The 71,402-nt window shown below is 40.2% G+C and overlaps 4 protein-coding genes across 5 annotated transcripts; 3 read left to right on the plus strand and 1 right to left on the minus strand.

The window, feature by feature from the left end:
* The first annotated feature begins 766 nt into the window (after nucleotides 1-766).
* LOC146552297 (RNA polymerase II elongation factor ELL-like) lies at nucleotides 767-10,595 on the plus strand. Its single transcript, XM_085257624.1, has 12 exons — nucleotides 767-1,052; nucleotides 3,376-3,420; nucleotides 3,537-3,658; nucleotides 4,131-4,291; nucleotides 5,137-5,429; nucleotides 5,671-5,795; nucleotides 7,148-7,622; nucleotides 7,710-7,797; nucleotides 7,885-7,951; nucleotides 8,068-8,239; nucleotides 9,373-9,417; nucleotides 9,499-10,595. The coding sequence occupies exons 1-12, from the start codon at nucleotides 918-920 to the stop codon at nucleotides 9,625-9,627; spliced, it is 1,857 nt and encodes a 618-aa protein (XP_085113750.1). The 5' UTR covers nucleotides 767-917; the 3' UTR covers nucleotides 9,628-10,595.
* A 530-nt stretch (nucleotides 10,596-11,125) lies between these two features.
* d2hgdh (D-2-hydroxyglutarate dehydrogenase) lies at nucleotides 11,126-14,406 on the plus strand. Its single transcript, XM_085256364.1, has 10 exons — nucleotides 11,126-11,262; nucleotides 11,770-12,136; nucleotides 12,224-12,281; nucleotides 12,358-12,497; nucleotides 12,629-12,822; nucleotides 12,898-13,066; nucleotides 13,196-13,339; nucleotides 13,502-13,644; nucleotides 13,795-13,960; nucleotides 14,051-14,406. Exons 2-10 carry the CDS (start codon nucleotides 11,797-11,799, stop codon nucleotides 14,314-14,316), a joined length of 1,620 nt encoding a protein of 539 aa, XP_085112490.1. The 5' UTR covers nucleotides 11,126-11,262; nucleotides 11,770-11,796; the 3' UTR covers nucleotides 14,317-14,406.
* A 41-nt stretch (nucleotides 14,407-14,447) lies between these two features.
* Nucleotides 14,448-24,284, minus strand: acvr1l (activin A receptor, type 1 like). 2 transcript variants are annotated; one of them, XM_085256365.1, is made up of 10 exons: nucleotides 24,129-24,284; nucleotides 23,378-23,461; nucleotides 22,447-22,701; nucleotides 22,125-22,336; nucleotides 19,993-20,092; nucleotides 19,057-19,203; nucleotides 18,237-18,512; nucleotides 17,818-18,015; nucleotides 17,457-17,587; nucleotides 14,448-16,350 (listed from the first exon to the last, which is right to left on the minus strand). In XM_085256365.1, exons 2-10 carry the CDS (start codon nucleotides 23,448-23,450, stop codon nucleotides 16,219-16,221), a joined length of 1,524 nt encoding a protein of 507 aa, XP_085112491.1. In that variant the 5' UTR covers nucleotides 23,451-23,461; nucleotides 24,129-24,284; the 3' UTR covers nucleotides 14,448-16,218. The 2 variants fall into 2 exon arrangements, with proteins under 2 accessions (XP_085112491.1, XP_085112492.1); XM_085256366.1 differs by having other exon boundaries at nucleotides 24,125-24,284.
* Nucleotides 24,285-28,378: 4,094 nt separating this feature from the next.
* Nucleotides 28,379-35,699, plus strand: otomp (otolith matrix protein). The gene is made up of 9 exons (XM_085256944.1): nucleotides 28,379-28,667; nucleotides 29,158-29,294; nucleotides 29,526-29,628; nucleotides 29,804-29,989; nucleotides 30,886-31,060; nucleotides 31,658-31,725; nucleotides 33,265-33,449; nucleotides 33,775-33,946; nucleotides 34,127-35,699. The coding sequence occupies exons 1-9, from the start codon at nucleotides 28,577-28,579 to the stop codon at nucleotides 34,135-34,137; spliced, it is 1,128 nt and encodes a 375-aa protein (XP_085113070.1). The 5' UTR covers nucleotides 28,379-28,576; the 3' UTR covers nucleotides 34,138-35,699.
* Nucleotides 35,700-71,402: the final 35,703 nt, after the last annotated feature.

The raw sequence follows: 71,402 nt of genomic DNA on the forward strand, positions 1-71,402 counted from the left end.
ACATCACAGATCTCTTAGTCTGTCTGATTCCACAGGTGGATGTAGATTTAAGATTAACTTTTACATGCACAACACAGGCAAAGCACACGTTTTGTTAATGGTCGCCATAAACACATGATATTTTTAATGTTGTCATATATTAGGAATATCATATAATGGCTTGTGACCATTTTGCATCCCATTTTTGTTTAATCTAAGCTGAGAGTTGTGGTTAGATTTGTTTTAATATACTGGAACTTTAATGTGTAGTCCGCTTTTACAACAGAGTAGTTGTCAGTTAGTCAAATTGTACTCAAATTGTAATGTAGTTTAAAAGAAAAGGTGGTTAGAGAAAACCTACTTCCTCTCTATAGCTGTGCACAAACGTGCTAACCAGACATCCTAACTTCCTCATTTCTAAACACATTGTTTATTCTATATGGATAGCAATCATTGCTTAAAATATTAGGTTTGTCTTGCTCACACCCTTTTATTCTTGACATGTAAAAAAGTACCCAAAAAATCAGCGTAAATTAATAATACTTGTATCAGTATTTCGCTCAGATAAATCTCCATCCAGCCGTTTATAAATCGCTGAAACAAAATCACCTGTGTCCTCGCACTCACTGTGCAAAGTACCCTCATCATGCCAAAGAAAGAGAATTAGCATAGTGAGAGGGGAAGTAGAAAAAAACAGTAGAGGTGGTTACGTAAAGCCCTACGTAATGGTTTATTTATGTCGGTGGGCCAATAAAATGTGCTCTGACTTCAGCCGTCATGACGTAATGCGATCTACTCCAGAATAGCGCGCGGCGGAGGAGCAGCCACACGGTGCAGTTCAGCTCTTTCTCTCTCCGGACCGTCTGGCCAATGTTTGTTTATTTATGTCGGATTCGTGCGGTCCGGAATAAGGCTGGCAGGGCGGGATTTGCGGCGGCATGTCGGCGTTAAAGGAGAACCAGTGTTACGGGCTGTCCAGCGGCAAACTGAGCCGCGGCGGTAACATCTCCGTTTTTCACGTAAAACTCACTGACAGCGCGGCAACAGCCATTAATACCTTCCAAAACGGCAAGGTGGGTCATTTTCTAAAGTATTTTCTCTTCAAATAATTACAGTTAAGTACACTGACATTTAAATTTAACGTACCACTTTGTCAAAGGAACAATTTTTGGGTTTTTTAACAAAGGAAAAGACGAAGTGATACTAAACGCGGGTTTGTTTTTTGTGTGTGCTTTAAATTTCGGCCGAAGTTCACCACTACCTTCCCCGGTTGTTGACTCCTACAAGCTCCCCCCTTTTCAAGCTATGAAATGGAAATACATGTTGCATAATACAACGCAGAAGCGTTTCCCTGTGTGCTGATGTTTGTAACGAGCTGCTGGCCCACTGCTCACAAGCTGCTGGCAAAGTACTAGGAATGCTAATCAGTGCCGGGGTCGAGGAGAGGAGAAAGGAAAAAGGAGGACAGGCTGTGTGTGTAGGGGGGAGGAAGGGAGGTTAGTTGTGGGAGGATATTCTGAATTGGATTTAAAGACATGGAGTACTTGTGTGATTTATTTTTCTTTTTTTAATTTGCTGAATATCATAAAGATCAGAAGACAGATGGACGAACTCAGGCAAACATTTGACCCAGTTAATCATAAATGAATCAGACGCTGCAGGAAGTGTAAAGCAGAGAACAGTCATGTACACTTCCTCAATGCACTAATTCCTCCTAATACAGATAGGAAACTCCTCAGTGAAGAAATGACAGCTACAAGCTTTTCTGATGAAAGGTGGAAACCACGCTGCTCATGTCATGTCCTCGCTTTCAGCGTAATACAGCTGTGATGAGATCGAGGGGGGAAAGCACCTGATGAGGAGCAGGCTGTAATATGCATATATCAGTGTTTCTGAGCATGCATTTAGGTTCTTTATTTAGCTTTAAGCATGTCTATTCAAATCCTACTTGGCTGGATCACAGATACCAAAAAAGAAAAACCCAAAAAACACCTCCACACCTTACTCTGTACTAGCAGCCACCTCACTTTCTCTGCACTCATCAACAGGTGGACTTATGCAAAGGTCAGAATCGAGTCATCACATACTTTCCATCCCTGCTGCAAACGTGTCACTTTGGCTAGTTCGCTCCCTGTGAGAGATGATACTGTGTTTCATCATATTTTTATCTGTGGAGCTGCTTATTGACCTTAGCCAGTGCAAGGGGATGGAGGAGCAGCAGGACCTGGAGCAGACAATGGTGCATGTACCCATCTGTTTAAATGGGAACTGAGCACTCAAATAATACCTGACATGCTTGTTTAATATCCTGAGTTTATTAATAGGACTGGGTTTGTTCTTGATATGAACGCAATGGGTGTAGGGTTTCTTTTTCTCTTTCGGATTCCTAAGTAGGAGGGGGAAGTAGCTTCTGGGTGGTGAAAGTGAAGCAAGTACAGAGCTTAACAGTGACTTAACATGCATTCATTTTAATGGCCAGCAGGAGGTGACTTTTCTAGTTTCAGGAAGAAGTCCAGTTCTAGAAGTCTATTGGAAAATGACCCTGCTGCTCACTTGATCTGTACCCTTATTATATGGTTGTCTGATAACTTTATGGTTTCAATTACTAGTTTCACAGCTTATTCAATACAGCACGATTCAATAAGTGTCCAGAGGGACAGTAAAGTGGCATATCTCCCTTGTTTTTCCATCATATCCCTCGCTGTTTATAGACAGCAAGAGAGGGATGGGCCTCACTAACCAATGGATGATGTCACAACAGCATTGTCTTATATCTTATATACAGTTGGTGTGCACTATGCAGGTTAAGAGCTAATTAGGAAAGCTCACATCTTTCTAAATCGATAACCCTGTTCAAAAATAAATAAATAAATGAATACATAAATAATCTTCCAACTGTAGCACTTGAGACCTGTAATCAGACCCTTACTGGGCCGCTGCAAAAGAAGGGATACTACCTTCACTTGCAAGCTGGTGTGGGGTTGTGAGAAAAAAAGATGTTGGAAAATTCTCTGAAATGCTGTTCACAATTACGAAGAATAACAGTACACAAAACAAAATGAAAATGGGCTACTAGCAGCCAGAAAACCACCAGAAGCATTCAGATGAATAGTGCAGACCACAAAACATCCTCTACTGCCCTGCTCTATATGTATATGTGTGGGCTTGTTTTACTATACTTGTGGCATCTGCTAACCTTGTGGAAACTATTATAACTGGACTCCACAAGTTTAAGGTTAAGCATTTGTTTGACGTTGTCAACGTTAGCAAATGAAGCACTCATACAAAGAGGGTTGTGAGAAAACGAGTCAGTATGTTAATGCTTGTGGGGTTTTAAAGATGCACACATCTAATGTTTTCTCTCTTTCTTTCTTTTTTTTTCCCCCCCCACCACAGGGCTGGTCGGCCCAACCCACCATCTGTTTTAGTGGAAATGAAGGGGTAAGAAGGACGTCTTACTGCTGACACAAAGCGATCCTAACACATTTTAAAGCTGATAAATCTCAATCTTTCAATCTCAATCTGCTCTTTTTCTTCTTTCCCTATTCATATTACAGAGAATCACCATCCCTTGTTCGGAAAATAGAGATGAAGTCAGGAATTTCACCTTTGGTGTAACTAATGTTGCCCGTGATAATCCCCACGGAAGCTTTGACTGCATCAAACAGCTCAGCACCAGGTAAAGGCAGCAAAAAGCATCAGTTTCGATATAGGAAGGGTTTTCAGATTAAAATAGAGTTGTAAGGCTTTAACTGTATTGTTTTGTCTGAGGTGGTTAAATGATTATATGTTTACTTAGTATTATAGATGTAGAAATAACTGACTGCCTCAATGAGTATTAATCTTTTCAAATGTCTCTGCCCCCTGCTGCTGTGTGAAAGTTACCCTGCTGCTAACGTTTCTCTGCCTTTAAATGCCAGAGAAAACTCAGGGTTCCTGACTGCATAAGCATAGAAATGCACTGAAGTGGATTTAAATGTCATGTATTGGCGAGGCAGACAAGTAGTCCAGCATGCATCTAACTGAACACTACCTAAAGCAACTGCGTCCTGAGAAACAATCTTTTATTTGACACGGATAACCTTTGCAAGGAGTCGTTAAAGCACTGTCAGGTCGCTGTCTGTACACGCTGTCTTCTCTCCTCCTCTCAGTGCCGCCGAGGAGCTGTCATGTCTCGGGGTGATTCAGAAGAAGATGACAGTCAAAGCCACAGATGAGTCGTACGATAAAGCTCGTCAGAGCATGGCCCAAGCCGAGGAGGAGACGCGCAGCCGAGGGGCCATTGTCATCAAACACGGAAGCCGCTACCAGGGTATGAAGTATAGAAAACACTTGCACGTCCACAGAGCGTACTCTGTTATACAACAGATAACTCCAGCTAAGCGAGAAGATTGGCCTGAAGAAAAATTTGTTCTGTGCTTATAAGCACAGACAGCCATATTGCATTGGTTGCCTTGGCAACATGTGTAGTAACCAGTGACATAGTAACGGCCTGTCTTGTTTTCTCCTGCATGTTTTGTCCTTTTGTGTAGCTATCTGTAAACTTTCTATATGTGATACAGTGGTTTTAAAGAATACATGGTCTCTATGCACATACAGAAACTGCGTTCTGCACATGTTCCTCAAACATGAATGTGCATGATGAAACCAATGATTTAGCTTTTTTTTAACAAACCACCAAACCATTTCCGTATGAACTGATATATTATAGCCTGAGTCTCAACTGCTTTCACCGAAAGGGCACATAAATATACGCGTATATATGTAGATGGGTTTTGTTGATTCTGTCATTTCAGAGGAAGCCTTAAAAAGAGAAAAAAAACTTCCTTACAACAGGCTTGTGCAACCATGTGGTTACTTCTTAAATTAGACAGCAGGCTTTGCTCGCTGAGATGCGTGTGCATGCAGCTTCGTAACCTAAATGTGGGTTTCTGAAAGGTGAAATGAGGTCTTGTCTTTGTGTTTCTCCACATCTCTGCTTTTGGAGAAAGTTCAGGAAGAAAGTCCTTTTCCCCCTCAGTATCTGATTTTGCTTCTCTGTCTGGAAATAGCAATACATGTTAGGAAATGAAGCACAAGGTTATTTTTGATGATTGAAATCTCAGGAAGTGCTCCCCTGATGTCATTGATGTAAAAAAATGTCCTGTTTCTTTGAAGGCAAGAAGGTAACAGTGCGAGCCCCAGCCCCTGCTCTGGCCAGACTCACCAAGCCAAAACACTCGTCTCTTCTCAGCAACATTAAGAAGGGAGTCGGTGCGTCCAAGCCGAAGAAAGATGCCTGTGCATCAAACAGGAGAAGCAGTTGTGATTTGCAAGAGAAGCCCCTCAGGGAGAGAGTAATGCACCTGCTGGCTCTAAGGCCATACAGGAGGCCCGAGTTGATCCTGAGGCTGCAGAAAGACGGGCTGACAGCAGGAGACAAAAACATGCTGAACTCTGTACTAATGGAGGTATTTCTGTTCCAGTTTTATACAAACATAACATGCAAGCATTAGACTGTGTTAAAACTGCCTTTATGCACGTGACTCTTGGTTTCCTTAATATCAAGATTATGTTTTTGCAACCTTTGACAAATCTGTAAAGAATATGAACACACATGGATCAGTTTGGGAATCAAACTCTTAAGTCAACTCCTCAAAAACAATTGTCTTAAGTCTTTTCTCCCCTGTTTTTGTGCATGCTTGTGTTCAGGTCGCTCAGCTTAATAGTAGAGACAGCACATATGTTCTGAAGGACAGTCTGTATAAGGAGCTGCAGAAGGACTGGCCCGGCTACACCTCTGGAGACCAGCAGCTCCTCAAGCGCATCCTTGTCAGGTAACTTAGATAAGGATGTGCCTGCTGCTGTTTTCATACTTTATGACTACTGCAGAGCTCTCAGGCCCTACGTTTCTTCATTATAATTTGTTAAGCTTAAGGAATGGAAATAACTGGCATTTTAGTTCATTTTCATCACTTTGTAAATCACTAAAGTGGCAAAATTTTCAGAGTTCAGTGATTATGTCTAAGTGTTTTTGAGGGTTACAGGTTGCTTTTCTGCAGTGATGTAATTTCTCAAATTTGTGTTTCTGTAAATAGAGTCAGTTTCAAAAAAATCTTTTTGCATGTTTATGTAAAGCAACCGTTACACTGGCAGCAACAGTTCAGACCTGCATATGTAGGTTTTTTTTTCTTTTTTTTTAAGCTGCTGTGATAATTCGAGAGTATGAAATGACATATTTGGACAGAAGATGCAACGATTGTGAAATTCTGAACCAAAATGAAAGTTTACCGTAACAGTTTGGCTGATGATAACGATCGACATTTAAAAAAATTAATCCGTTCCCTTTTTTTGTGCCAAGCCATTCATGATCATCCTTGATGCCAGCTTCATATCATCTTGGTTGAATTGTGCCGAGATGGTGTTCGTATTCAGCAAACATCCCTATTCAACTGTTGTAGTTACTCATAATACAGAAGGAAGCACTCAGGTTGCATAAACCAGTCTTAGTTTGAAATTTTCTTCAAATGCAGTTTCACAGCGATCGAAGGCTCTGATGAAACTTATTCTCACAGCGAGTGCTCTGGTGCTGCGGATAAATTCAGTTAGCAAGAGGCCACATCTTAGAGTTTAATTATCTGATCTGTGTCACCGTCAGCCGTTCGGAGGAGACTGCATGAATTAGGCCTGTATGGTTGAAGCAGAAGGTGAACTGATGGTATTTGCATATGTGGGTCCCACTACGTAGCATGGAGGAGGAGGTGTGATGGTGTTGGAGACTTATTCAGGATTCAGTGCAAAATTTAAACAACATATTTGGCAGCAACACGTCATCCCATCTGGTTTGTTTAGTGGGACATTTATTTATTTAAATAACAGGACAATGAGCCACTGGACACCTCCAGGCTCTGTAAAGCCTATTTAACCAAGAAGGAGAGTCAGGGGAATTATGGGATATGTTTGATCACAGAGTGAAATAAAGGCAGCTTCTAAAAGCATAGCATTGTGGTGCTTTTGATTTAGACTTTTTAAATATTTAACACTTGCATCATTTATTTTTTTTACCATATTATTATGTGTTTATCTGGAGGGCTCTGCTGTTGCATTGCACTGTACAGCACATGCAAGAAAGAAGAATGGATTCCAGGGAAATGCTAATTAAAGCTGATGCCCTGTGTTTTCTGTGCAGGCGACTGTTTCAACCGCAACAGAACCTCCTCGCTGTCCCTGAGGCCCAGGTCAGCCCACTGCGAGACACGCCCAACTCTTCGCCAGCACACCGTCCAAAGCATTCCCTGCCAGAGGAATACACTGACCCTTTGGCCTCCAAGAAGCCCAGGATTTCCCATTTTTCCAGCAAAGCAGCCAGTGACAAGTCAAAAACGAGGCCTTCTAAACAAGCTCACGAGGACATCACAGCAGATGACAAGCAAAGAGTATCGCTTGATCCTCAGAGACTTATTGACTCCTTGTCAGCAGTCTGTCAGCAGGAAGAAAAGGTGGCTAAAAGGTTAGAACCACCTCACGCTCCCCCGAAAGAACCCGAAATTCCACAAGATCACCCTCAGGATAACTCAGATCGCCCCCCGTCCCTTCTAACGGTGCCAGATCTTACCAAACATACAATAAAAAAGAAGAAGCGCAAACACAAACACAGAGACCATGTGAGAAACTGCTCCTTATTTGTCTTTTAATAGTTATTCCATTTGATGTGACACATTGCTAATTTGGATTTGTATTCATTTGTCAAGGAGAAGGATAAGAAGAGAGACAGGATGGAGAAAAGAAAAAGACCCAGCTCAGAGCATCCAAACAGCAAAGCCTCTCTGGACTGCACAGGTGAGGCCTAATGGCTGCTGACTCATCAGCACATGTGCTGCTTGTTTAGTTTTTCACTTAGCTGACATGTTTCTGTTTTTCTTTCAGAGCCGGCTGACATTTTTTTTGACTCTAATGCACTTCGAGTGGACAGTGACACACCAGACTATTTATTGTAAGCATCATTCATTTGAACAAGTATTTGCAATGGTCAAAAGGGGTTGTTTACTTGTCTTAATGCACTTTTATTCAATAATTTCCTTTTCTTCTTTTTTCCCGCCCTCTTCACAGGAAGTACACAGTGATTTGTAGCCACGAGCAGAGACAAAGTTACAAACAGGACTTTAACAAGGAGTACAATGAGTATCGAGATTTACACGCTCGCATTGACAGCGTGACGCAGCAGTTCATGGATTTGGACACACAACTCAAGCAACTCCACCATGAATCACATAAATATAAGGTAGATGTACAGAAAGTCTTTATTTTTCTTTTCTTTTTTTTTTTTTAAATGGAGGAAGTTTGCATAAACATCCTCTCATCTTTCTTTGCTGTTTGTAGTTAGTCATTAGACACATACCGTCCACTTTATTAGGTACACCTTACTTGTACTAGGTTGGACCCCCTTTGGTCTTAAGAACAGCCTTGGTTCTTCATGGCATAGTTTCATTCTTCAGAGATTTTGGTCCGTGTTGGATTGCATCACACGGTTACTGCAGATTTATCGGTTGCACATCCATGATGTCAATCTGCTGTTCCACCATATCCCAAAGGTGCTTCATTGGATTGAAATCTGGTGACCGGAAGCAGAATTAAGTGCAGTGACAACTGAAACCAGTTTGATAATGTTTGAGCTCTGTGACAGTGTGTTATTCTCCAGAAAGCAGCCATCAGAAGATGGTACACTGTGGTCATAAAGGGAGGGACATGGTTAGTAACAATACTCAAATAGGCTGTATTGTTTAAATGATGCTCAGTTGTTCCTAGGACGTCCAAAATGTATCAAGAAAATATCCCCCACACCATAATATGACCTGTCGCCTAAATTTGTTAAACTTACGCAAATTGTAGCCTCAGTTTCCTGTAGTGGCAACAAGTTAGGTCTTCTGCTTCTATAATCCATGTGCCTCAAGGCTGCAAGTGCATTCAGCAATGCTCTTCTTTATACTTGTTGGCCCGAAGCAGTTGGGCCTGTAAAGTCATTGCTTTGGGAATCCCCAAAGTAGCAACCTCTAACATCAGTAAGACATTTTCACCTACAGAATTGCCACTATGGGTGAAGGATTTATTTTTGGCTTATTAGACTGAGCAGATGAACAAGTGTACTTATTAAAGTGAGCAGTGACGTGTATATGTGGCAAATTCAGTCATATTTTTCCTATATCAAACGTTCACACACAATGGGGCCCCTGTACCAGCATTTGGGGGGGTGAAATTGTTAGGTCATGGTTCCTGAAGCCTAATAAACAAAACCATGAAGACAAACAGTGATGTATTATAGTTTTTCTGTGATCTTATAGTCACATAAGGATTATTTTGCAACTTTTCACAGACTTGATTTAAATTAATCTTCATTTCTGTATTTATCCCTGGCAGACGGTTAGAAATCAAATTCTTCAAGAGTATCGAAAAATTAAAAAGGTAATGACTTTCTTAAAACTCCCCACTTTTTTTAAAAAACCACCGCTTTTAAATAATCAAGTTTTCCTTTCCTCACTACAGTCCAACCCAAACTACAATCAAGACAAGGCTCGCTGTGAATACTTGCACAACAAACTGGCACACATCAAGAAGCTCATATCAGAGTACGACCAGCAGCAGCTCCGTGTGGAGCATGCCGCTCTGAACTGAAGAGCCTAACTCGGAATGACGAGTGAACTTCACGAGTACGACAAAGATCCCCAGCCAAAGGGGATTCATGCTGCTGAGCTCAGTGCCATCATGCTTAGGTCTGTGGTCTTAATGGCTAAATATAGTATCATTAGATCTACTGCGATTGTTGGCGAGGTTAAGTCTAAGTTTTGTGAGGAGCTGGAGTGATCGGACGGCAAGATGAGGGATTTTCTTTGAAAGTGGTCAAAGTGATGCTACTGCAGCAACACGGGAGTAACATTAGTTTTGCTCTAAAACCTAGAGCTAGGGTCTTACTCCTCAAAATGCAAACACATGAGGAAATGAGGTGAAAAGCCTTAAAAACATTTGGAGATTCTCATCCCTATTACACCTTTTAGTCATTGATTTGGGTTTTTTGTGTGAATTTAATCAATTTGAGTATTTACTAACATGTTCTGTCAAACGCATCAGTGTTGAGGTTTAAACTATAAACATGAAAAAATAATAAACTACACGCTGTACCCACCCAGACAGCTCATACAAATGGCAGGTGAAGGTTAATGTCTGATGGCAGCTGGGACGCAGATGTGTCCTGAGAAGAATCCGTCCTGTTCTTCGGGTTTGGTGAGATTACAAGTCTTGCCAGTTGGCTGTGACTGCCGAGTTTTGCCTTGTGCTCCAACTGGACTCGATTCATAGTATTCCACTGGTACTGTGCTTCAGGTGATTTTCCTGGATCACTGAAGACTGTTATGTTGAATGTCATGTGAACTTTAAGTTGTAATCAGGGAATGTGTGTTCCGCACGAGCTTCAGTAAAAGTGTAAATTTAAAATAGGTTTTAATTGTCTGGAAGGATGTTATTATACTGTTTCTGGGAAGGAATCGAAATATGAAAAGACGTAGTTGCATGCTGTGTACTTTACAGAATGCATGATGCATTACTCAAGATTTTGTCTGAGATTCAAATAAATCTGTTTATACTCATTTTGTGTGATACTTCTCCTTATTTACTGTAATTTTACTCTAAATACCAAATAAGAGTAATGAATGATGTAAGATGAAAAGGACACTGTAATCATCGTTTTGATGCAGAAATACTACTTTATGCCTGTAAAATGTTGTCTTTGACATCTTTTCAGATCAACTAAAAAGGGGGGAAACAAATGTGCTTTTGCCATAAGCTTGCAACAAAGATGTGTGGTTCATCCCTTGAGTTGTCTGGGTTTTTTTTTTTTTTTTTTTTGGGGGGGGGGGGGTTATGCTCCAGAGTTTTATAGATTAGTTTTAGATTCACAAGTATATTAATTTGGTCCTGTTCTAAATTAATCAAATGAAAAAGGTCTGTAATTAATTATTTTCTCTCTAAACCTCGATTCACAGCTTGATTATTCAGTCATCACTCTGTTTAATAATAAAGAAAGGCTCCCACCCATAGGCTAATATCCATTGCGTCAATCTGAAAACATGCTTCTGATTGGTCCGTTTTCCTCTCTGCTTTTTTTCTTACTGTCAACCTCAGTAAGCAGCTTCATGCACTTGCTAGCAAGCTAAAAACACGGGATGTGCCATGTTTATGTAACTGAACTGCCCTTGAACTTTGTGACTTTCATGACGCGAAAAAAAGACACACATTGCTAAATGAACGCTTCTGGTGAGTAAATGAAGCCGTTATTCGGAAATATCGGAAAGGAGCGTGCTAAGCAAAGTAGCTAAGCTAACTGAGGTTGCAGCTGCTTCAGGTGGTGATATTTGCAAGAAGAAAACATGCAAAGAGGGTAATAAGATGCATTGCTGCTGGGAAGTAAGCGTATTTGCTGCAAAACACATGTAAAAAGACAGCTTTAGTTGGTGCACTTACTAAAGCTGTTCATATCTTAGGTCTCTTATACCTCATATCTTCCATCTCCTATTGCTGTTTGTGTTTATGAATGGATGCAGAAAGAGATGCAACGAATTGCCACCAATGTAGAGTTTAATCAAGGTTGGCTTTTTATTTCTGCGTCTTTGAAGCAAAGAAAATGCAGTTAACTTCTAGCTAACAATCCTAACATTGCAGATGACTAGAGACAAAATAACTAGAAGCTTTCAACTCCACTACAAGATAAAAATGCTTTTAAAAATATCCAACTCTTCTTGTTGTCCCACCTGTTTTCTGCAGCTTGTGTTGCCGCCTGTCTCTACAGTCATGGCAGGACTTTTGAAAAGAGCACTAAGGCTAAGGACAGCTCTGAGATGTCTGTGCGACTACAACATGCTCTCACGATCTACAGCCACTCTTTCACCTGTTGACTTTCACAGTCCTTTTCTGACCTGCAGCTCAGAGCAGATTTTGGCCTCCACTCGTAAGCTACATGCTGGGGCAGACGGGTCTAAAGTATCTCCTTCTGCAGCACCAGAGAGGTTGCCTTTCTGCAGAGTAACTGAGGAAGATCTGGCCTTTTTCAGGAAGATCCTAGCAGGCAGAACCATTGTTGACCCTGATCTGGTGGAGCCTAGTAATGTGGATTGGCTAAAGTCTGTGAGAGGTGAAGGCTACAATTGAATCCTTAATATAGTTCATAATAATAATCTACTGGTGTTGATGGCTCATTTTTCTGTTATATGTCCTGCAGGTTCTAGTGAAGTGTTGCTTAGACCTCAGACAACAGAGGAAGTATCACAAATTCTAAGGTAGATGGTAACCAAATCAACAGAAAGGTGTTTATCTAGTCATCAGACTTTTTCACGTTTTGTTTTTCTCCTATAGTTACTGTAACAGTCGTAACCTGGCGGTGAACCCTCAAGGAGGAAACACTGGGCTAGTTGGTGGCAGCGTGCCAGTTTATGATGAGATAATTCTCTCCACCTCTCTAATGAACAAAATCCTTAACTTTGACAGTATCTCTGGTAAGTTTACTAGTTTAATTCAAAAGAATTCAACTTTGTCGCCATAGGCTGACAAATACCTGACAAATGTGTTTTTGATTTATGGTTACTTGTGCTGAAAATTCTCAAAGATCACTTTGTTTCCCTCTCAGGTGTTCTGACCTGTCAGGCAGGTTGTGTCTTGGAGAACTTGTCTTTCTACCTCGAGGAGAGAGACTATATAATGCCACTGGATCTTGGGGCAAAAGGCAGTTGCCAAATTGGCGGCAATGTAGCAACCAATGCAGGTGGTCTCCGGCTGCTGCGGTATGGGTCCCTACACGGGACTGTGTTGGGTCTGGAATTGGTGAGTGCTGGACTTTTGATACTCTTCCCCCCCCAAAAAAAGTAAAGCTTATTTTCAAATCTGTAACACATGCAGGTATTGGCAGATGGGCAGGTGTTGGACTGCTTATCCACCCTGCGGAAAGATAATACAGGATATGACCTCAAACAGCTCTTCATAGGGTCAGAAGGCACTTTAGGAGTCATTACTGCAGTGTCCATCCTTTGTCCACGGAAACCCAAATCTGTTAATGTTGTTTTCCTGGGTAGGATTTTCTATTTGCTTCTCAGATATACCTTTGTAAAAGATGATAGAGAAAGTTTTGTAAACCATTAAATGCGTTGCTTTTCTTGGAGATTAGCAACAAAACTCATGTGTCTATCTCTGCTGTTAGGTTGTGAGACCTTTGAGCAGCTGCTGAAAACATTTCAGCTCTGCAAAGGCATGCTGGGAGAAATTCTGTCTGCCTTCGAGTTCCTGGACAGTGAATGTATGAGGCTGCTGAATACGCATCTCAAACTACCCAATCCTATATCTGGTATAAGCACGTTTTCTCTCTCTCTCTCTCTCTCTCTCTCTCTCACACACACACACACACACACACACACACACACACACACACACACACACACACACATCTGTAACGATCCTATAAAACGAGTGAGCACACGCAGACCTGCCCTTTCCGTTTGCTGTGCAGACTGTCCATTCTACATCGTCATTGAAACTTCGGGATCTGACCCGACCCACGATGCGCAGAAACTCCACAACTTTCTTGAGGAGGCAATGACATCATCGCTGGTCAGTGATGGAACGGTAGCAACTGAGGAAGCAAAAATAAAGGTCGGTGGACATGATTGGGAAAAATATGCTTCTGTTGCATACAGTGAAGAAACTTAAGTATTCCAAGATTGATCCAAGATCATTTTATGTAATTGCATAGGTAAATATAATGCCAAATGATAAAAACATTTTCTGCTCCCGTTTTCTCAGGCTCTGTGGTCACTGCGTGAACGTGTCACTGAGGCACTGACTCACGATGGCTTCACCTACAAGTATGACATCTCCCTTCCAGTGGAACGGATCTACCAGCTGGTGACAGACATGAGGAAGCATCTGGGAAACCGGGCCAAAAGTGTGGTGGGATACGGACACGTAGGTAAGACGACTTGATAAAATGATCTGCACATACTCTATACACATATACTACTGTCAGCTATCATCCAATTCTCTCTTACTTATCCTGTAGGTGATGGTAACCTCCACCTGAACGTCACTTCTCCGTCTAAAGACCCTGCTCTCCTGGCTGCCATTGAGCCATTTGTTTATGAATGGACAGCCAGCTGTCGTGGGAGCATTAGTGCAGAGCATGGACTGGGCCTGAAAAAGAGGAACTACATTTACTACAGTAAACAGAGCCAGGCTGTGGCACTGATGGGTAACATCAAGGCTATGCTGGACCCCAAAGGCATCCTCAACCCGTACAAGACTTTACCAGACAACCTGAAGCAGTGATGTACGCAGAGGTCATGCTCGAGTTAAACTTTAGTTACCGGTACAACCTCAACCCTATATGGCGTGTGTGTGCAGTTAAGGTGCTTTTCACACATTTGGTGCAGAGCTGACAGTTCACTCAAGAAACACTATTTGTCACACAAGCCACAAAACCCAGTCTTGCAAAAAAGAAAAGACAAAGTAGTTTCATTTTATACAAAGCATTACTTTCAGACAGATATCTTCTTTAGCAAGCTGCGGAAGTGAAGTTCCAGTTTAAATATTTTAACTACCCTTGTTAGTTGCACTGATAGAGTAGCCTTAGTCTGATGCACTCCATATTCTATAGAATATTCAGCAGGTTTTAGAGCTTGAAAAGAAAAAAATTCCACTTTCTCAGAGGAAACAAATGAACAATGACTGTCCTTCATATGGTGTTTGAGTGCCACTAGAGGGCAGGTGGGTATAACAGTATGGGTATAACAGTGTAGGTAAAATGTTGTCTGGATAAACTGATGTTTGATACATTTATGCAGTGAATGCCACAGCTTGTAATTGGTGGCCAGCCAGATGTTCTGGATTTGGATGTAGCCATAGTAGGTGTCAGCAGCTGACTGTGTACATGTACTGAATGTATAATCATGCAGTAGCAGATTAAAGCTTTCCAATTTTGTTTGTAGAAATCAGAGCACATACTGCCCATTCATTAGGCAAGAGTGCAGTAAATGTTTACATATAAAAAGGCAAAACAACTTTTCCCCCCCAAAAAAACAAAGCCAGCATTTGAAAACAAAATCCTTCATACACCTGCAACTTTAAATTTAAAGTCTTCAATAAACATTTCCAAATGAAGACAGTTTGTTTTTCCATTATTCAGGCAACTTGTACACAACTAGATTTCACCTCCAGTCTCTTAAAATAAAATGCACATTAGAACACAAATAAACATTTTGTGATTCCTCCTTGCCTGAGCAGAAGACTTTTTCAGAATCAGCCACAGTGAGTTTATAAAGTATGCCACACAGAGGATCAGGTCATTTCCTATTCCTATCACAAGTTACACACTAATTCCTATTGGCAGGTACTTGCTGCTTCTCTAGTCCACAAACCATCAGAATAAACATGTTTGTAGTGTTTTGATCTTCTTCCCTACCCTTGTCCACTATTTCTCAAAATATCATTTCCTGTCCAAATAATGATGACGTGTAGAGGAAGTCCAGTAGAGTAAATGCCTATATATGTATGCAGTCAGTTTCACACACCCATCGCACATTAATCTGTATCTTCAGTAGTGTGGTAGCAATGGTGATTCAATACATAAATAACATACTAGTGTTTTTTTTTTCTTTAAGAAAAAGGTTTAAAAACAATTTTGATTCGATTGGCTCTTTTTTCCTTTTATAAGTGAACATTGTGTTTCTGTGGTGATGGCTGATAGTAATAAATGGGTAATAGATTTCTGATTGTCTCTGAGCAGAATGCCAAAAGGCTGGAGATCAGAAATTTGAGTAGACACTCAGTCTTGTAGTGTTTGTACTGGAAGGCAAAACCCAGTGTAGTCCCGCATGGGCATTAAAGCATTGGGATGGGGTTCCTATAATATACCAGCCAGTCACACTCAGTAACAGTCCATAGTTCAAGTTGGTGGAAACACACTGGCAATTGGTTTGCCTCATATCAAAGGCTGGCTTATTCAGAAACGACAGGTCCAAATGTCTGTGTGGGCTTCAAGTCAAACATGTTGGTGGAAGGCATCCACAGAGAAAGTGAGAGAAGGATGAGGCTGAATGACTCTTGGAACACCTCTTTCCTCTAGTCCTCTTTCCATCTGCCTAATCTCCCTCTCTCTTTTTAACAAAACACTGGGAGTCTTGTTGAAGCCAATCCCTGACACCAGGCAGCTGCCTCTGAAACATGGCACCCTCACGACTCCTTGCCCTTTTCCAGAGAGCTGTGAATCTTGTCTAGGGTCTTCTTGATGCGCAGTGCTGTAAGCCTGGCAGAGGGGTTCTGGTACCAACATTCCTTCATTAGTTTCACCAGAGCAGAGAGAGTCTGAGGGAGAAAGAATGAATAAAAACAGTGATGAATCCATTCTGAAAAGAATCAATGTGACTGCAAGCACTTTCAGATGTTGGCCCATCACCAGATAATGATCACATATGTAGGCACTCATGAGTCATGGATAAAATAAGAGCAAGAGTAGTTGGTTCGTCATCATATACAGGTGCTATTAAGCAATTGCAGAAAAAACAACAATATACTTGATGGACTGTTTCACAGCTGTATGCCTCTAGTTAACTATTAGACCCATAATACATAATGAAGACTGAAGAAATTTAGTATAAGCAAAGTATAATTGTCTGTCTAGTAAAGCTGAGAGTAGACAAAATGTCAGATATTTTGTACAACTGCTTGTTAATGCAACCTGCCAATCTAATCTGCCACTCATGTGGCAGGAGCTGAGTGCATCCAGACATGTTCAAGATTTCATGTTGAAGGTCAAACTGAGCATCAGCATTAGAAGAAAGGTGACTTAGGAGACTCTGAACATGATTACTGGTACCAAATGCACTGGTAACAACAACTTGCATAGCCATCTCTATGGTTTAAAGAAAATGACATAAAAAGATCAAATATCAACAGTCACTCAAATAACCGGCTGTTAAAACCAAGGTATATAGAAGAGCACGTCAGAACACATCAACATTTGCAGCAGATGGGCTACAACAGCAGAAGACCGCACCATCAAGACTCGAAAAAGGTTGCCTCATCTGACGAGTCTCAATTTCTGCAGTTCTACTCGTTTCACTGAACTCAAATGGCCTCCACAGACACCAGATCTCAATCCAACTGAGCACATATGGTGTGTGGCGCTATCATTTCAACATGGACCAAAATCTCTGGGCCATTAATCTGTGCTTCAAAGATCTCAGGGAATTCTGTTCAAAGGGGTCTAATTCGATATAAATGGACAGTAAGTGTAGATGTTACTGCAAATAAAGTGTCTCATGTCAGTATTTGTCATAAACATCGCAGAAGGCCTATATAATTACCACATGGCCAAAATCTGACTTTTTGAACGCCTTCATCCTATTGACAAATATGTTGACACACAGACAAAATATTGCAGACAGACACACAAAAAGATTCTTACTCACAGGATCAGAGAACCATCGATTAGGAATGAAAGGCCTCTGCTGTTCCACACACACCACTTTCCTCATATCCTCAAAGCTGGGATCGTTTGGCACCTGATCGTAAAACGGAGGTTTGTACTCCTCAACAATGCCTGGAAAGTGGAATTTGAATGAGAAAAATTAGTGAAAATTTAAGGACAAGTTAAACAACAAGGAATGAAGAGACAACCAGAGGGCCTGGCACAGATCACCGCACTGCATCATAGTATTTGACTGTATTACAAGCAGCAGGAATTTTATGTATGAAGGAGTGCATCGTGATCACATTAGCGTACCACTCTCTGTAACGTCCACAGCAGTGCACTATGTGCATGACACTCACCATTGCTGTACGTGCGTCTCGCTATCTCCCACAGCACCAGTCCAAAGGCCCATATGTCCACTCGCTTGTAAGCATCGAAGCAGTCTGTCTGAATGGTTTCTTCCAACACTTCAGGTGCCATGTAGCGCTTGGTGCCAACCTTTGGATTGTTGCCCACATCCAGCAGATTGTCTGCCTGGGAGTGGGTCACGGCCAGCCCTGTAGCATGCAGTTACACACAGTGTTATAACAGGACCTGAAATTGATGTCTCCTGAAATGAGCGTATGATTTTTTAGTACTTTTAGTATCTAATTAATTTATGTTTACTCTTTTGAGCAGGTAGCACTGGTGAATCACATGCCTACAGTTTATCTGAATCCCTGAAATAGGTGAAAATCCCAACAGTTCGGAGGAGACAAAAAGCAGAAAAGTGACTGACCAAGGTCTGCGATGCAGCACCGCAGCTCCTTGGTCACCAATATATTTTTACTCTTCAGGTCCCGGTGTGCGATGGCCGGTTTCCCCTCTGTGCCAAAGATCTCCGTGTGCAGGTGCACCAGGCCGCACGCTATCGATGCAGCCATTGCCAGACCTTCTGATGTCTCCACTGCGACTCGCTGCAAGTAGTCATAAAGCGAACCATTTTCATGGTAATGGGTGATGAGCCACAGTTGAGTGCTGGAGTTTCGAGAAGTCATATCGGATGCCATGAACCCTGAGGGACAGAAAGGTGAAAGGTAATATCATGAAATTGTGTATTATTGATTCAGACGTAAGTCAAGTTCCTCTGGCATCCATCACACTTATTACTGTTGCATTTTGCTGAATCCTTTTGTATTATCTTTCACAGATCATCTTGTACTTCCTGGTCCCTTTAGGGGGTCACCACAGCGACTCCTCTACCTCCATCTCACTCTGTCCCTAGGATCCTTTTCTGTCATACCAACCCTCTGCATGTCCTCTTCTTCTGCATTAATGAATCTTCGTGGTTTTACACTTTTCCTCAAGCCTGGCAGCTCCATATTCAAGATCCCTTTGTTTAATATATCCACTATCCCAGTAGCTCTAACCTGAGCCGTCCCGCTGACATCATGATTTCCGTGACTTAGTGCTTTAAAATAAACTGAGAGATTGTCCAGTTCAGGAAAGCTGAGGTTAAAATTAGGAGCTGCCATTACTATGCAAGGAAACACACATGTTAGCCTAACCAAATTTGGGGACAGTCAGCAAGACCAAAACATTAAGCGTAACAGACTCACCCAGTATGTTTTCATGCCTCAGCAGCACTGTATTGTAGATCTCTGTCTCTCTGAACCAAGACTTCTCATCTCTCGAGGAAAAGATTTTCACGGCCACATTCTCGCCCTGCCACTGTCCTCGCCACACCTCTCCATATCGTCCTTTGCCTGGCGGAAAAAATATATATGTATAATAAAGACAACACAAGAGGAGACAACAAACAGCAAGTCAGAAAAGAAAAAAATACAGATGCATGCATTTTAAAAAGACAATCACTGTCTACTTTTTAAAATTTGAGGGGTGAATTTTCACTCTATTCCATTGCTACAGCAGTGAGATTCTTTTGGCCCAGATTTGATGTTTCCACATCAAAAGCTCAACTGTGCACAAAGCCACAAACTTGAAAACCAAACTCTTACATGCTGTAGTTCATGATAATGTGGTATATAAAAAGGACCCCAAGACAAGTAACCTACATACTTTTATTTGAAAGCTACATCAAAATCTGTCAGATTTTATAGTGCTTTTTACAGTGACATTATCTTTATCTTTAACTTCTGACAGGTGACAGTTTTGAACATGGTCAACAACTCACACAAATAAAAAAGGAACTGATAAAATGTTTTGACAGTTTCTTGAAGTAAGTCACAGATGATTTGACCTCCCGTCTCTTTGACATCACTCAGATTCCACGGATATGTACAGTCATGACTGTAGTCAGGATCGCCTGTGGCGTTAATTATAAGCATGCTCGCTTCTGGGAAACTAACTAATGTGTGAATATATCCCTTTCCTCCTGATTAATGATAAGAATTTGTTATTTTCGTGATGAATAACTTATGTGTCATGACTTTGGATTTTTTTCATGTCATCTGAACAATTTGCTTTTCAGTAGAACTCTATCAGATCTGCCAGTCAAACAGATATGAATCTGAAATGTTACGTGTTATACCTACCTACGCACTCCATCAGACTAATCTGTCGGGCCACAGTTCTTTGAACAAGGAAGGGAAGACCTGAACCACTGCCGGACGTACATGAGTGATCCAACAGGTCCTGCAGATAGACAGATTTGATTTTAGCTTTGTTTGCAAAGATTTTTTTTTTTTTTTAAAAAGAACATAAATCTTTACATGTCATATGTAACTAGCATGTAGAGTCATATACAGGTGTATGCTTAATATGCTTGCTGAAAGCTACAGTTGTGATCAGAAGTTTACATACACTCATCAGTGTATGTAAATCATGAACTTTATGGCAATTTTGGACTTTTAATGACTTCTTCAAGAATTGGGTTCACAAGTTTCAATTTAATTGGATTTTCTAAAATCTGCATGGGGTGAAAAGTATATCTGTGAAGGTTCTCATCCATCCAGGTCATCGTAGCCTATAGGGCTGCCACGATTTGTCGACTAGTCACGATTACGTCGACTATCAAAATCGTCGACGACTGATTTAATAGTCGACGCGTCGTTTGAAGCTTTGTAAGATCACAAAAGACGCAGGAATAAGTGGCAGGATTTAAGAGTGTAATAACGGACTGAAACAGAAGATGGCAGCATTGCATGTACAAGGATGTCAGCTACCGCTAAACCCCGAAGAAGAAGAAGAAGAAGGAGCAGCTGTGTCCCAGAATTCATAGCGCGGCCCAGCGCAGTTTCCAACAATGGCGGCAGCTAGTTAGTTTTAATGTTACTCTTATTATTCTTTCTGGGTCACAAAATAAACGTTTAACATATTTTCAGGCGAGAATGTAGCTGTGTAAACCTCAAATATCTGCTCAGTTTATCAGGACACCACATATTTTCAAAAGCGCTCCGACGTTTTCGGAGACATCTGTTACCCACTAGCTCGTTAGCGAGCCGGGGGCTAGGCTCACTAACGCCGTGAGAACACCGGACTCCCCGCAAATCGTTTTCAAACCCACCGCCGTCTTTCGCTACTCAGGTTAAATATATATGAGTCACTTAGATAACTTAAAATGTTATTGTTTGGCTTTTTTTTTTTGTATTTTATTTGTTCCTGAGTAAATCAGTTTGTCTGAGATTAAAGTTATAGTTTTTACACAGCTGAATAAACGTCAAGCAGACAACTGATTATCAGAAGTGTGAGATGCTCCAGAATATACTCCAGTGTCCTGTTATATTTTAGATAGCAAGGAGTTTATTAAACTTCACCGAAACAATCTGCAAATTTCATTACAATTTAATAAACTATCATCTTGTCTTTATTTTTAGTTAGCACAGACCTTAAACACTTAAAGCTGTAAGCTAATGATAGTTATATAAGAGCAGATGCTGCTGGTGCAATAAGCTGTAGTTTTACGTCCAATGGATGATGATCTGATTAGTCGACTAATCGCAAAAATAATCGGTGACTAGTCGACTATCAAAATAATCGTTTGTGGCAGCCCTAGTAGCCTAAGGAGCTTGGAAAGAAAAGGGTCTGGACTTTTTTAAGTTGCTTGAAGATGTTTCACCTCTCATCCGAGAAGCTTCTTCAGTTCTAGGGTCAAATGATGGAGAGCCCCAGATTTAAGCCCCAAGTTACATCTAGACCAGAACCTTTTGGTAGTCATTTACATGTTTCTGGCAATATATCTCACCACTTTTTCTGCAGAACTGGCACAGTTGGCAGGTAGTCATTGTCCTCCATTATTCCATCCACTTTGTGCAATGTACCAATACTATAGGCAACAAGACAGCTCCACGCTGGGCAGTTGTCACAGTGTTTTTAGGTTTGAAAGGCTCACTTTTACTACACTTTTTTACTTTTGACTGTGTAGTTTAGAGAAACTCCCAAAATAAGTTCAGACTTGTGCACCTAGTTCTTGTTCTTTAAAGTCATTAAATGTCTATGTTGTACAATTATTCCACCCTGGAGAAAGAACAGTTCCAAGGAATCATTAAAAGCCAAGATTACCATAAAGTTAATACCCATAGGGGTATGTACACTTCTGACAATAACTGTTAATTCAAGGTGAAAAATATCCCAATACTCAGAGGCTGGAAGAGAACACAAAGCGTGAGATGGGCCTTCTTCTTGCTTTGGCCAAATCCCTTTTCATGGTTATCTCTGTTACTCTTACCGCTAAAGTGCTGTCTCCGACATTGGAAGTGATGAGACCGTCTATGGCTCCCTGCTCAGCGTCAAACTCCTGCAGTCTCTGCAGACGTCCATGATGGAGCCTTCTGCAAGCCAGCACAGATACTACAGACAGCAGAGCCAGAACGACCACTGGGCCAAGTACGAAGAGAGCTAATGTCTCCACACGATATCGAACTGGCTCACCTTCTGGGGCTGTGGGTAAATGTAAAAAAGAGATATGTATAGTTTGAAATTGGGGAAAAACATTTATAGTAAGGAAAAGAGCTACAGGACAGTCCAATTTCCTTGTAGACATAAAGCACCTGATGGTAGCAGAGACATCAGATATTCCCTGGTGGTATTGCTGTTGCACCTGTCCTGGGAGCAGCATTGAATAGCCTGGTGGTAGGACGTAGCTGTGAAGCACTGGAGAAGGATTTGGTCCGCGTCGTCCAAACAGCCACGCTCAAAAAAAACTCCACTCTTACTAACTTTGACTGAAGAGAAGCACTGGGTACCTTGGCACCGGGTGGGGTGGAGGCATTTAGGACCCTCACATGCACACTGCAGCTGTCCATCTGTAAATAACAGGATGCAAGTTCACAATATTAACTTTGAATTAAAGGTAACAGGTTCTAATAAAGCAAAAGACATAATAAAAGATAGGTAATGGACTCTCAGTGTGTTCGAGATAGAAGGTAGGTGGGCATCACCAGACACCCCGTGATACAATATTTTCACATTACTTTAAACCCACAATATATTATTGGGTTTTTAATTATTGGGTTGCAGAGTGTTACAGTGATATATATTGCAACTTCTCAAATGTTTTTAACTGCAAATGATGTCATCAAATTTAAACTTTGTCATATCCGTTTTATTCAATAAGATAAAAATGATCTGACGTCACTTATTTTCTCGCTACAAAATGAGTACAACATTGCCACTTAAGTAAATGTTGCCTTAAGAGAGTGAGTCTGCTATCAGTCTGTGACAGTTAGCTCCACCCACACATCAGCTTACATCTTAATTTCTTTTTTTTTTTCCAAATCCAGAGTACATCACTTGTAAAAATTTTATTTATTTATTTTTTTTGTCGTATATCACACATAAAATTAAAGACCATACCTGTTCCGGGTATTATTTTTCTACTACAAATAAACAATCTCCAGCAATTTAATATTCAGGCTTGAGCACAAAGCAGCGAGAAGCAGTCTCACAAACAATAAATGAAAAAGCACATGAGTACAATACCTGGACCCTCAGCTGATATCGACAGAGTCTGCAGCGAGAGCAGCAGCAGGACATGGACACTGCAACGACCCATGTTTCAGTGCACTAAGAGTGGGGAGAAGATGCAAGATGAGCCAGAGAGTTCAGAGGAGTACACTCATAATTACATTTAGCCTCTTTATGTTATCTGACGAGCCTCATAAGGCTCCATACAGAAATGAAACAACAAATTATAAAGGCTGAATGAGTTCAGTTTGTCTTAGAAACCATTACTTAGTATACATTAGTGCAATGGATTAAACAGAAGCCTTTTTAAAAAGACAGTCACCATGAATTACTTCCAAATGTATAAATGTCTTCACCTGAACATAATATAATCGTGTGGTTTGTTCTTAAGTGGTTGACTAATAGACTAATTGCTTTATATGTAAGACTTGATGTACTATAACTGTTCCTCCGCAGGCTAGCATGCACAAACATACACTAAAGTCAGCCTCTGGTTTTGACCTAACATTCAGAAACAACCAAAGCTATCAGCAAATCCTTCTTTAAAAGGAAAAAAAAGATAGGGGACCTAGTTGTTTGCTGTGGCCATTAACAGGCGACCTCATTGGCCGCTCACAGGCGCCCCGGAGGCGCCAGGATGCCTGGTGCTGCTGCCCTGTAAACTAAGCTAAGCTAAGCTAAATTAAGCTAGCCACACAGCACAAAGCGCAGACTGACAGCCGAACGAGGACAGCCAAAACAGAGCATTAAAACAACACCCACCTACCTGGCGCACACGCAGCGCAGTTTCTAACTCATGCTGTTAAGCCTGCACATTCGTACACGAGTATTAAATAATCGTATCGGCGTGATTTTCGATGTAAAACCACTAAAAGAAGGGACCACTGCCCAGCCCACTGGCTGTTTTCGCTTCCAGCTACACTTGACGTCACCAAAACATTAACATCAAGTTGCATTGTGGGGCAGAGAAGTCCGCCAACTTAAAATCAGTGTAACGCCAGTGATATTAATGTGTATTTGAAGTGTTAATAACGTCAGCCATTATTATATGATAATTAAATGAGAAGAGACTATTGTTTGTTAACCTCTGTGGTCAGTAAATGCTGCTCAATGGGTCCTAGGCTGCAATCATTACACGTTTGTGTAAGCACTTATTGAATTTAAGTGCATTTTTTTTAGCATTATGCTGGTTTCTAATAGTGAAAGATTCGCTTTTTACTTCACAACATACCCTTGTTAATTCTCATATCATTGTTTAAAATATTATATATGTATTGTTATAGATTAAATGACACAAAGATGCATTGAGCTATTAAAGTTGGTCCCACGGTGACCAGCTACAGTATTAAACCTGCTTAAATCCTCTTACATTGATAAAAAAGAAATCCAGCAGTGATAATTTTACACTGAAAGAGTGTGCATTGTATTAAATCACTTATTTACGTAAGCTGAATTTCAATAAATACATTTTTAAAAGGTCACATATGCATCTATATCAAATCTGGATCAAATCCGGATACCAGACAGCTGATTTTTGGCCTTATAAAGAAGGCATTTCAACATCTCTTTCTCTATCAACGGGCCAGTTGTTGAGAGGCTACATGTGCCTATACAAGTCGTCATCATGGGACTTAAACACTGTTTCACATTGTTAGTAAAGCGCACCTGGGGCTCTATTTCCTCCAACCAAGGAAATACAGGGTTAGTTGGGAAAGTATAATTCATTTGTATAGAACTGTTATGGATTAATTTCTCCATCCTGACTTGGTATAGTAACACAATCAATCAGGGCAAACAATTGCTTGAAAAAGTAGTAAGTAGAGCCTTCAAGGTCATTGGTTGAGGTCTATCTTCCATAGCTTCACACTATGGCACCAGAATCACCAGGAAGGCTGGAAGCATCATCACTGACCCCTCCAACCCTGTACATCACCTATTCAATCTTCCTATATCAGATTGTAATCAAAAAATCTGAAACCATCGAAACCTATATTTATGTATCATGTCATCATATTCAAGTTAAAGACACTGGCAAATATCTGTTTTTGTCTCGCTTGAGTAGACTAAATTTAGACTTAGTAGAGGACTAGTGTCAGAGCACAGGCTTTCCAAATACGAACTATGACTCACAGCAACAACCCAGAGGAGAAGTTATGAACTCACCTTTAATTTTAGTTCAAAAAAAAAAATCTTACAGTTCGCTTATACTTTGGTTTGTGTGGGGGAGACTTTCTTGCTATTATTACAGCTGTTATTGCTGCTATTATACACAGACATTTAGAAACAAGACTAAAAATAACCAGTGACTTCCATTAGGAGCAGTATTCAGACATGATGGAATCTTTGTTTCCCAGTTAAGAAATTTGTGTAAAAACTGCTGATTATTTTATTTGATAAAAGTTGGTGAACTTCACATTACAACTAAAGACACTGTTATTTTCTGGGGAAAAGTTGGCAATGACTACATTTAGATGAGTTTGATTCTCTTTAATTATGAACCAATTATCAAATGATTTGCTGCCTAATTATTCAGAGTGATACACTGCAATAAGGTCAGGTCTAACTTCTTGCTGTGACACACTTTTTATGCATGTCAGGGTTTTTGTTTCTGTACCTCTTTAAAACTGATGAAGAAATGCTTCTTAATTAAGATTCAGTAGTGATCCATCCAGGTGGGTCACATTTCTATTTCAGTTTTAAGACATCTGTCTCCTGCAACTCCAGGAGGTTCTGCAGCATCCGGTCCCGTACCAGCAGACTGAGAGACAGCTTTTTCCATCAGGCCATCAGACTGCTGAACACGTCATAGACACCTCAGCTTCACTACTGGAACTTCAACATTATGCACTCCACACTGTATATAAATGCCACTTGTTTTGCACATATTCAACTCTGTATATTTTATTATTATTATTATTATTTTATTTTATTTTTTTACTATTTAATTTGTAAAAATGTGTACACACACACACACACACACACACACACACACACACACACACACACACACACACGTAGGAAAATATTTAGTATACACATCCAGAAATGCATACACTATTATATATTGTACATATATTTATTAGTTTCAGGTTGGCCATTCTTGTATTTTGCTCGTTTGTGTTGTTGTGTTTGCACATCTCTGTTGCTTGTGGGTCTCGCACACAAGAATTTCACTCGCATGTGCTGTGCCAGTGTGCCTGCACATGTGATGTGACAATAAAAAAAAAAGTGATTTGATTTGATTTGACTCCTGCATGTAGTACAGAGCAGGTCACATTCCTCCTGAATGTGCTGAGCAAGATATTGACCTCAAAATTGCTATTGTTCTCAATTGCAAGGCAAATATCATTCCATCTCTAGTAATTATTTTGGCAATGCAGCTTTGATGTGGAAAGGCAAAAGCGGGACGAGGAGCAGCAAGACTCCCTCTTGGAACAGCAGAGACAACAAACATTAAATTAAGTATGAATGGAGCAGCTGGTGTGGAGGTGTGTTGCAAAACGACTTGCAGATTGCAGAGGTCCATCTAAACAGGTTATCAGGCTTTATGCAGGCAGAAGCAACATAAATAACATGTCCTGTATAAGATTTGCCACAGGCATCGGCTGAGCCTTCAGCAGGTGTTAAGGTCACCTGATCTGCCAGGTTTCTGTTGGCTGAACTTGACTCAGTAGAGCCATTGCTACGCTAGCATTAGCCTTAGAGAGCATTTTGAATTGATCTGTCTTTTTGCCTATGTTTTCATGCTGTCTTCATCCTCCAAGGAATAAAACATTTACAGTGATGGTGGTCAATGGTGGTTTTAAAACGCGTCTTAAAACCCATTTTTACTCCTTGGCATATGACACTGTATGACCCTGATTTCATTGGTTTTATTGTTTTTAATCTATTGTGCTCATTTTATTGTTTTTAATTCTAATGATCATTTTAGACTTTTTTTGTGCTATTTGTGCTTATTTTTTATTTTAAGTTTTTATTTATTTTATTTATTTATTTTGGGTAAATCTTTTTTTTTCTTTTTTTCTTTTTTTTACTTAGTCATGTATCATTTTTGGCATGCCAAGTGTACAGCACTTTGTGTTCAGCTGTGTTGTTCCGAAAGTGCTATACAAATAAATTGCTTGCTTGCAAGGTAAATAAATTAATAGAAAAAAGGAAAAATAGCACAGTTATTGATATGAACCAAATGATTAAAGATAAAGATCTGAATGTTTCAGAAGTTCATCTAAACAGGTTCTTTTGGGAAAATCCTATTTTCTCTCACTAATTTCTCAAAGCTCCACATTTAATCACCAGTATTATGTGAGTGCTAGACTTCAAAAGTCCTTCTGTGCTCCCTGTCCCTTCACTGAAGTGTGCAGAAGATCAGATCTCCCAACTTTCCTCTTCCTGAAAAGTTTCAGGAAAACCAACAGGACTCTTCGTGCCCTGAGCTCTCATGCAGATCTATTATTACATAATACTGCACCTAAAATATGGACTCAATGATATATTAATTTCACTTTTCACCTCTGAAGACTCCTTCAATTATTGATTGACACAGTAGATGTCAAGAAAAATGGCAGTGAGTTTCTGTGCGTGTGTGTTTGTGTGTACGCGTGTGGATGTGTTATTATGTGTGTGCAGAGCAGAGAGCGAAAAGGAGAATTGTATCAAGTATCCAATACGTTTTCCCTCCACAGGGTCCGTTGACCATGAACAATGGCCAGTGCTGTTTGTTCCTGCTTACCTGAGGCTTAGGTCTCCAGTGAGTCAGCGCAAGACCCAGCCAGTATCTATTCTCCAGGAACAGAGTTCCAGCACAGAGACACATTATCCGCAGCTTTCTTTAATTAAAGACCCCCGGTCGACACTCTGTGCCAGGTGACCTGAACTGCTCCGAGCCTGCATGTTTCTACCACTATCCTCTCCACTAGGGATAAGTCTCAGTGGATAATTAGAGAGGGAAATGCTATACTGCTGTCATGAGATGGAGGAAGGATTATCTACTAGGACTTTCAACTGAAGAGGCGGGGAAAGAGGAATAATGTGATGGTTTCTTCTACAGTCAGCCTACCTATCTCTTTCTCTTACCTTTCACCCTCTCTCTTCCTAAGACCAAATAATAAGCGAGGGAAGGGACACACAAGTGACTTTTCTTAATGTATTCCACCTGTTTCTCATCTCAGCTGTGTTAGCGAGTTAGTCCCAAGCAGGTTTCCATCCAGAGCTGACATGGAGTATCCAGGGAGAAGACTGCTTTCAGCGTTCCTGCTTTTTCTGCCTCTTCTGTATGTCAGATGTCTCTCCAATCAAAAAACTACAGGTATCAATTTAATACTGTTGGATAGTCAGATTAACCTCCTAAGACCCGAACTCTTCCATGGCATGCATTTTTAATTTCTCTTTGCTATTTGGGCTGATTTGGACCTGATGAATGTAAAAACAAAGAATTACGTGATTTTTTTTTTTTACCTTATTTTTGTTTCTGAGAAAAATGAGATTCACATATGAGGACAGTCACATTAAATTTCGATAGAACAGTGGCAGTGTAACGTTCTCGTAAGTGGATATCAGGCCCTTGTAGAGCAAAATTTGGTACTTTGGTCTAGACAACCCAAAATATGTAGTCAACATATGTGGACACCAGGTCCTAGGAGGTTAATGCTAAACACATCAGTGATCAAATCCTGCTTGTTTGTATATTTAAAGGGAGGCTTTAGTGGCAGAACTGCATGAGTTGTGGAATTTGAGGTCTAACTGTTTAAAGTTTGCACATATGTAATTTGCAACTTGTCCCTACTGTGTTTGAAAAGTCTCCTGGTGTGTGCTGTCTGATGCTGAGGAGCAGAAGTGTCTGGATTTGGCCGGAAATGCTACAGCCCGAAATGTAAAAGGAACACTGCAGTGTGTCCGTGGCTTAAACACCAGGGACTGTATGGAAAAAATCAAGGTACACAAGAAACAACTGATGGGGAAAGTAGATTCTTACCAAAAACTGTCGTACATTTCATTTCATTTATTTTATTAATTTTTATATCAGCTCTGTCAGATGCATGGCAGTTGAAATTTCTTAACATTAATAGGAACTGTTATATCTAAAAAGTGACTACAAAAGAAAATAAAAAGTATCTGTGAGACATAAAATGGGAAATATAAAAATATGAATATATATTTTGCTCAGAATGGAACTGCAGATGCAGCCTCCATGTTTGGAGATGACATCTATGCTGCTGGTTTCTGCCATGGCCTGGAGCTTGCTGCAGGAGAGTCCTACAATGGTGTAGGTAAGTCACATGTTTAAGGTCTGCAGCAGGTGACACAGGAAGGCACTGAAGTCTCTGCAGCTTATGCCAAAATGCAGATACTGTTCACACAAAATACTTTCTTGCACCCACTGCTTAATCCCAATTTTAAAATTGATTCCTTTTATTTATTTTTCATTTTTGGTCTCTTCTGTAGATGGTATCAGCTACTATGTGGTGGCAATGGCGCGCCGCTCCTCCTCAGACCTGTCCCTGCTCGAGATGCATGAGCGCAGCTCTTGTCACCCCGGCATTCGAACCACAGTGGGGTGGACTGTTCCCATTGGCTATTTGGTCAACACATCCCAAATCAGTGTAGGAGAGCAGTGCAACTTCCCGAGAGGTGAGTCAGAGGGGACAGGGGTGATATAAGTGTAGATGTGTTTTGGTGGAAGGTGTATGAAATGTTCAATGCAAGGAGGGGAAATCGGGAAAGCAGTGAAGGGGAACAAAGAGGTGAAGAAATGAGGCAGGCTGGAGATGCAAGGAGAGGAGACAGTCACACAACAGTGCTTCTTTCTGTAAATGTGAGGTGGATAAGGGGATAAAAGGGGAAACACAATAAAAAATCAGAAGGAAGGATAAACAGGAAAAATGCTGTCTCTTAAAGTTTATTATTATGGTGCTCTGGACACATGGTTCCCAACCATCAAGAATTTAGTGTGGTCTTTTTTTCTATAAAAATCCAGCATCCAAATCTTAAAATACATTTTTGGCTGAGCATAACTTGCACGTGTGGTCCCAAACAGTGAAGAGGCTCATACTTATTTAATTTTAAATCAGTAGGTAAATTTAAACTGCACAAAAAAAAAGATAAATCTGACTTTTAAAGTCTTGTGATATTGATAGCAAACTATAAAATTCAACAGTGGGAAGATGAAAAAGAAAGACAAGTGGACCTGAGTTATTTACTTTGACAGGGAACCTTTATGGTCATTTCCAGTACTATATTTTTATTCTTGGACTCTCTTAACTCTTGGAATTGAGTAGTTGGGCATGACTCACAGTTCACCCTGTCTGAGATTTCTTCTGTGATCACAGTAGTGTGAGCTTAAGATGACCACAATAAGGATATCCCCTCTCAATTACATCATACTAACTGAGTTTAGAGCGTTCTGTAGCCTTGTACAGTCCATATGCTGACCATGCAATAGTTTATAAACAGGACAAAAACCTTAAGCATGAAAGTGCAGAAGACTTTTCAAGTGTTCTTTGGTGTCTGTGTCTTTTTATTGTTAGTGGTGGGGAACTTCTTCGGCTATAGCTGCGTGCCAGGCATTAAGGATCCCCAGCACGATCCCAGAGGGAACAATCCAAAGAACCTCTGCGAGGCCTGTATAGGAGACGAGAACGACAGACACATCTGTGCCAACAACCACAGAGAGCGGCATTACGGAGAATCTGGAGCTCTGAGGTACACTGACATTAGTAACATGGGAAATAATACAACAACAGCACCCAGAGGTGAAGTAGATGTTATGACTGCTGCCTTTGTGTCTGCCCTCAATTTATATCCATCCCAGCGTGCTGCCTCCATAAAGAAAATAATAGTGGAACTCTAGTGTATGCCTTATCTGAAGGTATGCAGTAGAGATAATAACAATACAGTGACAAATTACTGTGTGTATATATAGTGAACAGATGGAACACACAACCAGATTAAAATAAGAGAACAGAAAATAATAAATCTAACAGTTCCTGTGATTGTGTCGCATAATTTGTTTAGAAAATCATGTATGTATTAAAATATAAATATATAATACTGTTTGTGCTGTGCAGTACTGCCGTCTGTGCAGAACAGTCTTTGGCACAGTACTGAATGTACTTCAGAGGGGAACAAAAGAACTACAGGGGGTGATTTCTTAAAGTGCCACAGTAAGTGGCAGAGGGAGTTTACTTATGGTCTCCAGAGTGTGTTAACAGTAGCACACTGGCAACTGTGCTGATTTCATTCATATTTCAATCTGTTTATAGACTGAATGTGTCTTGCTGTTTGTGTGTTTTCGTTCAGGTGCGTGGCTGAGAACCTCGGCGACGTGGCTTTTGTCAAACACGCAACAGTCTTTGACAATTTGGATGGTCAGTGTGCAAAATATTGTTTATTTTAGAGACTATGATAGTCGTTGTTGTGTGATATAATTTTTATAATGTCTCAATTTGTGATTACATTGCTTGGAATATGCAGAGGGTGCAACTCCCTGTCAAGACATAGGATGTCAGTGTTTCATAACCCATTTGTGCTTTTTACAGAAAGTGGAATACAGTGATTGGATTGCACTGTAATTATGATGTCATATGATAATATGTGGGAATGTGAGGCGGAGAGAAAAGTAAGCAATCTGAAAACAAGAGAAGATAAGAGCGAGAATGAAAAAGAAACAGATATCACACACAAACGCACACACAGGATAGTCACAGAGTTGCAGACATTTTGTCCAGCAGTGAAGTGCCCTAATTCTCTGTTTGCTGCATCTGCTCCTCTGCTTTGGGCAACATCCAAAATTAATGGCGATCATTATCGCCGTCACGCTACACAGGCTCTGCTGGTATAGCCGAGAAGGAGCAGTTTGACGCCAGCTCCACAAAATGCTGTCGCTGCTTAACGAAGCATGTTTTATCATATGGTTCAGAAATGTCCAGAGTCAGAACGATTAACAGAGGTCAGGAAAACACAGAAGGTCTGGGCTGTTGTCTGGGAATGCTGTAGGCTTCAAGGTGGTTTACCCTTTTTTCACACAGTTGTTTGTTTTGTTAAACGGGGTTTCGTTTCCCTTTTTTAAAATTCTCAGGGGACCGATCAAATCTGACAAAAACAGCATATAAAATATTGGTAAATTAGTCATAAATCAGGATTGCACTGTTTGATAAATGTGTCATCATAAACAAATTAATGAATGCACAAAAGAAAATGAAAAACTAAAGTAGTTCTTAGTTAATATAAATAGCTTATTCAGAGTATGAGGAATAATCACATACTAAACATTACAGCTTTCAAATGGTTTTAGATAAGGAGGTCAATGCATATGATGTTACTTTCCTTAGACTTAACTCAGAGGGAGACCGTGCAATTATATGGACAACTATGTCTTGGTATACTTACTGTAAACTTTTTTTAAATATTACTTTCGTGGCATTTTAGCCTTTATTGGACAGAGACAGTGTAGACAGACAGAGAGGGAAAGACATGCAGCAAAGGGCTGCAGGTCAGACTCGAACTCAGGCTGCTACTTTCTTTCACATGCTCGCCTGCTCACCCACTGAGCTAAATTGGCAACCCACAACTTACTGTAATCTTATCATCATGATGAGGACCCAGGATATCTCTACAGCTGGCCAAGAAATACACTAGTTTCTCTAAACCACAGTAAAACCATGTTAAAGAAAGTGCATATTCATTACTGGCTTTTAGAGGCGTTGGCATGTGGACTTTGCTCTGTGATAGTCAGAGATACCTAATCCCTTAATAGTCAGGCTAACTGTTTGCAGTCTTAATGTAGCTGAGCTTTACATTTAACAGACAGATTGGTTCCAGTTGTCTTATGTAACGCTGTGAAAGAAATCAAATGTGCATTTCCCATAATCCCAATCTCCTGTTTATACATCTCCTCTCTTGCCCAGGTAAGAACCAAGAGTCCTGGGCCCTGGATCTGGAGGTGGAGGACCTGAAGCTGCTGTGTCCTGATGGAATGGATGCCGGTCTGGAGGAGTATGAACGATGCCACATTGCCGCAGTCCCTGCCAACGCTGTGGTGGTGCGTATGGAGGACAAGTGCCGTGTCTGGAAGTACCTGGAACGCTTACAGGTGGGTGTGGACATAAGCTGCATGTGCTTTGCTTTTGTGTGTGTGAGAGTGTGTGTGTGTATGCACGTTTTTCCACAGAGCTGTGTGTGGATCTCTGGAGCCTGTGCTATTTATCTGCACATCTTAGTACGCAGGTATCTGCTAAACTGTCACCCTTCCTCCGTACTCAGTGTGTGGGAGACTCCAGGATGATTGATACGTCCTGTGCTGATCCGCCCAGCCTGCACTTACAATCTGAAAGACACTTATGTACACAGAACGCCAACGCACATCCATGCATGCCCTCATGCATTAAGCGCAGTCACACACTTCCTCTCTCCTGCAGAATGTGTTTGGCAATGCCACGGAGGGCTTCAGCCTGTTCAGCTCAGCAGGCTATGGCCAATCCGATCTGCTGTTCAGTGATGCCACCCACCACCTGCAGAGAGTTCTGGGTAGCTACTCCTCTTGGCTGGGCCCCACTTATACCACTGTGCTGCAAGCCTTCGAGTGTGAGGGTAAGAGTGATGACGTGTGCCTATTTGCCTGTGTGTAAAAATGTGTTTATGTGGAATTGCTGATGAAGAGTGGGTGGCTAAGTGGCTGGAGGAGTGTTTTTTGCTTTATGTGTGTGTGTGTGTGTATCTGTGAGCGCATCCACTGCAGCTGTTCTCATTATTGCACTCTCCCACCACCAGGCTTCTGCTGATGGAAGAGGAGGAAGACATCTAGCACATCATCTTCCACCCCATCCCGCTTTCTCCATCCTCCCTCCCTGCCATCTGTGTCCCCCGTCTCACCATATTTTCTTCTTTTAGCTTTGCTTTATTAATGTTTTTTCCCCCCTGCATTTCACCACCCAATCTTTAATATTATATCCTTGCCCTCCTCCAAACTTTTATGACTTTTAATATGCTTGCTGGCAGGTTATGACAAGGTTAAAGAGTGGCTAGTTGGCTGTTAAAACATAACTAAAATTGAACATGTTTTTTAAAGGGCGCTGGGGGGTAAAGTGTAGAAAAGAAAGGGATAGGACAAAAAAGTTAATGATTGTTGTGGTTTTTCTTTTGTGTTTGATTAACACATACCAAAAAAAATCTCTTAACATTTGCTGCCCTGTATATTTGTTGGGAAACTGCAGCCTTCTTGGCTTGTTTCATTAGACTAAGCTTCGGTACCACCCTTCCACCTCACTCCCACAGGGTCTGTCTCTGGCACTGAACAACTGGGTGCTATTAACTTTTTGCTTAGAAGTCTCAGTTACTGTATGTGTGTGTGTGTGTGTGTGTGTGTGTGTGCACCTAATTGGTGCTCTGGCATACTATACTGTTTGTGCATGTGTGTGAGTGCATATGTGCGTTAGTGTTGATAGCATTCCTGCTTTCCCATGCCTTGTATAGCTTACTCCTTTGGATCACTGCTTTCTCACGTCCGGTATGGTGATCCAGGCTGTGTCAGCTCACAGTGTATTTTAACACCTTATGATTAGAAAAGGGGGAGGACTTAAAGTTGAGTTGCCTTCAATGACCCTTGAGGGAGTCTTAAAAAAAAGATAATTTTCTCATCTGTGACAACATTTGCGTCACCCAGATTCCTCAAGATTTGCAGCCTCTCCCACACTGCTGTCTTTATACACATGTGGGGGGTTTTCCTATAATATGTCATTTATAATTTAACATTACCACCAGTAGTGAGATGATGATAATGATAATGTGTAAGAGTTACTAACAGCAGGATGTTTAATTAGTCAGTTTTGAATTTAATCTTATTAAAAAACTGTCCTGGGGAATTACTAAAGAAATTGCAACTGCAATTGACAAAAAGAAAAACAAAACAGCATCTATAAGCATTTATAAGGCTCTATAATTAAAGAGACGCAACCAGTTTGACCTTACTTGACCTACTGAATCGTGTACTGTAATTGTGGGCTTTTCACCTCATGTCCACCTCATGTTATTCCACATAGCGCATCACTGAGCTTGGCAATCAACTGATAAGCCGGATGAAGTTCTTCTCATCAAACTGTGGTCTTTAGACCTCGTCATGCATGAAGAATCCACAGCTGGTACAACAGATAATTTGCAGAAATTTGGCGGCAGATTTTTTTGTGTGTGCATTTCTGTTGTATTTCTTCAACTCTGGTTTTGGTGCTGTTTGTTGCTACTTTTGTCCAGGCTTGATGTAAATACTCGTCTCTTCGTGAATGTGTAGTGCTGCAAACCTTCTTTATTTTCAACCAATTAAACGAATGATGATAAAGAGAATAATCCTCTCTTCTTTTCACGCTGGCTTCTAATTATCCCGAAACAGCTATATATCTGTGTGGAAATGAATTAGATTTGATATCAGCTCTTTTGCTTCATCACCCACTCTCTGGCTGCCTCTTGCACACACATTTACTCAAAAATAGTCACTTTGCTCCCTCTCAGTCATTTGGAGAGGGACACAAGAGGATGAAAAGAAGCAGAAAAGCACAAAGGCTCAGGTGTTCACTCGGTTAGCGAGAAGCACCTCCCAGGTGGACAGGTGAATCAGAGACACACTATCTTCATAGGTGGTCTACATGTGCAAACAGAGCTCCATTCAGGGTAGGCTAAATGCTCCTGCTGGCAAAGCTACCAGATTTACAACACCAGCAGCTTAGAGAAAGCCCATGTTTTTGATGGAGCAGTATCATTTAGAAGTGAGCAGATACTGTAGATTGAACTGCATTGCAGCAGAGTGCTGCAATCATTCTCAATCCTCAGCTCTCTTGCTGCCCATTTTGCTGCAATGCACAAATAAAAACAACTAATTCAATTCAGTCCTCTGAAACTTGAGTGTGAGTATATAAGAGAAGGGAGCGTGTCAGTGCAAGTGTTGGAAAGTGATAATTAGTCATTTAGAAATGGAGTTTTTTTGCACGTATACCAAAGCATACTATAGCTGTTTGCATCTATATTTGTGTACTGGTGTGTTTGCATTGCTTTGCTAACATAAGAGAAACTTTTGCTGGATTTATTGTCTTGCTTTGGCTTTGTGTGTGTCTTTGATTACAAAGAGAGAGGGATTATGGGAATTCTACCTACACAGAGGCACATCTAGAAAGGCCATTACACCTCCAATAAGATTATTGGACTATCTAACAAGAAGCCTTATGTATAACCAGAGGTCCAGATAGCAGGAGATCTTAAGCATTTAGATGTTATTTTGTGCAGTAGCCCAAAAAGGTCAACAGCAGTTGTGCATGGGCTGAGTGATGAATGTGTATAAAAAGATGCTTGAACAGGAAAAGAAGCGAAAAGTTCACACACAAAAGAACACATAGCGAGCACAAACATTGGCTCCAGTGTGCAGATGTCATTGTTTTTAACACTTTACTACAAAGACGTGTATTATGTAGTTTGTCTATTATGACTGGATTGAGGGTTTGCAGACACATTAACACTTACCATGTGGCATTTGTGTGTCCAACACTTTGAATCTGTGATAATTAATCCTGATAACAAAGTATCAAGAAAACAAGGCACCAGATACATGTGCTTACAGGCCAATCCATAACCATCTGGCAATGACCAAGTGAGGTATTCCCCAGTTGGCAAGCGATTGCTGGAAGTTGACAGCGGTCACCAGAAAATCAGTTGCTAAAGCCCCAGTCATACTGGCCTAGAGACCAATATGTGACACACTGGCAACCATGAGTCACAAGTGGAAAATGTGTATTCCCTGACAGTCTGGCAAAAAACTCCTTGATTTGATTGCCAGCAGATTGTATGTGATCACCTGTAGTTTGCATGGAGCGTGAAGACTTGTCAACAAGCACTCACAAGCTACTTCAGAGAATTACTGAAACTGGGAAATGTGCAGCACAAACTCAGAAAGTCAGAGAAGACCCACCAAACCCCAAATTCATGATCCAAGATAGCAGAAGTGCACACAAACAGTAGTAAAACTGTAAAGTTTTTAATGTGTGTGCACTACTGCGTATTTCTAAGTCGCTAAGTGATATGTGATATGCAGCACACTGACAAGCTCCTATCCATGAACATGCTGCAGAGGCAAAATGAGTAAAGAGCACATTTAACATAGGAAAAATCCTGGCTATTGCATTAACATTGTGAAGAAGCTAGATAAAATGAAAGCTTAATAAATTTAATTTCGGTTACTGTACATTCATCAAACTACTGTGTTTACACCTCAGCAAAGTTGTGGTCTGTCGCTGCAAGTGGTAAGATTTCTGTGAAGGTGTATGTCAGGCCACAGGCTGTAGCTGTAACACAACTATAAATCAGCCTGAACACTTTGGAGCCATTTATAAAAGAACCACTTCAGTTGCTAATGTTATTTTGCTAGCCTTAGCTAACAATACTCGCAGTTTAAACTTTTAATGTAAATGAAACCTCTGGATGATTTTCCTATTGTTTTTAATACAATAATGCCTACAAAAGTTGTGTTTAGTGTCATCTTGCGTGTTTGTGGGTGTCTTCATCTGCGCTGACACGGGTGATGGCGCGAATGGTTTGACCGGAGGTTGCCAGGCGAGAGCGCCAAAGATGAAGGGGATGACAGTGATGGAGGGGGAGAGGGGAGAGGAGTGACAGGTAATCCATCAGAGGCGTTACTGTCATTATTCAATTACCACCCATCCTTAGCACTCTTGATAACCCTAAAACACACACACAGGCTACAAGTGTGTGCATGCAGTTGGAAGCTGCAATGGGTTAGCAGATCCTCTTACACACAGTGGGTTTGTGCTGTGTGGGTGGTGAGGTGAGTCGGGACACAGAACTTGGCACTAGTTCTTTATATGCTTTTAGTGCAGTAGACCCTTAAATCTCCACCTCTTCCTCTCTAATGTCCTCTATTCCCTTCTCACAGCTCTCATCGCTCACGTTTTTCTCCCCTCACCTCTCTTTATCGACCTCACCCTCAACCTAACCCTCTTGCTCCTCACTTCTCCGTCTCCATTCCATAGTTCCCACCATACCCCCCGCCTCCTCCTCCTCTTCCGCCTATCTCTCTCCTCTGTTCCGTCTCCTGAGCCCAGAGCTGATAAGGAACACAGAGTATGATTAGACGCCAGTGACACCAGGCTTATCGTTCTGCTTCCACAATGCTCCCAAGATCACTTGCCCAATAACAGCCAAGCATGGCAAGCATGAACACACACATGCACACACACATGTTGCATCCATAATACGGCCCAAACTGGGTGAAAAATGACCACAAGCAGCAGATTGTTTAAATGTGAAGTGGTGGGGAGGAGGACGTTTATGCAGCGTAGTGTGCATAGGTGTATAGAGCGTGACAGAAGATACACGCTCAGGGTTTTAAATTTAAAACACTAGATGGCACTGTCCACTCAGCAGTGTTCGTGTATTCATTAATGCTTTTTCCAATAAAACCATTATAATGCCAGAGGGCATACACATTACTGACGCTCCTCAGGGTGTTTCAGCATCCTCTCTTTTCCAGTTTTCCTCTCACTTTCCTCTTCTCATTTCATTTTCATTTTCTCCTTTCTTTCGCATTTACACTTCTGTTTTTTTGCTCTCTTCTGTCCTTGTGTCTACCTTTCTGTTTGCCCTTTTTCTTCCCTGTGTCCAATCCCTTTCTCTTTTCTCCTCTCTGATGTTCTACTCATCAGTTTTTGTTTTCGTGTCTTGTGTCCTCTATTTCTTGCCATCTTTCCTCTCTCCCCTTCTTCTAAATCTTCCCTGCACCCCCAAATTTCCTTCCCACGCTTACCTCTGCTCCACCTTAGTCTCTTCTCTCTCATCTCTTTTCTCCTTCACCCTTCCTTTTCTGTCATGTTTTTTCACTTCCCCCCTCTGTTTCTAATTTACCCTTTTTCTTTAATTGTTTCACCTCCTTCCTTTCCCCCTTTTCTTCTTCTCCTCCTCTTCTTTCATATATTCTTCTTTTCTGGCACTTCCTCTTCTCTGCCCTTTTTTCTCTTCTTCTCCACTCACACACTTTTTCACTCTCCTCTCTCGTCCATGGGGCAGTAGCTCTGTAATGTTGTTAGGACATGCTCTCATTAATAACCTACACTTTGAGAGTCTTTGCTAGTGGAGCGTGAATCTCCCGTTCGTTTGGGGACGAATAGAGGGTGTTTCACCGTGTGTGCGTGTGTGTGTGTGAGCATAAAAGAGAGAGAGAAGACAGACAACGAGAGAAAAGCCAATGGGTGAGTGTAATGCACAAAAAGCATGTTGTTTCCTCACATTGTTTAATGGTGCTCGATCAGCTTGCAGTCTGCTGGTCCAGTATGTTTTATGTGTGTGCGTACTGTAGGTGGGCGTGTGGAACCGTGCCAGACGTCCTTGAGTCTGACCCTGTTAAGGAACCTTGCCTTTGGGCATCCCATGGCTCAGTGCTCATTACTGCCATAGTCGCACGCATGCACGTACACCTTTTCAAGCTCAACCACATGCCAATTGATCGACTCGGGAGCCAACACCCACCTCCAATTACAGGTAAATTTACAGGTCTGTTCTTCAAGGTGTGTGTGTGTGCATGCACACTACAGTATATTCACTACATTATAAATTCTAGGTGAAAGACTAATTTGTGACCAGCCCTTTCTCAAACCGCATTACGAAAAGTGTTTTTTAAGTGTCACCATTAAGCGTGAAAGTTAAGGTAATGGCGGAACTCAGGCAATTAGCGGTGACAGGAGAAGTTAAAGCATGTTAGAGAGTGAGTTTGAGTCAAACACAAGTATAACAAGGATGTGTGAAGGTGTGTTTGCATGCCGTACGTGCGAGTGTGTGTTAGATTTATGTTCCGCATGCCTGTTCCTGTTCCTGCTCTCCATAACGAGCCGACAGGTGTACGAGCCAGCAGGCTGGACACTGACTGATGCAGCACTAATGCTCACAAACTCCTCTCTCCCGCCCCTCACCACCTCTCCCACCACACACACACACACACGCACATGAATAACATACTGTACAATAGGTGTTGTCTTACCTCAGCAGTACACTGAGCTTTGGCAGAGAGGCAAAAAGAGAGAGGAGCAGGCGGGGGATGAGAGAGAGGGTGATTAAATAGTCTAGTTAGTCCACAGAGTGGTTGAGAACATTAAGAGCTTGGCCATTCATCAGAATAACACACACAAAACACTACATATACACGCACCCACTCATATTGATTGTACAAGTTAAAAATGTCTCGGTGAGCCAGTGAATTCTCATAGGAAAACAGCACTCAGACACAGAGACACACACGCAAAATCCCCCCCAAAACTCACATATGCACATCCGCACACACACACTTACTTCCTGTCTCTCTAAAACAGATTAATTTTCCATCACTTACCCCTCCTGTCATAAGTGTGAGCACCGACTCATTAAAACTCTTGAAACTCCCTCCCACACCTCCCCATCAGTCTCTCCCTCATAAATGGACAGGGCTCCTTTACTGCTATGGAGGTGGGGATATAGAGCGAGAAAGAGAAATACACAGACACACACACATACAATGAGAGTCTGGGAGGATGAGGAGGAAAAGCAGGTGGGCTGTCAGACAAGAGAAGATGAGGAAAGAGAAGAAGGGGGGAAAAACAGGTGGATTGTCAGAGAATAAGCAGGCAAAATGAGGAAGGAGGAGGGAGGATTTCTACAAATAGGATGAAGAATGAGCAGACGGGGGAAAGGACAAACAGTCCGGAAAAGGGAGGATAAGCTGTTGGGATGTTAAATAAGAAGGACACAGAAATAGAAGGACTGAAGAGGAGGAATTAGGAGGGTTAACGAGGAAAGAAAATAAATAAATAAATAAATTAAGGACAAAATAGGGAGAAAAACTGTGTGGCATCTCTGCTAAAAGGCTGGGATAAGAAGAATGTGGAGGAAAAAGGAGGAGCATTCACAAAGAAAGCTCAAGATGGTAAATATGGAGAAGAAGAGATAAAGAAATGATGTGAAGCAAACAAAATGAAGCATTTACTTGGTGATTAGTAAACGGGATGAAAGGTAAAGGAGAAGAGGCAAGGACATCATGAGAGAGAGGGAGCAGAGAGGGAGCAGCAGAGCAGCAATTTCTCCTCCTGCTCTCCCAAATATGAAGTCCCTTGTTATCACTGTTAAGTTTTAATCTTCAGCCTAACAGTCGTTTTCATTATCAGGATAATGCCAGTTATTACCTCTTCATTGCCAGGAATATTATGATGGATGTTTTCCAATCAGCCCCAGCATTAATACGATCAGCGCAGACATTAGCACAATCAGTCAGCACGCTGCTGATAATAACTCATGATTGTTGTGATTTAGTCCCAATGCCACGACAGCTGGAGCTGCGTTTAAGCACCATTAATTACAGAGAGATGGGGTGAGTGAAGGAAATAGAAAGGAAGGAAAAAGGGGTAGAAAAGGATGTGACAGAAGATGTAAGGAGCAAGGAAGGAAGGAAGGGAAAAAATGAGGGTGAATGTGAAACAAAGACAACAGCAGGCAGAAAACAGATTTTCCCTGCATTCACAAACATGTTTGGATTCAGCACGTAAAGTGTTTGTTGCTTTAAAGTGATTCATTCAGGTGCCAAAATTGAGCACCAAACTCAGGCGGTACCAAACAACTGCAATGAGATGAGATGCAGGTGTAGGCTGTCCACGAGGAAGAGCACCTCTTTGTTTTGGGTGAGAAAAATAATCAAATTTGACTGTTGAACCGTGCCCGTGTGCTTGTGTGCAGCTCCACTTCTGACTGATATGAGAACTCCAGTGTCTTCTGCTGGTCTACTACTTTGTCATTTTTCCTCTTCATCTCGGAACCTTTATAAAGTAGATTCCCAAAGCCCAGGACTGAGTGCGCACTTTAAAAGTTAAAACCTTTAGACTTTGAGCAGAACAAAATCATCACATTTGTTAATGCAACCCATTAGAAATCCTCGACCTTGTGCTACTTTTGTAGACAGTGGCGCCACACTGTGAGAAATTTCCCTTTTGTATAGCAGAAAACTACTGGCAGCTAAACTTCCCACCATTAAACTATTACTTTACATTGTGTAATTGATTGTACATTGTATATTTATAAATCTTAAAACGTATCTCCACTTGAATGTTGGAAACCACACACACAGCATAACTGAACTAACTAATCCCAGCACTCCTATATGAACATGTACGTTATACATTATATAGTAATATAGACATTTTTGCTCCCATTTTAGTCCACAGGTCATTATAGCAACTGACTAAAAACAATTGTTGTGAAAATGATTGTCTTCAGTGGTTCAGGGGTCTATCTGACCTCCATACGTCGTTGTTGCTCAGATTTGGCCCATTTAACCCTCCTGCCATCCTTTAAAAAACTCACACCCATCACCCTAGGGACCATTCTCAGCCACGCCATAAAAAGACCATATATCCATATTTTATTCCACTTTAAATTAGCCAACCTTGTAAAACTACTTCTCCCTGAAATATTCATGTAAAGTTTTAATTATATTTTCGTTGTTTTAACCCTTCAAATCCCAGTGTTATTACATGAGCGCCCTGTGTTATAAGTCCCAAAAACCAAAAAACGAAACTAAATATTTCCACAAAAAACCAGTTGAAGTAATATGTGATTGTCATTATAAGTAGGCCTTTAGATGGACCAAAGATTGGCACCAACATACATTTTGACCTGCCATTATTTTTTTTGCATTTTTTTTGCAATTTAAAAATTAAAACTTCAAGGCCCTGAGTCTTCATTGACATCCAAGAAAAGAAGAAAAAATAAAATCATATGATGATAATTTGGGGTTGAAAAATAGCGTTTATAATGGAAGTCAATGGGCAGAAAATGGTCCCCAGGGTGATGGGTGTGGGGATTTCTGCTGCTCAGCCATTTTAGGCTGATTTAAGGAATTCACACTGGAATATTAACATTGACAGGTAAAAACTATCCTGTGGCAAGTTTGGTTATATTCCACTGAACACAGTGGAAATGGCAGCCATTTAACACATAGCAGTGGCACAAAAAGGTCCCAAGAAGGCAGGAAGGTTAAGAACCGACCTCTCACTGGTAGCAAGCACTCTTCTGAAACACCCACTGGTCCTCACCTGTTATTAAAAGCAATTCCTCTCACCTGTACTCACCTGCCTGCCCACTCTCCATTGCTCTTGGACTCTCCATACTCTTTGACAGTTTTCCTTCCAAAGAAAACCTCAAACTCTCCTGTAGTGTAATCCTGTCATGTTCCTGTTAATTTCATTAATTCATTCAATTTCCAAGCAAAACAAACAGTATTTTTCAAAAACAAGGAAACAAGTGTGTAGGCAGAAGTAACAGCTTATACGCGCCTATCTCTCATAATACAACGTTTAGCTAAACACAAACCGAGGCTGCAACAGAAGACAGTATTTCATAATTACAATAATTTCAAAGAAATCAAACATCTATATATTTATTCATTTATGTTTCTTTGATAGAAGTGCCATGTAATGTCAATACATCACTGGCATTCATTTACTCCAGTCAAAGAAAAACTGTTTTTTTTTCTTTAACATTAGTTTGTATCTCAGGTTTCCTCTTAATTCATAATTGGTTGTTCTCAGCTGGAACAAATCCTGGACACCTGGAGATAACTGGTGGTTTTTTATTTTGTACATAATCTGCATAATGTTGAAACCTCTTAATTCATGAATTTTTAATGTATTCAACAGAATGATCGGTGGGGTAGTGGAACTGTAATAATTTGCACTGCACACTATTCATATTACTTCCGTTTGTGATAGAAATATATATGAGTTGGTGATATGTATTTGTATGTATTTTCCCTTCCTTCCACCTCCATCAGTCAAATATGAAGCTATGAGGGAGCAGTACAGCATGTAGAGAGAATCTGGATTTACAAGTTCTTTGGCTTTGTGTAGTAATGCAATTGTCTAAGAATTTTTTCTTGTGTTGTTTAACGTGAGGTTTCCAACTGAATTTACAATTAAGAATACCCCTAAGCAATACATCTCCTGTGCTCTTACAGCTACACTATACCTCTAGAGTTTTTCGAAATCACCCACAGGCATTCAGGTGGATTTGTGGCTGTGAAGGCTACTGCGTGTGATTGTAATTTGCAAAATCTAATTTGCAAAATCGTTAAACTAAACTCTTTTCTTTTCTTTTTCTTCCTTATTTGTTGGAGACCATGTACAACAAACATTAGGCTCTAAGAAAAAAAAGATGCATTGCTCCTGATTTGGCTCTAGCTAATTTCCATCTGCAGTGCAGATCTGGGCAAGACAAGCCACAAATAGAAATACATAAAACCCACACTGTCAATAAAAAATGTAATAGGCCAAACATCCCAGTTAAACTCACCTTTACACATAAATATCAAATACATCTAAATATTATGTCAAAACTTTGAAATATAAAAGAACAACAGATGGACAACAGATGGAAATTAGTCCTTGGCTATAATCTGGTATGTTTACATTCATGTAATTTTTACATGTATGTTCATTAACATGCACTGTCCTAAATAAATAAATAAAATTAAATTAACCTGAAGAATTTATACCTGTATGAATCTATCAACATGTATCATATCTTAAGTGATTTAAGTAAGTTAAGTTAAGTAAGTTATGATTTATTACAACTACATTAGATAGTCACCATTTAAATGCACTTGCGCAGTCTTTGATTTGTGTAGCATAACTACAAAAATCAGTGACATATTGTTTCTTCATGTGAACTTGACTGGTATGAACACCTGAAAATGTCAATTATAACAACTTTATTTCACTAAAACTTTATTTTGACCCTTCTGCATCGCCTAAATGTCCAAACCTGCAGGATGGCAGATTAGCAAAGCAGGTCAATAAAGCTCTGCTCTTTGTCACTCCTGTTTACAAGCCCAGTTACACTTGTAATTGGGCAGTGTGAACATAAAGGGACCAATTAAAAGAATGCAACAAAGCAAACTTTTTTAGACTATGCCTTAAAAAAGTGAACCTTTGCCCTCAGATAACCGCTGCTAAAGTGGGCTTTATTTTTGGTGCCAGGCCGATCTATCAGCAGAAAATTGTGTTTGTGAGAACAAGAAAGTAGCTCCGCAGGAACAGAGCCCAAAAGAAGCACACCCCCAAAAAGCGTTTGCTCTCCCCTATAGCATTACAGCACCCCGTGGTGGGTTTCTACGCTAAACGAGCTCCTATCGAACTTATGTGTTGCAACGTGGGAACTGGTTGTATGCGAGAAATGGAGCAGAATGAACAACAGGGTAGATCCTATCTCACACAACTGCCATTAATATTATATTAGACCACATCACCAAAAGACCAGATCAGTGTTGCTCACGCTCAAGCTCGCCAACATCTATCGCAGAGTAAGTGGAGCACTCCTTATGAATATTACACACCTCTCTGTGTTAAAAGCTTTCTGTCTGCGTGACATCGCTGGCAAGCTGCTCCACAGCTGTCAAACCAGTGTTGGGGAGTGAGAGAGAAGGTGTGGAGGAACAGAGTGTAAGCGTGAATGAGTGCGTAAGGCCTGTGTGTATGTGTGTGTGTGTGTTTATACAACATGATGGAGTGGCTGGTTTCTGGATGCATTTTGTCAACATCACACAGCTGTGAGGAACTGTTTATGTGTGTTGACTGCAGTTGTATGTTGGGTGATAATGGGGGATGTGCATTTCTCTGCCCTGTCTCCCAGAAAAAAATATGTTTACACGCCAAAAATGTTTTCTCCTAATTGCATTTTGAAACTAATTTTCAACTCAGAGTTGATTGTGTTTCCAGGCAACATTTTGCGTGAAAGCAAGTCATGGGAGATGGTTGGGGTGAATGGTTGGCATGGAAAGCAAAGCACCTGCAGGAATAGTTCAGGGTTTTGGCAGCTATGCTTTTTTGCCTTCTTGCCGAGAGTCATAATGAAACTGAAGCTACCACCAGCAGCCAGCTCACTGGATTAGTACAACGACCGGAAGCAGGATAACAAGCTAGCCTGTCTCCAAAGCAAACTAAACCCACCATTACCTCTTAAGGTCACTAGTTAATGCATTAATATGTTCAAGCCGTAAGGAAACCAGTGAAGAAAGAAAAGGCTCTTAGCCAACTTATAGCTAAGCCCATAATAAGCCATAAAACTGGGAGATGTCTTTTTTAACAATTTAGTTTTTGTACAATTAAGCAAAAGTGACACAGCATGCACAAGCTATACAGACATGTGGGAGTTTTTGTTACAGCTGCAATTCCAAAAACATCAGGACACTATGTCTTGTAATCCAAAATGCTGCAGCAAGAGTGCTGACAGGGACTAGAAAGAGAGAGCATATTTCTCCTGTTTTGGCTTCCCTTCATTGGCTTCCTGTTAAATCCAATATTGAATTCAAAACCCTGCTCCTCACATACAAGGTCTTAAATAATCAGGCCCCATCTTATCTTAATGACCTTGTAGTACCATATCACCCTATTAGAGCACTTCGCTCTCGCACTGCAGGCCTACTTGTTGTTCCTAGAGTGTTTAAAAGTAGAATGGGAGGGAGAGGATTCAGTTTTCAGGCCCCTCTTCTGTGGAACCAGCTTCCAGTTTGGATTTGGGAGACAGACACTATCTCTACTTTCAAGATTAGGCTTAAAACTTTCCTTTTTGCTAAAGCATATAGTTAGGGCTGGACCAGGTGACCCTGAATCCTCCCTTAGTTATGCTGCAATAGACGTAAGCTGCCGGGGGATTCCCATGATGCATTGAGTTTTTCCTTTCCAGTCACCTTTCTCACTCACTATGTGTTAATAGACATCTCTGCATCGAATCATATCTGTTATTAACCTCTGTCTCTCTTCCACACACACACATTTACCCTGCTTAGTTTATTTTTAAATCGACGGTAGCGGCCTGTCTCAAAAAAGTTGGGATCACAAGGCTGGAAAACTAAGTGGTATTAAAAAGAAACAGCTGGAGGAACATTTTGCAACTATTGAGGTTAACTGGGAACAGATCAGTAATATGGCTCGGTATAAAAAGAACATTTTCAGGAGACAACTCTGCAGGAGAAAAAGGTCCAGAAAGGCATCTGGTCCAGATGGTGTGTATTGTATTGTATTGTATTGTATCTTTATTTGTTTCAGACATATAAAACAAAAAACAATATATACACACTACATATATTTTCATTTACAGATACGAATATATATGTAGATATACACACACACACACGTATGTGTTCAGATAAACAAAAAATATATAATGAAATAAAACAAAATTGTCTGACATAATGTAACAATGTTTGGTCTGAAAAGGAGTAGGAAGAAGTATGAACATACTTATTAATTCCTACCCCTGCTCAACATCTTATTGATCCCACATAATTCACCTAATTCCCATCATCACATACTCCACACGATACACGAGGAGAACCTATATAAACTTGGCTACCGTGATTGATATAATTTGGATATAATTTGATATTTTTATACATACAATGGGTGATCATCTTTATCGGTATCATATTCTTCCAAAATCAGTTTTCGAAGTATTTTCATGAACTTACTAATTCCTGAGCATTGCTGTAGATCTATAGTAAAACTATTCCACAGTTTTACCCCATAAATAGTGACACAAAAGGTTTTAACCTTTGACCGTGCTTTAAGAATCCTTAGATTCAATTTCCCCCTCAATTCATAGTCTCCTTCTCTGTCATAGAACATCCTCTGTATATTTCCTGGTAACATATTGTATCTGGCCTTGTACATAATTTTTGCAGTTTTATATTTTATAAGATCCATAAACTTCAGTATTTTTAATTTCAAAAACATGATGTTAGTATGGTCTCTAAATCCTGCTTTATTAATCATCCTGATTGCTTTTTTTTGAATTTTACATATTGGTTGAAGTGCAGTTTTATATGTGTTTCCCCAAATTTCCACACAGTATTCCAAATATGGCAATATAAGTGAACAATAAAGTACCCGGAGTGATTTGGAAGGCAAAAAATATTTAACTTTACTTAGTACGGAGATGCTTCTTGACAGTTTGGCTTGTATATGCTTTATGTGAGGTTTCCAGCAGATTTTGTTATCTATTATCACACCCAGAAATTTTGTATCCGAAACTTGCTCTATTTCAACATTGTTTACTAATAATTTTGCTCCTGCATCTTTTTTACAATTTCCGAATAACATAAATGTAGTTTTTTCCAAATTTAATGATAGCTTATTTCTATCAAACCATGTTTTCAGTTTAATCATTTCTTGTGTGACAATTTCCAAAAGCTGCTGTAAGTTCTCTCCAGTACAAAAAATATTTGTATCATCTGCAAATAGAATAAACTGTAGTATATCTGATGTTCTGCATATATCATTGATATAGAGGATAAACAGCTTTGGTCCCAATACTGACCCCTGCGGAACTCCACAAACAATGTCCATACACTCTGATTGATATTCCCCAATTTTCACAAATTGCTGCCTGTCTCTCAAATAACTCTTTACCCATTCTAACACCACTCCTCTAATGCCGTAGTACTCCAGTTTATCAAGTAATATGTCATGACTAATTGTGTCAAAAGCTTTTTTTAGGTCAATGAATACACTAACTATACATTGTCTTTTATCTATATTGTTGGTGATATTTTCGATCAGTTCCATTAATGCCAATGATGTTGATCTATTTGATCTGAAACCATACTGACTATCCATTATTATTTTGTGTTTATCTATAAATTTGTCAAGTCTATTACTAAAGACTTTTTCCAGTATTTTTGAAAATTGAGAAAGTAGAGAGACAGGCCTATAATTTGTGAATTGGTGTCTGTCACCATTTTTAAACAGTGGTGTTACTTTAGCTGTTTTCATTTGTTTTGGGAATGTACCAGTTTGTAAGGACAAATTGTAAATGTGTGTTAAGGGTTTGGAAATGCCCTCTATCACTCTCTTAACGATTTCCATATCAATGTCGTCAGAGTCTGTAGAGTTTTTTGTTTGTGATTTCCCAACAATATCAATGATTTCCATTTCTTCCGCCACCGTTAAGAACATTGAATGAGGATTGCGGTCAATGAGTCTAGTTTCTTTCTCTACAGAATCTGTTATATCAGGAATTGTTTCAGCCAAGTCTGGCCCAACACTTACAAAGAATTTGTTGAAATCATTTACCACATCGCTCATATTAGTAATGTTTCTATCATTATTTGTGAAATACGAAGGATAGTCTGCCTCCCCCGAGCCCTTTTTGATGATGGTATTTAATGTTTTCCAGATCCCTTTAATATTATTTTTATTCATAATCAGTAATTTTTCATAGTATTCCTTTTTACATGACCTTAAAATACTCGTTAATTTATTTTTATATTTCTTGTATTTATTTTCAGCTTCTGTACTTCTGTTCATTATAAATTCTCTGTATAAGGCATTTTTCTTCTTACATGCATTTTGCAATCCTTTTGTAATCCATGGGCACTCTGCATATTTTTGTTTTTTACTATATTTCTTTACTGGGCAATGACTATTATATAACAGTTTAAATTTTCCTAAAAAAATCTCATAAGCTTTATCAATATTTTTTTCCTTATACAGCATCTCCCATTCTTGCTTGAGTAAATCACTTTTGAATGCGTTTATTGACTCTTCTGTTCTCACTCGTTTGTATTTTATTGTGTTTTGCTGTTTAACCTTCCTGTAATTGCTGTTATACACTATAAAAACAGGTAGATGATCACTGATGTCATTAATTAGGAGACCACTTATGGTTCTATTTTCTATTTCATTAGTAAATATATTGTCTATTAGGGTTGCCGACTGTGCTGTAATCCTGCTGGGCTTAGTGATCACTGGAAAAAGTCCCAAGCTATACATTGTATTAATAAATTCCTCTGTCGCTCTCTGCTTGTTTGGATTTAGTAGATCTATGTTAAAATCCCCACAAATGAACATGACTTTTTGATTTGTCCTAATGAATGTTTTATCTACCCACTCCTTAAAAATTTCAATATTAGAACCTGGTGTTCTATATATACAGCTTACAATGACATTTTTCTCTTTTCCCATACTAATTTCTATTGTTACACACTCTAATATATTATCTACCGCCATCGTCATTTTTTCTACCACCTTGTATTTTAAATTTTTATCCACAAACAAGGCCACACCACCGCCATTCTTATTCTTTCTATTTGTAAGATTTAATTCATATCCATCTATTACAAAGTCCTCTCCTTTCTGTTTATTAATCCATGTTTCAGATACTGCAATCACACTGAATGGATGTGTAAATTTGCTTAAATATTCCCTTATTTTGTGAAAATTTGCATATAAACTTCTACTATTAAAGTGGATTATAGATATTTTGCCGTCGACCTTGACAGTTTTGTTGAATTGTTCTTCAGTATGATAGTAGCAGGTATTTTTGATGTTAAAAAAGTTCAGTTCTGGATCAATGTCCTGCTCTGTGAAGTGTGTTTTGTATTCCGTGTTTACTGGTGAATTTATCTCCTGATTAGCAATCCTTTGTGGTAGCAATGTATAATTCCCAGATAATGAATTAATTGATTGTTTCATCCTTGAATACGTTACGCTTTAGCTTCCGTTGTTGTCTTCTATTACCTGCTTTGATGACTGTAGATTGTTTGTCCCGCTCCTTGCCTTTGTAGTCAAGTGACCTGTTAATATTTTTCCAGATCCTGGATGCATTTGATGACCAGCACCTTGGCTTCCTCCGGTGTACCGTTGAGCTTTATAAATATTTTACAGTTTGCAGTCCAGGTGTTCTGAATTTTACCCAGTTTCTTTAGGTATCGTGCTTTCTTCGCTATGTCAGCATTGGATTTGGTTAGATGGTCATTCATGTAGACGTTCGATCCTTTTAGTTTCCTCCCCTGCTTCAGCAGTGCATTCTTGTGTTTCCTGTTTACAAATCTTATGATGATAGCTGGTTTATCACTAGCATTTCTCCTGGGCAAGGGGTGGCATGCCTCGATGTTATTACAGTCCAGGTCGATCCCTTTCGACTGCAAGAAACCAGCTACTTGTTGCTCCGCAGAGCTCCCATCCAGATCTCCTTGCTCCTCTTTACTGCCAGCAGTCACAGCCCGAGCATATGACCGGGGTTTTATGTACAGCCCTGTGATGATCACGTCGTTCATTCTGGTATATTGCTCCAGGTCCGCGACCCTGCTCTCCAGATAGACGATCCGTTTCTCCTTCTCTGCATTCTGGTTACGTAGCGACCTTATGTCACCCTCCTACCTCAAATTCTTCACTGATCACCTGGCACCCCATCTTCACGCTGATCTTCTACAGATATCTGGAGGTGTGTGAAGCCTCCTCCTGTTTTAAGCATGCCACAATGATACCAGTCTCCAAGAAACGCTCTGTCACCACGTTAAATGACTACAGATCTGTCTCACTAATATTTGTGGTGTTGACATACCTGCAGGACATCGCAGCCCCACTACTAGACCCCCTACACTTGCTTACTTGGCTATCGGTATAAATATATATACATTTCAACACCTTGGCTGCCCAGCGACATATGCAGGGTCCTGTTTGTGGACTTCAGTTTGACATTGAACGCCATAATTCCCGAAGTCCTTCACATCAAACTCATAAAACTCCCTATGCCATTATCCATCCTTTGAGTGAATCACAAACTTTCTGACAAACATCAAGGAAAAACATCAAGTCTCCCTATAAATCAGTTTAAATTTCCTTTTTCTGTTTTCTTTGTTCCAAGTCTTTATGAATTAATATTCATTTTGGATCAGCTGGTTTAGGATTCACTGCAGAAATTTTACCACAGACAATTTTTTAGCTATCAGTTTCCAAGGTTTTACTGTTTTTTTTTATATACATACAATTTATAAGCAGACATTACATTATTTTGCCACTTGCAGGAACAGGTTACTCCTCTATGGTCCCAAAACAACCACAGTTCTCAGCATTTCAAGCAAATATCCTTTTATTACCTTGGTAGCACTATGTTGCATACAACCACCTTTGGAATTTCAATGAATTTAATGCATTTACCCTAGCATGAACACAACACAAACAGCTTATCCATTTCAGGGGAGCCTATATATATTTGGCAAACGACAGATTAGATCCTGGACAGGATAACACACATATTGATACCCATGGCATTAGAATATAAGAGTAACCAGTTAAGCTAAATTAACCTGATAAGTATGTCTCGGGGCAGGTTTTTGTCTTTTTGTTTTTTTTCCCCTAAGAAGCAACTATACTGACGTTAACACTGTAAAGTAAATTGACACTGAACCCCGAGCTGAACTGGTGTCCAGTCTCTTAATCTTCTGTAATAACAAATAAGTGGGTTGTTCCATCGCTCAGTTTAACATCTCTCTGTGTTCTACCTTCACTTTTCTCTGTCACCAAGCACTCCAAGCAAGCTCTTTAAACCACATTAACCCATTCACACAAACATTCATTATTTACTACCGTGCATCACAGATGCATCAGAGGTTTTTTTTAAAGTTCAGCATCTGCCCAAGCATACTTCAACATATGGACCAGAGGAAGCAGCAACCTTCTGATTAGCATATGAGCCATTCTGAAAGCTGAGAAATTGGTGAGAGAGTGCCAGGAGTCCATGCAGGAGATGTGGCTAATACGACTAATAAAGCACCTATCTATCTATATGGTCTATGGGAAGTCTATGGGTCTATGGGTTGGCGTACACACACATACAAACACACACAACAGCAGCCTTGGATATAGTCCTACCCAGTTATAACATTTTACCCTTAACATCAGCTTTTCATTAATGAGGTCTTGATCATAGTCCTCACAGGTGACTATTCATCCAAATATTCATCCACACACACACACACACACTGCTCCTCACCTCTCCTTGGCACCTCTCCTCTGAGGCTTCTCTAAAGGCAGCTGGCTGTGGGAGCAGGTCTCTGCTCTATTAAAATCAGACCTCATCTCATCTGCCATCTATTCCACTGTAAATACACTCTCCATGTTCACACTGTGCTCTGCTCTCCTTGAGTGCTTCGACCCTCCGTCCTCTTTGCACTGGCAGCAAAGCATGCATTAGGTTCTTTAAGGCTGAGTGTCCTTGGACCATTATAAAGTGCCTTTTTAGTGCCTCCTGTGCATATATCCAACGACTTAGGCCACTGAATGAAAATGTGGATATAAAAGACTTTTGGCTCTTTATTAACCCAAGGGTACTCTTTAAAGAAACCAAAAGAGAAAAAAAAATCTAATTTAGTGTTGAATTGAGTCTCACAATAAAATAGGGGCTAAATCTAATTCCAAAATTAAAAGACACAAAAACACATGTCAGAATAATATTTTCCACCTTCAACAGACAGCTTATTTGTCTTTTCGTAGATCCTTAAACTCCATTAGCCTTTTTAGAGTTAATAAAATCATATTTCATTACAAGATTATACATGAGGAAGCCATCTCCACAATAATGCCTGCAACAGTGTTAAATCATACCATGTTACACCACATAAATCCATTTAGCACAATGTAAACCAACAAAAGGATGTGTCATTTTTATTGTGGAGGGCTATATAATTAAAGTTCAATTGTGCCCACTGCATAAAGGGAATTTTATGGTAGAGCATCGTGAGCAGTTCTCAAGAAAATTGCAACCCACATTCTGACCATTCTCCAAAACCACATTTTAAACAGGCAAACACACTTGTTGACTGCGTATGATGTGTTTCAGTGACTTCTGTGAATTAGCAGTTATACAAACAGAACCTTGGTGACATGCTCTTCCAGCTCCCTAAATGCACTGAGATCACTGATGTTCATCACATCTGATTTAGTAAAAACATGAAGTGCGCAACGCTTTCATCACAACATGTGCTCTCAAAGTGCTGTAAAGCAAACATTCTTGCAAAAATATGATAAAAATAATACATCAACATATAACACATAATAAGTTGATCATGTTATGTATTTTGTCCAGTGAGAACTCTAAAGTAGACACAGGCTGGATGGAAACTTACTTACTACAAGGGAGGAAAACTAAAGAATGTTAAAAACAAATGAAGTGTAAAGAAAAGAGCCAAGGGCACACAAGGATTCATTCACAAATATGAACAAAACATCTATAAACTCTTAACTTGAACCCAAGAAATCATGGAATTAAAAGCATCACATAAATGCTGAGAAGTGGCTCATTTCAGAAAATTATAATTAAAAAAATAAAATACTCAGAGACCCCTTACCGCCATTAAATTCTGCATCTGGGTCTGGGTCAGGCTCATTGGTCATGCATGAGAAGGAAAATAATTTGCATTTTGTACCTGTTCTTTTGCATAACTGCCAGAATTAAAATTTCCTCTGTGGAACAGAGGAAAGGATTTAAGAACTATTTATGGATGGATCTATATATTCGTATTTATTATAGGCTTAAAATTAGACCAATTGAGGAACATGTATCCTACAAATATTGAGTTATTTTAACGAAACAATATTTTTTCCTGTACATATTTCTGTCTTACTCGGAGTACTAACGACTGTCACCTTGAAATAAACAAGGAAATAGATGCACAGCTACTTTGACAACTAGATCTTTTTTGCAAAAAGCAAAAAATATTTCAAACTAAAAGCTCCAGTACTTCAGAATAAGATAAGAAAAACAAATGACAGACTGTCTTTGATAAGTAGTTTGCCCAAGATAAGAATTAGCGCCTACTGGAAGAGACATTACTAAGGATAATGTGATAAGTGTTTTTATATACGTTTCAGTTTTGAAAAAACAAAATCACACAGACACGCTGCACAGAATTTGTCAGCAAAAGCGAGACGCATAAGCAGCGTTTCCAAACAGCTGCTAAGTGCTGCTACTTGCTAATAAGTGGTTCGCAGTTGCTTTAGGGACTCATTTAACAAACAGGTGTTCAGAGGAGGAAGAGTAGCTGGATGTATTTTTAAGAATGTTATATTAACTGACTGAAATGAAATAAAAGGAGATCCTTTGCTCAGTATCTACATATATCTGCCAGTGCGCTGGCTCAAGTCCACATTAAATGAAAAAGGCATTTTGTCCACAGCAGGACGATTGGTATAAATTTCCATTTAAACTGTTGTACTAGACAGTTTCTCCTTATTCTTTTCTGCCACCTTTATAAATTACAGCATCATTTTGAACGGATGGGGAGAGTGCTTGAGTTAGGTTGAGACTAATCTTATTTTACTAGGGGATATAAATCCCTGAGGTCTGCGGATGTTCCTGGACTCATTCCCTGCAGTCTTAAAGGTTAAGAGCCGCCTATAAATAAGCAGGGCACCACATTAAGTTTCTGATCAAGATGAGGATACATAAGGCCCTTGAGCGCTGTTAGAATGTGTCATGTTGCATAAATTCCCTGCCTAAATTGACAGCGATTACTCCCTAATTAGTCTGCGGAGACAAAAGAGGTGTGATGAGGGTGAACCATTTCTGTCAGTTATAACGCAGCAGTGTCGTTGTGATGCTGTGAGGTGCAACCCAGTTTTGTCAAAGAGCGAACCATTTGTTTTGGTGCTAATGCATGCAATCCCAAAACAGGTAACATGTTAATGTTTAATTCATTAAAAGCACTTTGCAGAGGCTTTTTGTCTGATTTTGGCATCTTTTAAATGATCCTGTTTGTGCTTGTAGAAGAATTAATCTGGGGTAAATTAGAGCATTCATCTCATTGTCCTCTAGTCTGATTTGTGGGTGTGGGACTCTTCAGTGTGTAACACCCAGACTCTCCCTGAGTCTGGGTGTTATTTTTTATGTCTCTGTATAAGATTTTTCAATCTTATATAAAGATTGAATGATTAGTTTTATTCGTGGGAGAAATTCACCAACTTTAACAGAGTGGTTTCAGGGCCAGATTTTGTCACTGAGTGTGGTCTTATTGTGTTCATTATTTCCGTTGCAGCTGCAGAATGTCTTTGTGGTTTGACATAATTTGAATTGCCAGCGTTTTTCTATACAGCCAACTTTTTGGTGCACTCACTTTCTGTTTCACCTCCAATTACGAGGCTTTGAAAGTGTGACTCAGCTGCGATTTTATTTCCAGCCTCAGTGATCGTTTGAGTGCTTTTGTCGACCTGCTGGACTCCGCTGCATGCCCACATTTCAGCAAATTACTTTAGTGACTAAAATGTTTTCATAAGAAAAGGACAGGACTGAAAACTGCAAAATTTTTACATTTTTACACTGAAGACACACAGGTTCTTTCTCCATTCAGGATAAGAAGGTTAAAGTTAGCACAACAAGTATTAGCTTCTTCTTCTTCTTCTTTTCTTTTTTTTTTTTTTAAAGAATATTCATCCATTCATACATTTTCTTCTGATTATCCAGTTCAGGAGAGAGACAGCCTTTCCCACTCGCAGTCATGCAGTTCAACCTAACCCCAGTAACTGCATGTCTTTGGACTGTGAGAGTAAGCTGGAGTACTCACACAGACACAGAAAAGCTCTTACTTTGAAAGGTTTCCACTCAAGGACACGTGCTATAAAAGAAGATTTTCAAACATATTTTTTGCATGTTACTTCAAACCCCAAATACAAATTCACTGATCAGACTTGCTGTATAATTTTTAGTTGACAGAGTTGTTTTTTGTGTAAGGATCAGACTTTAAACTACATCTCTGTGTATTTATGATTCTGATGATTCTATATCTGTGTGAGCTATTAAGTGTCAGATTCATGTACAGCTTCAAGGCTTGTTATCAAAAAAACAGTAATTATGAGGTTACAGAGGGAAAAGTCAATAATGGCCAAGCAGTAGCAGTTGAGGTAAAATATAGTCATACAGAAAGAGGCATTAATAAGTGCTATATATTTAACTAATAAAGAACTGATATTCTATGAATATCAAAGACGTTATGGGAAGCTTAGCATTAGAAAGTTTAGCACTGCCGCCTCACAACAAGAAAGCCCTGGGTTTAAATCCAAGCTGGATTTTTTGTGCAGAGTTCGCTTATGCTAGCTGAGTAGTCCAGCTTCGTGTCACAGTACAAAGACACGCATGGGTTAGATGAAGGGGTGATTTACCTAAGGTGTGAATTTCAATGTGAGCTTTTGTCAGTCTCCAGCCATCCAGCAGAATGGTGACCTGTCCAGAGTGTATTTTTGCTCTCACTCAGCTAGGATAGGCTCAAGCCATCCCACGATCCTCATGAGTGATTGGATAGATGGGTTTACATCTTTCTAGACTTTTTTTTTTACAGCGTGAAAATTGGTAATGCACCAGTTCGGTGCTCTGGTGGTGTGTTGATCATGCCTCGACTCTAGATCGAGCTGTAAATGAATGAACGCATGGTATGAGACCACAGAAATTAAAGCTATAGCTCTCTTCACATTCATTTAGATAAATGCCCAGTCTTATTAAATGAAAATAACTACCCAGTCGCTGGCTAGACTTGCTAGAAGGACTTTGATGTTATGCATACTAATAAACAACTAGGTGGTGGTGAATGTGTGTAGCTTAGAGAAACCTCTACTGATGACTTTCTTTTAGTTTGGAAGAAATGTGCAACACTCTTCCAAGAAAATTAAATTAAAGCACAAAAGCAAGTTTTTACGGTCTTCTGACATTCATTAGATTATCTCTGATAATGTTCCCACTGAGACGGCATTGAAATGTCTGTGTACTTTCTTTCTTTTCCTTTTTTTATTACCTGTTGTTTTCCTATTTAGTAATCTGCCTGGCACTTTTCCAGATATTGCTTTGAGCAGCGTCTTAATTCAGATACCTGCTTTGAAACCAAATGTTATAGATTAATTGAGTTCTAATTTGAAACTCAATTCATTTATTAAGATGAATGTGCACGCACTCAGACACACACTGAAAGGGAAAACCCACACAAACTCCCTCTGTATTTCATTCACCACACTTACACACATACACACACACACTTTGAGCTTCCACTCTCCAATGTTTCCTTCATCTCCCCTGTGGCACTATCAGAGGGGTGAATCTGTATCGTTTCCCTGCAGCATTACATGAGCTCCATCCCCTCGCATTCACTGACTGACATAAAACTTACAACACACACTGAAGCTTTTACACTCACTCTGTTAGACAGTTAGTCTTGGTCAGATGGAAAATCTATATGAAGAAGTGAAAAAAATGGGAGATTTCTTTTTTTTTTTTTTTAAAAAAGCCTTTAAATGCACTGTGGGCCATTTGTTTCGCACACACCAACCAGCAAGGAATCCAGACTGACACTCAGAGGGATAATGATTATTATTACTCCTCTCCTTGTGGAGGTTTGGGATAACCTTCTGTGTCCGTCCCCCAGTGTGGTGCTGCTGCTGGGGCTGCTGGGCTGGAGTAGCTAGAGGGCAACCAGGATCCACTGAGGCCCCATGATGGATGGACCATGCTTATTTATGGGGGGAAAACTCTGCGGTGTGGTGTGTTTGGGGTTTTTTTGTGCGTCTGATATGTATGAGTGTGTGTGTTGGACTAAGAAACAAGTTGAAAAAAAAAGTGTGCAAGATGAAGTGGGCCAGTGATTTTGAAGTGTGCTCTAACCTTGACCTTGCTTCTGGGCAGTATAAGGCCAAACTCTGTGTGTGTGTGTGTGTGTGTGTGTGTGTGTGTGTGTGTGTGTGTGTGTGTGTGTGTGTGACCAAGAGAGAGAGAGCAATAGAGGCTGCATAGCTGACAGGTTTTTAAAGGCCAGAGGATAGTCTAACCTTGGCAGAGAATAGGTTGGACACCAGCCAGCCTCATCTTCACCTTAATCCCCGAGCCTCATATATCCTTCACCAGACCCCGTAGAGACGATGGCATATTTCACTTTATGACCTGATCATATTTCTGATAAATCTTCACCATTTACACCCCAAAAGAGCTCACTGACTATCACCCCGTTGAATTTTCAGAGCTGTTTAGCGATCGGCAATGCCTCCCTCTATCTGTTGATGGCACTATTGAGCTTCTGTATCCTGGCCTGTAATCTCAAGTCATCAACAGTCAGATGCAAGCATTAACAACCACCAAACCACCGTGCAGCCCCCTCATACCAGGTTCCAGAATCCCCCCAGCTTGCTGCCTCCACCCACCCACCCCTGGAGCTGTGATAGATGAGCATGCCTGCAAAACTACTTATGAAACACTTAACAATAATAATGTTGTTATTTCTCATTCACTATTCCACAGAGCTTCCATTTAGTCTCTCCAGCTGAAGCAGAAGGTAAATGACAAAAACCCACACTTGTCACAAAATGTCATATAACTAATACAAATGGGGAAAACATGCAAAACAATGGTTGCATCCATATTCTAATGGCAGGAGTGGGTGCCATTGGTGCAATGTAAATACAAGCACTGTTGACTGATTGTGTATATGGAGAAAAACTGCACTGAAGACTGGATGAGAAGCAGAGGCATAAACAGAAAAGAGCTGAAGGGCAAAACAGAGCCCACAATATGCAATTTGTCTTTCTTCTTCTTCTTTCCTTTTCAGGCCATACATGTACATATGCCTATCAATACACTTCTGTGCATTAATCAGAGGGCACAATTTTAAATATCAGCAGTCCTCTGGGTTTCAGTAAAAAAACAGCCAACTTCAGCTCTTCAGTAACCTGTGCATGTTTCCATCATAGTCACATATTTTGATCTTTAACTTATTCAAAAATTATGCTGCATTAGTAAGTATCAGAAGAATGTTTTGTCTGGTGCAATTATATAGATCCGCCCTGGCAGTGGGAACATAGTGCATTATTAATATCTTCATATTACAGTACATTTTGCGGGGGTAACCAGCAGAGATCTGCTTTAGAGAAGAAATCAGAACTGACAAATATCTTGTTTGTCACTGAAGCAAGTTTTCAGCACTGACTAATAAAGGATGGAGGCAGAGCAGGCAGGCTTTCTTTCCAAACAGGCAATTTTCCTTTTGCCTTAACCCTTACCCTGACCCTACCTCTAACCTCCACCCTGTCCAATCCCATGGACAAAGAGCACATATTTCATGTGTTCAATCATTGTTGCTGACATTATGGCCATTGGCTGTCCTGTCAGGCGTGACTATATACCGGCTAACCCTCGGGTCCCTGCAAACACAGCGACAGCAGCCTCCCACAGTGATAGCTGCCTGGGAAATAGAAGTACAGCCACCCTGTGATCATTCCAGGAGCCATCCTGCCTAACAGCTCTGGGCTTTATGGCTCTGCTGCTTCTGGTGATTCACACTCTGTCATATAGTGCAAGCACAGCTACACGGACAGACAGATTCATGGGCACGCACACACATGTGCACCTATGCACACATACCGGCAAGGGTGCATCGACAAACGAAGCACATTCCTGCACACACACATTGGGAAACACATGTCCATAAACAATACATATACAGACAAACCTGAGGAATAAAACATATGTTCAAAGCACATATTGCACATGGGCACATTGGAGAAAAATTGGTGTTTATCAGTTTTTAATTTTTTTTTATTATTATTAAAAAAATAGATAAACACACATATTTTCTTTCTTTGAAACCGCTCTGCACTTCCTAATCTTAAACTGGAAGGATTAATGCTCTCTTATTGCAACTTGGGTCTTGTTTAGATGTTTTGGATGCCAAACCAACCTCAGCTAATTGAATGAATATCACTGCTGAGGCTGAAAATTCCCTCCATACTATGCATGAATTAAGTTCCTGCATCTAAAGGAACACCTGCCTTTTGTTTAGTTTGAGATATTTTCATGACAATATGTCCCAATTTCTTTTTTGTTATGATATCTATCTGTCAAGGCATGATGTGGAATGTCCATTTTTGATCTATCAATGGTAAAAAAAAAAAAGAAAAAGAAGAAGAAGAAGAAGAAGAAGAAATAAAATCTCCAAAATGTAATAATTTCTAATGTAGGGAAAAAGAAAGAAATAAAATCATGCAAGGTGCAGACAGACTGAGTCTTGGCAGAAGTAATTATAGAGACTGTCAGTTGTAATTTACACACTCACTTCCTGCTTACTTACTAACTGTTCTCGCACACAAGTTGTCTGCAAAATCAGAAGCCATTAAGGACAACTTTTATGCCCTCACTTTACAGCCCACAGTCAAATACACTAGCTTGTGTAATCTGTCTAGCTTTGTGATTCTCTGCTCATATTTTAAGCACATTTTGAACTCCTTTCAGTGTTGGCTGCACAATACAGAGCCCACTTTCTGATGTCTTTCTCTTTCTTTTTTGCACATTTGTCAAGTTTTTACCGGCAGACAAAGATAACCCATGTAAATACAAAATTAATCTTTTTAAATTATGATTTTTTAAGGGAAAAGGATAACGTTTTGAAAGTCATTTTAAGATGAGAGCTTCGTTTTTAGATTTTCTGGAGGTTTTAATCAATAAAATAAATATTAACATTTTTTTTTAGTCCTCGGTCATTTTTGCTGTACAGTTTGTTTAGGTCAATCACAAATTCATTCATCTTCTCGGTTTATATATGAATAATGCAAATAGTGGCTCAAACTAGAAGAAAAAAGCCCATATATAAGTAATAAAATTTGCAATACACTTTGAGAAATATGCCCTTTATGCTGAAAATTAAACCATTTTTTAAATAATACAACATCCTAACATGTCTGGTCACACCAGAATGTGGCACAGCAAAATGTATTTGCACATCCATGTTAGATAGGTGGTGCAGAAAGCTTGGTGATGTACTTGTGGGTGATGCAATGCATGTATAATTTTTTTTCAGCTCTGTTCCTCTCAGTTGCCTCAAAGTTCAGCACTGTGAAGCCTGGTCAACAGTGTAAATTCGTGTATCCGAGCTCAGAAAAGTGTAACTGCACAAATCTTGTTCCACTTCCATGACTGAATTCGCTGCGTAATGTCGTAAAGGGCAGCGAGACGGAGCTCTGAGCGATAAAATCTCTCAAAGAACAAAGAAGGAAAGAACGCACACAATACTAGTGATATCTTCACAACATAAGGGTTTACTAAGGTGTTGTACACACTTCCCACACCGATGAATACTCAAATTCAGCAGCAGACACACAAACAAACATCAGACCTGCGTGGATCTGCACAGCATGGTCTTCTGTCTCTTCCCCAGCACAAATAACAATGTCCTACAACCAGTCCCAGCATCATTTTTTTAGTTACCTAGGTAACCTCACGTAAAACTTTAGGATCCCCATTAAAATCAGTCAGGATGGAATAAAACGCACACACACACACACAAACACCTAACAAAATCCCTCTTAACCTTTACCAGCCTCCCTCTCTCACTCTCTCCCATCGTTCCTCCCATTCCCTGTCCAGGCAGACTACTATTCAAATCCACCTGTACCTCTTCACCTTCAACAACCTGCACATTTTTCTCGACATCTCCTCTGTTCTGACAGAACATTATACTCCTCCCCTCATTTCTCCTGCCTCCCTAATCCCCCGGCTTTCCCCCTTTCTCTCCTCCATTCATGTTACTCCCTTCGCTCACATTCTCTCTAATACAGTCCCCCTTCTACCTCACGGCTATCTCGCTGCTCCTTTTTCATCCCCTCCCTTTCCCTTCATCTCTATCCCTCCATATACTCAGAGATGGAGTGGATGGACCTTCCCCGTCTATCAACCCCAGCTATGACATTTTATCCCTCTCATCCTCCCTGTATCATCATCCCTTTCTCCCTCTCTACCTCTCCCCGTCTCTCTCCCTCTCCCAGCAGCCTCCCTTTGGCCATTTCCCTTTGAATGCAGATGTGAGCTACTGCATAAATAGCACTCTGTATATTTTCACTGAAGCTTCACTGATTGAAGTCCAGCCATGACCAGTGCATCGCTTATCCCTTGCATCCCTTATCGCATCCTCACGGCTGTAGATGAACAGTATCCTTCACTTTTGTGTCTCACTGTGGATGTGAATGAATGATGCATTGTGATCTGCAACATCAAAGTTGTGTTGTTTAATTCATACATCTACATTATCTGGCTGCCCTTGGCAGGTGTCAGCAGAGAGTGCAGTTTAGAGTCTGGGAGCGGGATGACACCGTCCTGCCCCGGCCAGTGTCACACTGATGTATGGCTGCAAATTACTGCGATAAAAGCCTGATGCTGCTACTGTTACCAGCCACTTGAATGCACTTAATGCGGAGCGGGAGGGAGAGAGGAAGAGGAAGCCAGTGTGTATGTGATGCATCGCGCACTTGCTTGTGTTTGTTATTTTGAGTTACGAACTGTTCAGTTGTCGCCGTCCCTTCGGGAGGCCACTACAAGGTAAATTGGATGTATCTACAACTGTCATAGTGTGGGTAGCAATTGTGTGTGTGTGTGGTGGGATAATAGGATGGCTGCTTGAGTGAACTTTTCCTATCTCTCCATGTGTTACTACCGACAATGTCAGTGAACAGCGTTTTGTCAGATGTTACAGCTTTGAGCGATGTGTAATTCTCAGTGCGGTGACAGCAAAGACTGAGATGACTTTGAAGAGATGGAGGAGAGGCGGGAGAAGACGGAAGGGGAAGACAGAGTTATGAAGATATGAGCAGAGAGCAGGAGAGATGACAGGAAGGCAGGGAGATGGGGGGAAAATTGAGGACAGGTAAAGATAGGGTCGAGGGAGACAAGGGAAAGAAGAGGAAGAGATAATGTCAGGAAAAAAAGCAAAGCAAAGCAGAGAAACCCAAGGAGGAGGGAGGAAGGAAAGAATGGGAACTTGGAAAAAGGTTTTGTAGGAGTAAAGGGGCTTTCTCAAGGACACAAAGCTTAAGAAATTTCCACAGCAAACAACTCCCATCAAACTGTTGTTTTGTGAGATTATGAGATTTCGGTATGTATAGAGTTAAGCTAGTTGTTATTACTTCCAGTTTTTCTGCCAAGGAGCTTAGACAAAAGCACAGCAAGCTGGGTCATCCTGTCACGACCATTATCAATTTATTCTCTAGACTTTCCCTGAATGAGGCTACCTTCCATTTATGCATTTTAGTTGTAGCAACCTCTGAGGATGAAAGATTTGTGGCTCCATACTGTAGAAGTTTACATATTGCCCAACAAGCAAAAATCCCTGGTTTGATTCTGGCAGGAGACATGAAACCCCAGGGAATTGCACCAGGATGGACATTTGATGTAAAAATCTGTGGCACTATCTGCTGTGGCAATTCCTTGTGCATAAGGGATCAGACAAAAGTAGTTCCTTAAATGGCCATTTGAGCCTGGCTTCATAAACAAGTCAATCTCCACATACTCCGATATTTGAATCCCCAACTTGAAAGCAGAAATAAACAGTAAAAATAACAGTTTTGGTCTAAAGTTATTGCAAAATGAGGAAGGTTGACTCTGAGATCTGACTAAGCCACCACACTAATCCTAACCCTAGAGGCAATCAGTATGTAATTTTCGTTTTTATTAAATCGTTCTCCCATGTCTTTGCAATTATAGAACAGAGAATATTTACTCTTACTATCTATCTATCATTTCTGCATTTTTCTCCAAAAAGTCTGTTTTTGCTTTTCTCCAAACAATAAATGGGGGTAGGGTTAGGATAATTGTTGTCACCTGTGCTTATTTAAACCTCAGAGGTTTCTGTGTTCTGGCGTGAGGTTAGCTCTGTTTTTCTGTTGTGATTTCATTCATGTTTGGTATTTATTGTGACCGCGCCAAAGTCCAGACCTTGACCCAATAGACTCGCTGTGGCAGGATCTTAAGAGTATGCCTGCAAACATCGATGAACTTGTGTCCTTTTGAATCTTCTTTTTGTCTCTGTGCTCTTGCGTTCACTTGTACCCCCCCATGTCATGATTAGTTTCCCTCCTATGTGCAATCTCTTTAGCCCTTTACTTCCTATTAGTCTGTTTACCCTTCCTCATCTGTTACTGCCTGCTAAGAAATAGTTTGAGTTATTTTACCTTTTCACCTTACAAACCTTGTATTCAGGCGACCATGGCTCAAGAGTTGGGAGTTTGCCTTGTAATCGGAAGGTTGCCGGTTCAAGCCCGGCTTGGACAGTCTCGGTCGTTGTGTCCTTGGGCAAGACACTTCACCTACCGCCTACTGGTGTTGGCCAGAAGGGCCGTTGGCGCAATATGGCAGCCTCGCTTCTGTCAGTCTGCCCCAGGCCAGCTGTGGCTACAACTGTAGCTTGCCTCCACCAGTGTGTGAGAGTGAATGGGTGGATGACTGGGTGTGTAAAGCGCCCTAGGGACTTTTACTAGTCCCTAGGCGGGACTAGTAAAAGCGCTGTACAAATACAGGCCATTTACCATTTGGGCTACTTACCCAATACCATTTAAGGGGTGTTTTCACTTTACCTTGTCTGTTTTTTGTGGTGTTTTTCTTCTTGCTTTTGAGTCTTTGATCTGCCAAACTATGACAGAAAGTATCCCTCGATGATGTTCGTGCTGTTAACTTAGCCCTCTACCCTCTTGTCCAAATATACTTACCACTGGCTCAAAAACAAAACAAAAAAAGCAACATGAGGATAGCACAGTACTAAACATAAAGGTTTCAAAACAGGACTTCATAAACCAGAAGGCAACTTTGTGGTTGTCTCTCCATACACTATTATCTTCCCCACTGCAAAGTTTACCTCTAGAGAAGTGTGTGTTCTTGGATTTCTGTGATTGTGTTTCAGTGCGTGTGTGTGTAGTTTTTGCTTACCACAGCCTTGACCAGCCAATTGATTTTTCCTGGCAGTCTGTAGAGATCTCATTTGAGTTTCCAAAACGTTCAATTTCTCTGAAATTACAGGAAAATCCCCAAGACAACAAACCAAGAGAACATAATTCTCAGACCAAACCAGAGCCTTTCCATGAACACAGCTTCAAAACAAACACTGGAGTCAATTTTCCTGGTGAACAGCTGCAAGTTATGTGACACATTTAGTGCACTGACCTCTAGATGACTTTTCTGTTACTAACTTGATATTGAACTTAAAGGATGTAGTAGTTAATTGGGTTACTGTGCGTGGTAATGTTTCATCTGTAGATCTGCTAACGTGTGTGTGCGTTTGTGTGTCTAAGTCCTACAGCAGTGATCACCACTGCTCCTTAATGGTGCTTCTTTTACTTGCTGGATCTATGATGGGTCTGTGTGGCAGACAAGTGCAGAATACCAATGAGGAGAGCAGTTTCTGTAGGAATGGCTCCATCAGTCCAGCATGCTGCAAGCCCACAAATCTAAACCACTATCTCTATGCAATTTCATCCTAATGAGCTCAATTGGAACAGAGGTTCAGAGACAATATTGCCAGAGCAATTAGGTGCAAATGGTTAGAGTATCATTTGGATAATAATGAGACATAAGAGCAGAGTCGGTTCAGTTTTGTATTTTCTGTCAGTAAAAATATGAGGATTCTGGACATGCTGCTGCATATTTGAGATATTTGGGTCATGCTTGGATATGATGATGAATTACTCAACAAAATCTTAGTAATTTTCTTTGCTTCTTTCAAATGAAAACAGTGTAATTCATATAACTTTTAAATCACTTAAAAATGAATGAAAACATTTCTTAAAAAGTTCAAATACTAGAAAACCAATAGTTTGACACATTAAATTTGAAAACAGACAAACTTTGTTTTAAATAGTTTTAGATTTAAGCTATTTTTATTAGATGTTTAATCGCTTTGTTAATGAATTCAGTTTATGTGTGTGTGTTAATTGTAGAATAAAAGTACAATTTTATCACTTTCATAGGAGTTAAGAGGAAACTGCGCAACCAGATGCCATTAATCAAATGCACTTGAATAAGTGATAATCAGTGAGCGTGACCACCTGGATAATAGCAGATAATCTGGCAGTTTGTAGGTCCGGTGCATTTGGAAGTATGTGTTTACACATAACCAATGAGGAAAAATATCAGCAGTGTTTCTAATGAGGCAATGGTTTCTGCCCATCAATCTGGGAAGGGTTTAAGGACGTTTCCAAATAATATAAAGTCCATCATTGCACAGTGAGAAAGATTATTCACAAGTGGGAAATATTTGAGGCAGCTGCAAGTCTTCACAGGACTGAATGTCCCAGCAAATTCATGCCAAGGTCAGGCCGTGCAATGCTTTGAGAAACTGTAAAAAACCCAAGAGCTACATCTCAGACTCTACAGGTCTCAGCATGTTAAATGTTAAAGTTCATGACAGTTCAGTTAGAGAAGACTGAAAAAACATGGCTTTTTTAGGAATTTTTGCCAGGAAAAAGGCTCTTCTCTCTAAAAAGAACATGGCGGCCTGACTTATCTCCACACAAGACGACTGGAACAATGATAACAAAGTGAAAATATTTGGCCATAATGCACAGCGCTACGTTTGGTGAAAACCAAACCGCATATGAGCACAAAGACCTCATACCAGCTGTCAAGCACGGTGGTGGAGGGGTGATGATTTGGGTTTGTTTTGGGCACCTTGTCATCGAGTCAACCATCAATTTCTCTGCACACCAAAGTATTCTAGAACTCAATGAGGAGGCGTAGACCTCAATGAATTATGCAACCATTTAATTTTTGGTATTTAAAAAAATCTATTTATAGATATAGATATATAATTTTTAAAATATAATTATTTATGTGTTTTACATTTCACTGTATATTCCAGATTTCTTTTTTACATATTAAAGATGTGACGTGATGTAAACGAACAAATGAGCTCATGGTGGCAAGAAAAACAGTTTTCATCTCCATTTATCTAAAACTTTCACTGCATACGAACTAAAAGCCCAGTACTGACACACAGACGCAATCACACAGACTTTGAGCCACTCTCACAGAACATTATAGTTTTTGCTTTTCACGTATGAGACAGCTTATGTAGAAAGATGCTTTGCCATCTGACAGTCAATGAAACCCCCGACATGGAGGCTTTATTAAAGACCCAACAGGTGAAGGAGGTCCTGGAGAGAAGGGCTCCATCAGCCCGAGACGCATAGGAATAATACACACACATACAGGCATACCATTCTTCATCTCCCTGAATCTCTATTTCTCTTGCCTTTGCACTCATTGATTGCTTTCATCCTGCAATAACCTCTTGGTTCGACCACTTCCATACTCTGTTATTGTCTCTCACTTCATTCATTCTCTGCTGAATTTCCTTTTCCTTCTCTATCTTTTCACATCTCTCCCAGCCGTCTCTGTCTATTCTTCTATCCCACAGCACCTTTCACTCCTCTTTTATCTTGCCTTCCTCCTCTTTATCATTCTCATGGCCTCGGCTCTACCTTTCAACCCTCGAACTTCACACTCTCCCTCGCTCTTCGCTCTTTTCCCTTGCCTTTTCTACTATTCTCCTTTGGTTTTTTTCATCTCTTTCCCTGCCTCTCCCCCTGTTCACGGTGTGGCCATAAAGGTCAGGTTAGCTCCATGAATAAGCTGTAGATTTATGATGCTGCCATCTCCCAGGAATCACCGTGACCAGGGCCAAACAAAAACAACACCGCAATAGACCGCAATAGATCGCCAGAGCCCCGTTCAACAAACGCAAGGGTTATTAATGAAGCTACGGACCGCTGCGCTAGAGGTTGACGGAGTGGTTAAACTTGCGAGTAGTGCACACGCCTGCGCATGCAAACGCACAAAAAGGAACGCATAGAGAGGTTTATGAGCAAGCGCACAGTTGCGGAAAAAAAGCAAAAATTCCCAAGAATTGGAATCAAGGTGAACATTTTAGGATTAACCAGAAACCAGCTGCACATTTTAAAAGCTCTGATATACTACTAGTCTAATAAAAAATAACTTTGGTAACATGCATGGATCTCATTGAGATGTATAGTACAAGTAATAAGTACATCATTGTTTTGCTAATTTTACGTGACTTAATTAAAACATGTAAATATTGAATAAAGAAGAAGACCTCTAACTGAGCCAAGCGAACACTCCGCTTAGATGCATTATTAAATTACGTTAATACTTTGCCTTAAGGTGGAACAAGGTGAATCGAGCTATCTACTCAACGTTTTCTGCAGAAGTCTGTTCAGATTTATTCTCATGCTTATTCCCGGGGTTTAAAATAATGCAGTTTTATCACAGCTGCTGGGCAAATCTCTTGCTGCTGTAAAGCGATGTATTTCAGCCAAACCTAAACAAGTAGATTTTACCATCTAAACCTTTATAGTGGATAGCAACAGCAACGACTGCTGTTTGTTGTGACACAAACAACAATCATCTGGCATCAAACCTCTTTACGTGGACTCTGCAAGCATCTAAAACAGTGCTGCTCTTAGTGGCAAATACTGGAGATACGCAGGTGACATCTAACAAATATCTAAAAAAAAATCATAGCATCATAGGACAATCCAGGATGAGAGTGGGATTGCATAAGACTAAGATTAAAACTTAAATGTATCAGTTTGAATTAGTGAAAGGAAATGTAATGTAAATACCACTTGGGATTAAAAATTCACCTTAGCTGCATTTGTGAAATTGCGAGATATATCCAGAATATTCATTCATCGTCCATTTAGTTAGAGAAACTACCATTTTAAAGTTTTTATCAAATTGAATGCAAAGTTTAATTAAATCAACAAAGATTAAACAGTTTGATTAATAAAGCTGGAAGTAATGAATAATAAACACAGCTAAACCAGCAGTAGTACTTCGTGATTAGGTGAAATACTGCAATAGACAAGCACTTTACATATTCAGCCTCCTTTATGTGTTGTGTAGTCTTGACAAAATTTTAACAGGTGGTGTCCATGAACAGTGCTTGACCTTATCTGCAAGAACTTTGTGGGTACAACAACAAATAAAGTATATACACCAGTGCTATATAAATATATATCTAAATGCTATTCAGTACGAGTACACCTGAAAATGCTCCTTTTTTTCCTGCAAACACTGAAATATGTTTCTAAAACACAAACAACCAGATAACGGCTGATAATGAATGCCAAGGGAGAAAAGGATTATGAGTTCAACATCAGTAACAACTTGCTGAATACAAACATTAAAGGCAAATACAAACTAAAAACAGAATTTACATAAGTCAGCCTTATCATCCCGTGCAGTTCAATCAGCCTCTGCAAATATTAACATCTTCCCCCCCCCAACACTAGACACTGTGACAGACTGATGTCCTGGGGATATGGTCAAATGTTCTGCTTACGATATATGCACAAAGGGATAAAGCTTTTTTTCTGTGTGTGTGTGTGCATAAAAGCTTTTTTTTGTAATAACATACAACAGATTAAAGTCTGGGAGAAAGCTGTTTGTGTTTCCTTTGAACTATTCTAAAAGAAAAATATGTGTGATTTTCTTCAACACGAGGACTGTGTAGTCATTTCTGTCAACACAATCCTAAACATTTAAGGTATACTTTCTTTTTAGGGAATTGTTTAAAGCTGCAGCACATCTCCTGTTCACATCCCTTAAAAATTGGACTTCATTGTCCCGATCCTTCCCTACCTTCTTGTGTCGTTAAGAGACGCTCAGACACTCAGACAGATCAAATTACCCGTCTACACCTCGGGTGAACCTCATTACTCCTTTCTTCCTCACAATTTCCTCGTCCTGCTCCTGCACCCAGTGTTACCCCTCCAGCCTCCCTCTGTGGATATTTTCACTCCCCCAAGTGTTGGGTCACAACTGGGTCAACCTCCAGTCAACAGTCTGGATTAAAATTTCACGAGATCCCTGATGCATATTTCATCGTTCTATACCCTCTATCCATCACGCTACATCCTCCTGATTGCCCGTCTCTGCTCACCTCTCCTCTCTGTGCTCAGCCTCTAGAGTCCGGGTCTCACAGAAGCTAAATGGACTCATAACGCAGCAGTGAGTGAGATGCAGATAGCTATTATGACACTTTTCCTGTCACAATGATAAATAAAAAGTAGCCCACGCCGCCGCCTATTCTTACTGTTCAAAAAATGAAATGACAGCTTTAATAGTAAAGGTGATTCAGCAGGCTGTGTCTCATATCTGGAGGTTAGAGGCGTTCGAGTAAAGAAAACTGAAAAGATATCCAAACACACACACACACCAAAAACAGCAAATGCTGCAGCTTTACTGCAGGAGGACAAAAAAAAATAAAATCAATAGTGTCAATCAATGGTTTTTAAAAATCTTTATACATTCATAGCTGCACACTACTTAAATATACCAGGCACAGACACAGTCAGTGAGTACATAAACAGGACAGACATGGAGATGCTTAATACTG

This window comes from Mchenga conophoros, linkage group LG19 (assembly GCF_057382185.1).
Source record: "Mchenga conophoros isolate Kocher_MC1m ecotype Shallow Benthic linkage group LG19, M_conophoros_male_GT1.1, whole genome shotgun sequence".
NCBI classification, from domain to species: Eukaryota; Metazoa; Chordata; class Actinopteri; order Cichliformes; family Cichlidae; genus Mchenga; species Mchenga conophoros.

Bases quoted from the DNA above. Each gene is read 5' to 3' on its own strand.
- acvr1l (XM_085256365.1), bottom strand. From the start codon at position 23,450: ATGGGTCGTTGCAGTGTCCATGTCCTGCTGCTGCTCTCGCTGCAGACT. The intron at 20,093-22,124 runs GTAAGAGTAACA...GTCTATCTGCAG, and splicing joins TCGGAGACAGCACTTTAGCG to GACCTGTTGGATCACTCATG. The intron at 18,016-18,236 runs GTCAGTCACTTT...TGCATGCTACAG, and splicing joins GTGCTGCATCGCAGACCTTG to GGCTGGCCGTGACCCACTCC.
- otomp (XM_085256944.1), top strand. From the start codon at position 28,577: ATGGAGTATCCAGGGAGAAGACTGCTTTCAGCGTTCCTGCTTTTTCTG. The intron at 29,295-29,525 runs GTACACAAGAAA...TATTTTGCTCAG, and splicing joins ACTGTATGGAAAAAATCAAG to AATGGAACTGCAGATGCAGC. The intron at 31,726-33,264 runs GTCAGTGTGCAA...TCTCTTGCCCAG, and splicing joins AGTCTTTGACAATTTGGATG to GTAAGAACCAAGAGTCCTGG.
- d2hgdh (XM_085256364.1), top strand. From the start codon at position 11,797: ATGGCAGGACTTTTGAAAAGAGCACTAAGGCTAAGGACAGCTCTGAGA. The intron at 12,137-12,223 runs GTGAAGGCTACA...TATGTCCTGCAG, and splicing joins TTGGCTAAAGTCTGTGAGAG to GTTCTAGTGAAGTGTTGCTT. The intron at 13,340-13,501 runs GTATAAGCACGT...TTTGCTGTGCAG, and splicing joins ACTACCCAATCCTATATCTG to ACTGTCCATTCTACATCGTC.
- LOC146552297 (XM_085257624.1), top strand. From the start codon at position 918: ATGTCGGCGTTAAAGGAGAACCAGTGTTACGGGCTGTCCAGCGGCAAA. The intron at 3,659-4,130 runs GTAAAGGCAGCA...TCCTCCTCTCAG, and splicing joins ATCAAACAGCTCAGCACCAG to TGCCGCCGAGGAGCTGTCAT. The intron at 9,418-9,498 runs GTAATGACTTTC...TCCTCACTACAG, and splicing joins AGTATCGAAAAATTAAAAAG to TCCAACCCAAACTACAATCA.